This window comes from Ostrea edulis, chromosome 2, assembly GCF_947568905.1.
Source record: "Ostrea edulis chromosome 2, xbOstEdul1.1, whole genome shotgun sequence".
NCBI lineage: Eukaryota > Metazoa > Mollusca > Bivalvia > Ostreida > Ostreidae > Ostrea > Ostrea edulis.
Window position 1 is genome coordinate 3444917 of NC_079165.1, and position 72089 is coordinate 3517005.

The window sequence follows — 72089 nt, forward strand, 5'->3', positions numbered from 1 at the left end:
GCCTACCAATAATTTAACCGACCAATTAAAAGCGCCCTCATGAAATCACTCGGGGACTTTTCTATGAACTATTTCGAGCACGTCTTATACCTGCCAATAGATTTCGTTCACACATTTTGTAAATTAAGAGTAATAGATTGAATTTTTACTCCCGAATCCCGTCAAAATCTGAAGCTAATACATCATATATTTTCTCAATAAACATAATGTGCTGGATCTCATTTGTAAAATACGTCATCTTTACCAAGTATTAAACAAAAAATACCAATTTGAATTATACAACAAACAACATCTGGATATTTTGTTTCTGTTCTTGCACCTTACCTTGCTGTTCCCAGAAACAATGATACACTGATTTTGACTCTCATAACAACACCAATGTGGATGACATCAAAGCATGGATTCAAGATGAGGACATTTTTGTTGTGAAAAGAGGATTTCTAGAAACTCTTCCGCGTCTATAAGACATGGGATTTCAAGCAGAAATGTCGAATATCATGTCAAAAGGCCAAAAGCAATTATCCGCGAAAGATGAAAATATAAGCTGATTAGTTACCAAAAATAAGCTTAACTTAACTATTTGAAATTAAGAAAGCCCCCCCCCTTTTTATTTCTTTCTCTCCCTTCTCTTTATAACGAACGGTGATCAATCTTATAATTCCTATAAGGAATACCAAAATGAAGAGTTGGGCAAATAGGGACCCCTGGACACACCAGAGGTGGAATCAGGTGTCTAGGAGGAGTGAACATCCCCTGTTCACCGGTCACACTCACTGTGAGCCCTATATCTTGATCAGGTAAACGGAGTAATCCGTAGTCAAAACCAGTGTGCCAAGAACGGCCTAACAATCGGTATGAAACACGTCAGACAGCATTTGACCTAATGATAGATTATAAGAACGAGACTTGAAACCCCTTCACCATCAACATGTTTGTCAGTAGCCTGTCTCGATTTAAAAACTGATCATACGCAGAACAAACTATTGCGTATCGAATCAGTTGAGAGATATAAACACCATATGCAGGTTATAATGGAATACTGTTACATAGATATGCATGGGAAGTTGACGATGGAGAAACTGAAATCAACCCGTTTGTCATAAAGTTGATCATGAATTGTTACTTGCCATTAATTTCCATTTTCAATGGGGAAAAAATGTTTCAACACGACGACAAATTGTTTCATCACAACGACAAATTGTTTCATCGGTACTAAGACAAATTTTCAACATGATGACATACCGTTTCAAAACTACGACATATTGTGACGAAGCGTACAAAGTCAGTAATGAAAAAAACCCCAAAAAACCTGTGTATATGCGCAGGCTTCGTTTGAAAACAATTATTCATTATATACTGGCACGAAATTTCACGAAAATATAAAATGAATGGTTATTTCACTGATACAAAAGCCCGGTGGGCTCATTTTGAGGGGAAAAAAATAAGTTGAAGAGTTAAAATATGTACATTTGTACCTATATATTTGGGGTGTTCAGATTGGGAATTTTTCTACTGTTGCCCACTACCTGAAAAAAATCCGAGTAAGTTAGAATCCGTTCCATGAAAATATTTTCTATAAACATGGGGTAATTTAGCTGTGATCAATTGACCAGTAATCCGAGAATCATTCCCATGTTAACTACAAATGTACATGTAGTTATCATAATGATAAAGAAAAATTACATCAATTAACGGAAACTCAAACTATTTTTGTTGAATTCAAGAAAATCTAGCGTCACCTATGCGTTTGTTTGGGAGGAAGAACATTTTCTGTAACCATTAATTTCGACGACTGATCGTTTTACATGATATCATTGCAAAACGATCGTCTGTAAGGCAGACAAACTTACTGACTTGAGTTTTTGTTTAGTAAAAGGTCCTTCATCGTTTCCATAGATAAGTTGTCTAGTAACTTAGCTCATTATAACGAGATAACTAAATCGTTATAACTAGATACTAATATATTAACTCCTTATAATGAGATGACTATATATAACGAGATGACTTAATCGTTATAACGAGACATCAGTAAATTAACTCGTTACATAACGAGATAATTATGTATATTAACGAGATGATTAAATTGTTATAACGAGACGTCAGTAAATTAACTCGTTATATAACGAGATGACTATATATATAACGAGATGACTAAATTGTTATAACGAGATTCTAGTGAATTAGTTCGTTATATACTGTAGAATCATTAAAATTCGTGGGGGCCAATTTTCGTGGATTGCTGAATTTTTACAGGTTCATTGGGACGTAATTTCGTAGATTTATATATTTGTAAGAAAGATAACTCTGGAATGTTTGCTTTGTCTTTATTCGTTGAGGATGTAAATTCGTGGGTGAGGGGTACCCACGAATTCCACGAAAATTGAACCACCACGAATTATAATGATTTCACAGTAACGAGATAATTATTTATTATACCTCAGTATGAGAATTCTATGCAACGCGTAATCTGATTGGTCTAGACAGTCACGTGCCAGGGATGACAAAACTCTCAAACGAATCGGAACCCCTCGCCCTTTACGTACAAATGTAGGAACGGAGGAAAGGGCGAGGTGTTCCTATTGCCTCTCAAACATCACATCTCCCCATCATATTTACCTCTTGGATAACCTCGTTCATTTCCCATATATTTTACGGCAAGGGTCCGAGTCATTGTACTTTCATAGTTCATAAGGCACAAAATATGCGGGTGTCTGATACACAGTTAAATCGCCTGGTTTTGGTTGATACAAAAACAAGCAAATAAATCAGCACTCAAGGGGAATGGAACTACAAAAAACTGGTTATTATATCACTGTATTTCGTTGTCTGTACCTTATACCGTAATACGTTAACGGCGCAGTGTTACCGTAAGGGCGATCTCAGCTACATTCAATGTATAGATGAGCGGACTCCAATTTCAAATACGCATTTGTGGTCTTGCTTTGTTTCGGTATAATAAACAATTTATTGCATGAATGTTCGAGAGATATGAAGATTTATTCACCCAAGAAAAATCATATTCCTCATGGGCGTTGCCCTCGGGAAATATGATTTTTCTTGAGTGAATAAATCTTCATATCTCCCTCATGATCACTATCATGCAATGAATGTATGATACATAACGAGATGACTAAATTGTTATAACGAGATACCAGTGAAATAATTTGCTCGTTATATAACGAGATGATTAGGGCCTATATACATAACGAGATGACTAAATTGTTATAACGAGATACCAATAAATTAGCTCGTTATATAACGAGACGATTATATATATAACGAGATGACTAAATCGTTATAACGAGATACTAAATTGTTTATATGGGAGACTAGCAAGTTGTTACGAGATACTAAATTGTTTATATTGGAGACTAACTCGTTATAACGAAATACTAAATTGTTTATATGGGAGACTAGCTCGTTATAACGAGATACTAAATTGTTTATATAGGAGACTAGCAAGTTGTTACGAGATACTAAATTGTTTATATTGGAGACTAACTCGTTATAACGAAATACTAAATTGTTTATTTAGGAGACTAGCTCGTTATAACGAGATACTAAATTGTTTATATGAGAGACTATCAAGTTATTACGAGATGAATGGCTATACGACACACTTACTTGTTAATTAGAACGAGATAAAAATTTGTTATAAGAAGAAAATGAACTTAAAAGTTATAATATATATATATATATGTATATGATTTATTTCCAAATTAGGGCCCTCTCGGGCATACAGCATACATGATTGTTAACATTTCAATGTGAAATGTTTATTTTTAAAAATGATTATAAAAAGAAAAGAACAAAACAAGAGCAAAATATGCACTATCAGTACATGTATGAGCAATGTTCATATCAATCTGATTAAAACCAGATCCTGAGATCCGCCCACAATCGCTACACTAGTGTAGCGATCTAAGTGAGCGGATCTCAGGATCTGGTTTTAATCAGATTGTGTTCATATATGAGACATTTTGAACATGATAATACTTATTTGTATTACATGTAAGTACCACCGTGTATCCTAATGCAAAACAGTCAGAAATACACACAGAAAAAATAAAATAAAAAATATATACATGTACACAACAACACTACATGTAATAATAGTAAAGGTAGTATAAGTACATATGATTAACTCCACTGTAATGCAAAAGATACCACGGGACGGTGCATTGGTACTAGATCAACATGTCATGTTTATAATGAGTGCATATGTGCAATATGGTTTCATATGGTTCATACATGTATAATATACAGCAATACTAGTAGTATGAGCTTAGACAATGTACATAACATGAGACTAGTAGTATGAGCTTATACAATGTACATAACATGAGACTAGTAGTATGAGCTTAGACAATGTACATAACATGAGACTAGTAGTATGAGCTTAGACAATGTACATAACATGAGACATTACTTGATGTAATATATGCAAGTACCATCGTGTATCCTAATGCAAAACAGTCAGAAATGCACACAGGAAGAAAATAATAACAATATATGCAATGACACATAATAATAGTAAAAGACACGTAGTACAAGTACATATGATTGACTGTATACATAACGAGTTAATTTTTTGGGAGTACTTTCTCAAAATTTTGCACTCTGATGTGTAGCTGAGTTTTACTTGCAAGTTATTTAAGAGATTTAAAGTAGGTCAATGAACCTAACATTTACAGCGCAAAATAATCTATTTTTATAAACGGTGTTTTCCATCACTTGAGGTCGGGGAAATTCAATAGGGGGAATTCCAACGTATGTTGTGAACTTTACAAAGATGACCTGCTTACCTTCCTAAGGACAGCACATACTGAATCAGGTATTGTTATGGTTTCAGGATTCTCTTGACAAAGGCTCCCTTTTTACATTGTAATCATATGAAGTGTTTGCTGGCTTAATGCACGTGTTGACTGATTTTCAGGCTGACCCGATTACATTATTTACACTTCAGAAACATGGCGGATGAAAACCCACAATTGCAGTCTATTTTGGTCTTTCTCGTGGTAAGAACTAGCAATAAAATTATATAGTATTTGATTTATATTAGTTACAACGGTCGAATGCTTTATTCTATTCAGATCAAGCTTGGTTGTAAAAAAAAACAAAAAAAACCAACCTCTACAACTCGGGTATATATGAATGGGGCACCACATCTACATGTACAATGGTTATTGCCCAAAAGTAAACATAATAATATAGTTTATTCACCAATCAAGGGCCCTCGGGGGGCATGTACATGTTAACAGGCAATTAATTATAACAATGAAAATAAATAACAATCATTTAGAAGTACTACCGGTAATACTGACAGAGTTCACACTTCTGCACTGCACATATCTATATAATTATATATGAAATACTGATCACAGACAAGATTTAAATTAACAACATGATAAATAAAATAACCCAACTGCCTCACATAACAGTTTCTGGGATAGCAGATAATGATAGTGTCGTGTGAATACTTATATAAAAGAGAATAATAGCATTACATGGGGAGAAAGAAAAAAACAAACAAACAAACAACAAACCCACAATATGTTGACCTGATTACAGGGAGCACCAAGGGACAGTGCCTGTTAATAGTCTGGTAATAAATTTATTGTACCAGACCGTTGGTCTTGTACTCCCAGTAACCAAGACAGCTTACTATTGTAAAGTAAAGGAAATGTGAGAATGCAAAGACATGTATTTGCAGTATCACATTACACTGTTCAAAATCATCTTACTGAATACAGCATGCTAGTATATTACATATTTACACGCAGGATCCAGTTGTTCTGAATGTTTTATGTCTAAAGTAGGAAGGTTAGAATACTTATATAAAAGAGAATAGCGTTATATGAGAGAATAAAAACACGATATGTTGACCTGACTACAGGGAGTACCAAGGGACAGTGCCTGTTAACAATCTGGTAGTAAATTGTTGTACCAGACTGTTGGTCTTGTACTCCCAGTAGCCAAGACAGCCTACAGGTGTAAAATATGAAGAGAGAAAATGTGCATAATGCAATGAAATGTAACATTTGTAGTATTATATCCCACTGTTTAAAATCATCTTACTAATTTGGATGAGGATATTTTCATCTTCATTGGTCATTAGCCATATAAGCTTTTGATCACTGTCCATCACTGCAATAGCAATGGTGATAATAATGATACATGTAGTAATAAAATTAATTCATAGTACATGTATAACAATATTGTATACATCTTTGTGACTGCGAATGGCAAATTACAGTTCTTATTTATAACAGATTAAAATGTATTCTCTCTCTCTCTCTCTCTCTCTCTCTGATAAACACAAGTTTATGATAATTTAGCAATAGTAGTTTTTGACAGCATTTTAATTTTTATATAATGTTAAGACAATTAAAGATGAAGACAATTTCAGAGTTATCATTAAGCAATATTTGAAGTGTCACTACTTTCAGCACATTGTCTCTTATTTCAGTATATGCAGCACATTGTAACTAATTCTACAGGCAGTACACAATATATCGTTTGGATCTTGGAATGTTTGAATATCTTCTTTTTTCTATAACAAGCTCATGAGAGCTAATTCTGATTTTACAAGCCATTGATCTATCAAATCTATTTGTTAATTTATCAAAATAGTCGTTTATTCATGATATGTAATTTGCTCAGAAAGGTTAAAAACAATGAATGATTTCATCTTCACTAACAAAAAGTTTTCGGACCCCTCCCCCCTTTTTTAACGAAACCTCTTTGCTAGCGTGTGATTTTGGTTCATCTGAAAGTTGTCTGTTATCTGTCGTCTATAAACTAATTAAATTTGTTTTTTGTTTTGTTTTTGTTTTTTGTTTTTTTTTTACATGTTTGTATTTCTTCTCAGGAACCACAGGACCAAATTCAACCACACGTATCACAAAGATTCTTTGGGTAAAGGGAATTCATGTTTGTTCGAAGGGTCATGTCCTTTTCCTAGGGGATATAATCGAGAGAGATAGAAATGAAAATATAGTGCTATGTTTAAAAACTCTTTCTCAAGAATAAAAGAACCAGAAAAAGTTGACATTTTTGTGAAATAATAAAGAAGAAGTTATCTTTTTTATACCACGGGGACAGAACAACGGGGCTACAATAAGGGTTCAAAGTTGTACACAGGAATATTTCAGAAAATCTACTAAAATCACAAGGATAAGAAGTGTCAAATCCTTTTGTGAGCATTTTCGTGTGATGTACATTTACATTTGTTCACCTCGTAACTCCAGGGGGTAAGATGTGACCAAAAGAGAGCACAGAGTGTTAATTCGATAGTTGTAAGTCAGCATCCTCATGTATTGTAGGGTCGCGATTGTTTATATGTTAATCTTTGAGGTCAGATTGAGGTCACAGAAGGGATTTAAGGTGTCACATAATATGTATTGTAACGTGTAATTAAGATTATTTAAGGAATTTAGTTATTAAGATGATTACAGACATTTTCTTATTGACTCTGCCTGAGTTATAATAATGCCATCGCGAAATTCCCTGGTATAGGGTTCATGTGAAGGCGAAGGTGTAAGGCGACTCATCTCACAGTAAAGATTTCCAGCTATCCTTCTGTGTTCAGTAAACCAGAAGGGATAAAAGAATTAAATAGGTTACATGAGGAAGAAGTGTTGGTTTTAGCTGACAAAGCTTGTAACAACATTGTCTTTGTTTGTAAGGCTCATTATTATAACTGTATTTCAAACGAACTTGGCATTAATTCCACTTTTGGTAATCGTACTTATACTCCAACTGCCTTTTCAAAAGATAGAATTCTTCAAAACCATACTTCAGTTTTAGACACATTTAATAACCCAGTCAATGGGTCGGATGAATATCAGTTACCGTACCTATACAGGATTTCTAAACTTCATAAAAACCCTTTTAAAGAAAGATACATTGCTGGGTCCAGTAAATGTTCTACCAAGCCCCTATCTTTGCTCCTTACAAAAATGTTAACAGCTGTGAAGGAGAAACTTCAAACGTACTGTGCCACTACATATGCCAGAAGTTGACAATGTGTAAATCAAATGTGGATTCTCAAAAATTCTAAAGAACTTTTAGTTTTAAATAGCAAAACTTTTCTCAAATCAACAACATCAGAACGTATGACTTTTCTACACTTTACACTTCTTCAACAAAACAACAAATATGTATATCTAGTGATCAGTCATCCAAAAAAACTTTGTTAAACACTACTCTGATTCCACCCACAATTACTCTAACATTGAAATAAAAATATGCTGGAGTTTGTCATTGGCAATATCTTCGTAGTCTTTGGTGATCAGGTCTTACAACAGTCTCTTGAAATGCCCATGGGCACGAATTGTGCTCCTGGGGTTTGCTGACATGTTTCTATATTCTTATTCAAAAACTTCTACGTGAGAAGAAAAAATATTTTGTTGTGGCCTTCAATGCAACATTTTGATATATTGACGACGTTTTATCTATTAACAATTATAATATTCATTCATATGTTGATTCGATATACCCTTGTGAACTCGAAATAAAAGACACCACAGAGTCGTCCACTTCTCCTTCATACTTGGATAGTTCATTGAAAATATATATTAACGGCAAACTAACAACTCAACTTTATGACAACGGGATGATTTCAGTTTCTCCATCGTCAACTTCCCATATTTATGTAGCAATGGTATTCAATTATCACCTGCATATGGTGTTTATATCTCTCAACTGATTCGATATGCAAGAGCTTGTTCTGCGTATGATCAGTCATTATAGCGACCATAGAATTTGCGAAATGCTGACTTTAAACGAGACTGTTGAAACACAACTTAATTGTTTGTCAGTAGCATGCCTCAATTTAATTCTTATTATACATAGAACAAGCTCCTGCGTATCGAATCAATAATAAATTGCACAATAATGAATGTATTCATATGAAGAAAATGTCTTCACCGTTTCGGTATTATTAGCCAATTACCGAAGTCCGATCATTACCACATTTGTAAGTTCTGTATTATATGAAATTCTCAAGGCAAACTTCAATTTTCATGCTTTTTGCTTTTCTTCTTTTTGGTAATAGACAGACTTGGTCAATCAGAAATAGATTTTAGGTCACCTGAGTAAATTTTCATATGTACGAGCACATGTATGTTGTGCGTTAACAATGGTTAAATGTGTGAACAATAGAAATTTTTAACTACTTGATAACTACCATTCCAATTCTTTTCAAATTTGATATGAAGCATATTTTGGACAAGAGAAATATAAATTATAAATTTCAGGACTTCTGCATCCCTACAGTCTTAGGGGTGGGCAAAAACTGCCCAAAATTGACCAATTTTCAAAAAACCCTTCAAAAATAAAAAATCAACTGTACATGTCTATGAAGAACCAAATGCACAATAGTGATGTAGAACAGGAAGACGTCTACTAAATTTGTAAATTTCATGATCCCCGGGGAAGAGGTTCTGACCCCAGGGCGGGGCCAAACTCAGTATATAGTATTTATGTGTAAAACATTTTTAAAAAATCTTTTTAGTGTCATTGATACTAACATGAAATTAATGATATTTAGAAAGAACATGTAGACCTTTACCAGAATTTTGAATTTGATGATCCCAGGGGAAGGGTTTTTCTATTAGGGTAGGGCCAAAATGGTCATTTATTCAATGTGTGAACAATAGAACATTTTTAACTTATCCTTGGTAAGTACTATTCCAATTTCTATAAAATTTTGGTATGCAACATCTTTGGGACCCCGGGGTGCAGGAGTAGTGAAATTTACAATTTATGTCCCCTTGTTCCAGAGATGCTTCATACCAAATTTGAAAAGAATTGGAAGGTAGTTATCAAGAAAAAGTTAAAAATTCCTATTGTTCACACATTTAATAACTTACCATTTTGGCCCCACCATGATACCAAAATCCCTACCCCTGGGATCATCGAATTTACAATTTTGGTAGAGGTCTTCCTGCTCTACATCACTATGCATTTAGTGTTTCTTAAACATGTGCGGTTCTAGAGAAGATGTTTGAAAATTGGTTAATTTTGGGCAGTTTTGCTTCGCCCCTAAGGCCCCGGGGGTACAGGGATCCTGAAATTTACAATTTATGTCCCCTTGTTCCAAAGATGCTTTATACCAAATTTGAAAAGAATTGGAAGGTAGTTATCAAGAAGAAGTTAAAAAATTCTATTGTTAGCACATTCAATAACTGACCATTTCGGCCCCGCCCTGATAACAAAACCCCTACCCCTGAGATCATAAAATTTACAATTTTTGTAAAGGACTATCTGCTCTTTCGAAATATCCATTTAGTTTCAATATAGTATCATTAGCACTAAATAAGATGTTATTTTAAGTGTTTTACACATAAACACTATATCCTAAGTTTGGCCCCGCCCTGGGGTCAAATGCCCTACCCCGGGATCATGAAATTTACAATTTTGGTAGAGGCCTTTCTGCTCCACATTACCATGCATTTAGGTTTTTTCACATGTGTGGTTCTAGAGAAGAAGCCTTTTGAAAATTGATTAATTTTGGGTAGTTTTTGCCACGCCCCTAAGACCCCATGTGTGCAGGAGTCTTGAAATTCACAATTTACTTCCCCCCTGTCCCAAGGATGCTTCATACCAAATTTGAAAATAAATTGGACTGCTAGTAATTAAGAAAAAAATTTAAAAAATCAATTGTTAACGCACGACGGACGATGGATTGATTGATTGATGTTTTCCGCCACACTCAACAATTTTTCAGTTATATGGTGGCGCCCAGTTTTTTATTGGTGGAAGAGAGAACCCAGATACAATGTACCTGGGAAGAGACCACCGACCTTCCGAAAGTAAACTGAGAAACTTTCTCACTTACCGGCGCGAGCGGGATTCAAACCCGCGCCGACAGAGGTGAGAGGCCGTGTGATTTTGAGCGCGATGCTCTATAACCACTCGGCCACGGAGGCCGGACGACGACGGACGACAACCAATTGCAAGAGTTTACTCGGGTGACCTAAAAAACTAAATGCACAGTGATGTAGAGTAAGAAGGCCTCTACAAAAATTGTAAATTTTATGGTCCCAGGGTAGAGGTTCTGAACCCAAGATGGGACCAAATCTTAGTATTATATAGCATATATTGGTCCTAAGTACCCCTTGGTTGTAAGAGTCGACTAAATGGGGCGGTCATTCGGATGAGACAGCAAAAACCGAGGCATCGCGTCACAGCAGGTGTGGCACAAAAAAGATCCCTCCCTGCTTAAAGACCGTAAGCCCTTTACCGGCAATGATAACGTCTCCATATGAGTGAAACATTTTCCAGCGGGACGTTTAACAATATAAAATTAATCAATCTTTAATACTATTGAAACTAAATAGATATTTATGAGTACATCGACCTTTACCAACTTTTTAAAAACAAATTTCATGATCCTAAGGGGTAACGGTTTTGGTTCCAGGGTGGGGCCAAATTATTATAGTAATTATTGTCTTTTTCATTTGATAGACTTCTTTATGTTTGCTGTTACGGTATAAAAACTATCTGAATACTAGTATTTAGGAAAAGTAGGAAAGGATGTACCAAAATTATGATTCTTGTAACCTTAGGCTTTTGACTCTAGGACAGGTCCAAATTAGTCATATCGTGTTAATGTTACATATATTATTCAAAGCCCTTCATTAGTATAGACACTTTCGCGGACATTTGTGTTTTATACTGTTGCTAAATATTATGCACAACAGGATTTCAAAGGCCTTGGGACTCGTGATTCTTCTAACAAATATTCAGGTAACTGATAAGGCCTATGGATCTTTTTTGGGGGAGGGGGTGGCAAACTTCTATATATATATCATTCAAATATGTCATTTGCAAAATGAATCGAATAAGCATGGTTCGGCATTTGTACTCAATACTATACAACAATTCGTCTTCCATACCGCCAATACAATCATATTTCAGAAACGAGAGTTCAATGTTTCGATGTCTGATTTTTGTAGAATATATCCAGTAAGATCGATAAAATAGAACGTGATATATGCGCATTAAGAGGAGAGAGAACGCAGAATGACCCACGATTACAGCAAGGTCAGGAAGAATCTACAGAACAGCCAAACCCGGACGAGAAGACGGAAGACGGAAACAAAGTCGACATCAAGGGAAGAAACAGCGCATCGGGTAGAACAGGTTAACGATGTACACTATACTCTGTCGTATGAGTACTGCATGCACACGGGGTGAACATATAAAATAATATTGTACAATACTGGGATCAGTGTTATAGGTATTATATGATACTGGGATCAGTGTTACAGGTATTGTACAATACTGGGATCAGTGTTACAGGTATTGTACAATACTGGGATCAGTGTTATAGGTATTGTACGATACTGGGATCAGTGTTACAGGTACATGTATTGTACAATACTGGGATCAGTGTTACAGGTAATGTACAATACTTGGATCAGTGTTACAGGTATTGTACAATACTGGGATCAGTGTTATAGGTATTATATGATACTGGGATCAGTGTTATAGGTATTGTACGATACTGGGATCAGTGTTACAGGTATTGTACAATACTGGGATCAGTGTTATATGTATTATATGATACTGGAATCAGTGTTACAGGTACATGTATTGTACAATACTGGGATCAGTGTTATATGTATTATATGATACTGGGATCAGTGTTACAGGTATTGTACAATACTGGGATCAGTGTTACAGGTATTGTATGATATTGGGATCAGTGTTACAGGTATTGTAGAATACTGGGATCAGTGTTACAGGTATTGTATGATACTGGGATCAGTGTTACAGGTAATGTACAATACTGGGATCAGTGTTACAGGTATTGTACAATACTGGGATCAGTGTTACAGGTATTGTATGATACTGGGATCAGTGTTACAGGTATTGTACGATACTGGGATCAGTGTTATAGGTATTATATGATACTGGGATCAGTGTTACAGGTATTGTACGATACAGGGATCAGTGTTACAGGTATTGTACAATACTGGGATCAGTGTTATAGGTATTGTACGATACTGGGATCAGTGTTATAGGTATTATATGATACTGGGATCAGTGTTACAGGTATTGTACGATACTGGGATCAGTGTTACAGGTATTGTACAATACTGGGATCAGTGTTATAGGTATTGTACGATACTGGGATCAGTGTTACAGGTACATGTATTGTACAATACTGGGATCAGTTTTACAAGTATTGTACGATACTGGGATCAGTGTTACAGGTATTGTACAATACTGGGATCAGTGTTACAGGTATTGTATGATACTGGGATCAGTGTTACAGGTATTGTATGATACTGGGATCAGTGTTTCAGGTATTGTACAATACTGAGATCAGTGTTACAGGTATTATATGATACTGGGATCAGTGTTACAGGTAATGTACAATACTGGGATCAGTGTTACAGGTATTGTATGATACTGAGATCAGTGTTACAGGTATTGTATGATACAGGGATCAGTGTTACAGGTATTGTATGATACTGGGATCAGTGTTACAGGTACATGTATTGTACAATACTGGGATCAGTGTTACAGGTATTGTATGATACTGAGATCAGTGTTACAGGTATTGTACAATACTGGGATCAGTGTTACAGGTAATGTACAATACTGGGATCAGTGTTACATGTATTGTATGATACTGGGATCAGTGTTACAGGTATTGTATGATACTGAGATAAGTGTTACAGGTATTGTACAATACTGGGATCAGTGTTACATGTATTGTATGATACTGGGATCAATGTTACAGGTATTGTACAATACTGGGATCAGTGTTACATGTATTGTATGATACTGGGATCAGTGGTACAGGTATTGTATGATATTAAGATCAGTGTTACAGGTAATGTACAATACTGGGATCAGTGTTACAGGTATTGTACAATACTGGGATCAGTGTTACAGGTATTGTACGATACTGGGATCAGTGTTACAGGTATTGTACGATACAGGGATCAGTGTTACAGGTATTGTACAATACTGGGATCAGTGTTATAGGTATTGTACGATACTGGGATCAGTGTTATAGGTATTGTATGATACTGGGATCAGTGTTACAGGTATTGTACGATACTGGGATCAGTGTTACAGGTATTGTACAATACTGGGATCAGTGTTATAGGTATTGTACGATACTGGGATCAGTGTTACAGGTACATGTATTGTACAATACTGGGATCAGTTTTACAGGTATTGTACGATACTGGGATCAGTGTTACAGGTATTGTACAATACTGGGATCAGTGTTACAGGTATTGTATGATACTGGGATCAGTGTTACAGGTAATGTACAATACCTGTAAAACTGATACCAGAATCATATTATACCTGTAACACTGATCCCAGTATTGTACAATAGCAATAAACAATATGTTATCAATAATCTACTTCTGAAGATTAAAAAAATCATTGACTGTCTAACGTCGTATTTTATTGACCAACACTAAAATATCAATTATGAGTCAAATAAACAAATTGTTTTTAAAAAGTATGATATTAGCGTATCAAATCCTAAATGTAAAGCCGAGCGACCACAATCAAGTGGAATAGTGATGATTTGATAGATAAACATATAAATACCATCTATAAGGTTTCCCTCTGTAATGAACAGCAATTTGAATTTTTGAATTCGTGATGTTTTATTCAGTATTTTGGATGTTGTCGATTTCACTTGGCTTTGTATATTTCAGTTATGTTCGGATCACGTGGATCTGAAGACGGTATAAGCGGAAGTGAAGATATTCATCGGGAATGTCTTCAGGAAAACCTCCAACTTATGTCGGACAACATGGTGTTAAAACGCGTCGTGTTATTAGACGAACTGGTGGAAAATGGCTGTCTAACCGAAAACGAGACTGCTGACATTCTTGAATTCGAGAAGAGAAAGGACCAAACTAGAAAACTTGCGGTAACCATCAGCAAACGAAGCCGAGAAAAGTTTAGCTTGTTTTTGGAGGTATTGAAAAGATCAGAAAATTACCCGTACATTGCAGACCAGATGGAGGAATCTTACAATATCAAAGTGGAGGAAAGCAGAAGAAAACGGGAATGCATTCAATGCTACATGGTCCGCAACGTTGACTTGCGAGACATCTTAGATTTATTATGTTCCCAATTTGTTGTTGATCTCGAGTTTGTCAACGATGTGATATCATGTGAAAACAGAAATACTGCAAGAATGGAGAGCCTTTGGAAGCATTTATTTGACATACTAAATACCTCTGCAGATGCAGGCAGATATAGAAAAGTATTCAAGGAATCCCTCGGAAGGAAATACGATCACATCGCTGTCAAATTGTCGGCGAAGAATAAGATAAGATGTAGGTGTAAAGCTACTGAAGCAAAGAAAATTGTACGAATTGAAAATATGTCTTGGCCGAGTGGTAGTGTTACAACGGACGAGAGAAGCACCACTTCGACAGCTATCAGACAAAAGCTTCATCCGGGTACCCTATCTGCGTTTAGTGCCATTTCTGAAAGCGTCTCAGATGTTAGCAACGACGGTTTGTCATGCAATATACCACGCACTATCGAGTGGCTGGAGAGCGTACAAACGGAACAGGAAGAGTTTCCTATATGTGAATGCAAATCCGATATTAGCAATTCCATGGACCATGACCATTCGGACATACCTTTGATTGCCCTTCCAAAAGAAAGGAGCCGTTCACTTGCGGCGATTGGTGACGGCCTTCTCATGGAAGCAGGGATAGAGGCAAGCATAGAAGAACAACACAAGAGAAGCCTGTATGTCGATAGTGGTAACGCTTTAGATACCACAGCTCAGGTGCATATGGAAACTGTACAAACAGGAGCAAGTAAGAAAGAAAGAAAATCAGCAAAGAAGAAAAAGAAAAAACGGAAGAGAACCCAATCTGAACCGGTCGCAAAATTACAGGAAGAGGAAAACGAAGTCGACTCAAAGATGATGTCTAGGTCATTGTCTCAGGGTTCTGTGCAAACTAAACGCACGATTGGGGATCGTCTTTTCATCAACATTCCAACCATTGACAATACGGAGGACTGTGCTATAAAGCCTTGTTGTGAAACCTCTACAGAGAACAGGTCTCAAATGGACCCCAAAGTATTAACACCACCACGACAAGTATCTTCTTTAACGAAGGTCGGATGCTGCAATAAACGTGGAAATAACAAAAAGAAGAAAATGAAACATAGTTGACAATTTAGCTGATTGATTGATTTTATATTGCTTAACGTCCCTCTCGATAATACAATTTAGCTGAAGACAAAACTAATTGATCATGAAACTAGGAGAGACCCAGTTGACAACAAAAATAACGGATTCGGAACATCCGTTGCAATATAAAGTTCCGTTACATACGTCTTTTTTTAGGTGACCTGTTGCAATTGTCTGCGTCCGTCGTCGTGCGTAACTTTCTTTTTGATAACTATCATTCAAATTCTTTTCAAATTTGATATGAAGCATCTTTGGGACAAGGAGGCATCAATTGTAAATACCAGGACGCCTGCACCCCTGGGGCCTTAAAGGGGCATGGACCCGATTTGAGCTGAACATTTTCAAATTATATTTTTCCATTTTTAATGTTTAGAATATTTAACTAAATTATTTATAATGGTCAGCAAAAATTTGAATGTCAGTTGTCAAGGTACATGGGAGATGCAGAGCTCACAAATCTTTGTTATGTAAACAAGGATCGTGCCATGCCTTTGATTAAATAGGGTAAATATACTCGTAAAAGTTCGTTTAAAACAGATTTTGTCAATTTACAAGTTAATTCTGAGCACAATTAAATATTTTCTAGTGTTTGGCACATCTCATTTTGTTTAAAACATGCTGTTTTCTATTAAGTAATCTATATGTAAACAAAACATGGCACGAGCCTTGTTTACATGACAAAGAATTGTGAGTGTTGTATCTCACATGTAACTGAACAACTGATATTCAAATTTTGGTTGACCATTCGAAATACTTTAGCTAAGCATAGTAAACAATAAAGATGGAAAAATAAAATTTTGAAAATTAGAGTTAAAATCGTGTCTATGCCCCTTTGAGGGCAAGGAAAAACTGCCAAAAATTAAACATTTTTTCAAATATCTTCTCTACAACCACACGTGTAAGAAAAGCTAAAAGCATAGTGATGTAGATCACAAAAGCCTATACCGAAATTGTAAACTTCATGATCCCAGGAATATAGTTTCTGACTCCAGGACGAGGCCAAACTAAGTGTGTGGTGTTTATGTGTAAAATATTTTTAAAAAATCTTTAATGTTATTGATATTAGATTGAAACTAAATGGGTATTTAGAATGAGCAGGTAGCTCTTTACCAAAATTGCAAATTTCATGATCCTAAGGGGAAAGGGTTTCTGTCGGTTCCAGGGTGGAGGCAAAATTATTAGAGTGATTATTGCCTTTGCCATTGGTAAGACATCTTTTAAATTTGCTGATACAGTATAAAAACTAAATGTATGTTTAGGAAAAGCACAAAAGGATGTACCCAAATTGTAAATTTCGCATCCCTTGGACGGGTCCAAATTAGTCATATTGTGTTAATGTTGCATGTATTGTATCACGTAAGGCCTTTCATCAGTATAGGCACTTTCGAGGGCATTTAAGACCAAATTTTGTTTTATACTGCTGCTGAATATTAAAATTTAGCTTAGCTATTCAGAACAGGATTTTTTTTTCTTCTAGCGCTTGGGACCAGTAATACTTTTAACTAATACCCAGATGATCTATAAGGCCCGTGGGTCTATTGTTAAAGTAGAATCATATTCCTTGCAACTTCGTTATAGGAGGATCCGGTGAATAGTTTCGATTTTGTGTTAACTTTTGACGATTCTTCGACGAGTACACATTCTGCGCAGTGATGTTTGTACCGCAGTCTTGTGTATCTGTGTTATTTTTATCCCAATCTGATTAAAATAAGATCTTTGATCCGCTCCGTTATTGTTATACATGTATCGTGTAGCGACATAACAATAACGGAGCGGATCAAAGATCTTATTTTAATCAGATTGATTTTCATCCATACTGTGTATTTTTTATGTGCTGTGTAGTAGATGTAAAGGAAAGTCAAACGAAACCTTAGATAATCTAAGACTTTTTAGTAGTAAGATCACAATGACAGATCTCAGATGAACTTATTAAAGCACTCCATAGACAAAATCAAAACGATTATTGGGAAATTTTTAATAAGAAAGAAATAAGAATAAGAAAGTGTTGATATCAAAATGAAAAAGATATTGATAAAGATGATGAAATGGATTTCAAAGTTATGACGTCTGTATGCTAATGATGAAAGGTGAAGATAACGAACAGTGATCACTCTCATAACTCCTATAAAGGTGAAGATAACGAACAGTGATCAATCTCATAACTCCTATAAAGGTGAAGATAACGAACAGTGATCACTCTCATAACTCCTATAAAGGTGAGGATAACGAACAGTGATCAATCTCATCACTCCTATAAAGCTGAAGATAACAGTGATCAATCTCATAACTCTTATAAAGGTGAAGATAACCAACAGTGATCAATCTCATAACTCCTATAAAGGTGAAGATAACGAACAGTGATCAATCTCATAACTCCTATAAAGGTGAAGATAACGAACATTGATCAATCTCACAACTCCTATAAAGGTGAATATAACGAACAGTGATCAATCTCATAACTCCTATAAAGGTGAATATAACGAACAGTGATCAATCTCACAACTCCTATAAAGGTGAATATAACGAACAGTGATCAATCTCATAACTCCTATAAAGGTGAAGATAACGAACAGTGATCAATCTCATAACTCCTATAAAGGTGAAGATAACGAACAGTGATCAATATCATAACTCCTATAAAGGTGAAGATAACGAACAGTGATCAATCTCACAACTCCTATAAAGGTGAAGATAACGAACAGTGATCAATCTCATAACTCCTATAAAGGTGAAGATAACGAACAGTGATCAATCTCATAACTCCTATAAAGGTGAAGATAACGAACAGTGATCAATCTCATAACTCCTATAAAGGTGAAGATAACGAACAGTGATCAATCTCACAACTCCTATAAAGGTGAAGATAACGAACAGTGATCAATCTCATAACTCCTATAAAGGTGAAGATAACGAACAGTGATCAATCTCACAACTCCTATAAAGGTGAATATAACGAACAGTGATCAATCTCACAACTCCTATAAAGGTGAAGATAACGAACAGTGATCAATCTCATAACTCCTATAAAGGTGAAGATAACGAACAGTGATCAATCTCATAACTCCTATAAAGGTGAAGATAACGAACAGTGATCAATCTCACAACTCCTATAAAGGTGAAGATAACGAACAGTGATCAATCTCATAACTCCTATAAAGGTGAAGATAACGAACAGTGATCAATCTCATAACTCCTATAAAGGTGAAGATAACAAACAGTGATTAATCTCATAACTCCTATAAAGGTGAAGATAACGAACAGTGATCAATCTCATAACTCCTATAAAGGTGAAGATAACAAACAGTGATCAATCTCATAACTCCTATAAGGAATACAAAAAAGATAGTTGGGCAAACACGGACCCCTGGATAAACCAGAGGTGGGATCAGTTGTCTAGGAGTAAGCATCCCCTGTCAACCGGTCACACTCGCCGTGAGCCCTATATATGGATCAGGTAAATGGAGTTATCCGTACTCAAAATCAGAACGGCCTAACAATCGGTATGAAACACGCCAGACAGCATTTGACCCAATGTAAGGTTGTAGTGGCAAACTAGATCATTATAACGACCATAGAATTTGCGAAATAATGACTTTAAACGAGACTGTTCACGATGGAGAAGCTGAAATCGTCGCGATTATCATAAAGTTGAGTTGATATTTTACCATTTATATCTATTTTCAATAAGATATCTAAATGTGAAGCAGACGTGGACGAATCTGTGGTGTCTTCTTTTGTTTCGAGTTCACGGGGACAAATCGAATCGACATACGAATGAAAATTCTGCTATCATGGATAAATAATGCTCATTTTAAGAACTGTATTTTAAACTACTTATACTGCAAGTTCCCTTTCAAAAGATAAAAATCTTCCAAATCACACTTCATTTTTAAACGCATCAAATATTCCAGTCAATGGGACGAATGAATATGAGTTACCGTACCTATACTGAATTCCTAAACTTTACAAGAACCCTTAAAACAGAAACACATAGGTGGATCCGGTAAATGTTCTACCTGGTCCCTAAATTTATACCTCACAAAAATATGAACTCCTGTGAAAGAGAAAATCCAAACGTATTGCACCACAACATATGCCAGAAGTGCTGTAAATTAAAATTTCCAAAGAACTTACTAATCAACATCACAACGTACGACTTTTGAATTTTACACGACCTTTTCGCTGGATAAATTAAAGACTAGACTTTTTGACATCATAGACAGCTGCTTCTTCAATAAAAATGGAGTGTTGAAATATTCATGAAAAGGTGAAGATAACGAACAATGATCAATCTCATAACTCCTAACGAGGAGCACAAAATTAAGAGTTGGACAAACACGGACCCCTGGATATACCAGAGGTGGGATCAAGTGCCTAGGAGGAGTAAGCATAGTGTGAGAACCCCGTAAGTTTAAATAACTTGTGTTCAAACCATTTGTATAACATGCACTTCATATTTCATATCTAATAAATGGATGGTGGAATATTTGTAATCATGGTATCATTTTTAAGGGTTCACCAAATGAAAATAATCCACCATAGGAATTTTCAAAATTTTGTTTACTGCTTGATTTATTTCACCTAGAATTTAACATTGAAGTATATGGGAAAAACATGTTTTATTACAATATTTTAAAAACAAATTCTATTTTCATAATTATCTCTTGGTAGAAAGTTACAACTTTCTTTTTATGAAAATATGAAATAAAATTAATCATTGACTGCACAGTTTTAGAAAATGAGATTTTTCTTATTTTTACAAAGGGCAGACAACTTTTCCAAAAAGTCTTAAGTGCAAAAAGGTCAGCTTCCACAAAAAGGTCAGCTTCTAATCATTTACCAGTCATGTGAATTTCATCTGCTTCACTTTCATCATTATTTAACAATAAACTTTTATGTTGATCTAAATCCTTCAAAATTGTTCATTATCCTTTCATTATACATGGAATACCTTAAATACAACAATATATGTTCAAGTCAACCAAGCATCCCCTGTCGACCGGTTACACCTACTGTGAACCCTATATCTTGATCAGGTAAACGGAGTAATGTGCAGTCAAAACCATTGTGTAAAGAACGACCTGCCGATTAAAACTGGAATGATATTGTGATCAGTCATCCAAAAATCACTTTGCTAGACACCACTCTGATTCTATGCACAAGTATTCCGAAGTCGACATTAAAAAGATGCTAGACTTCCTCATTGACAATATCTTCGTAGTCTTTGGTGATCAGGTTTTCTAACTGTGGGCACGAATAGTGCTCTCTTATTTACTAGCCTGTTTTTATATTCTTACGAGGCATATTGTTGTGAAGAAGAGTTTATTCAAAAGCTGCTACATGAAAGGGGAAAAAAACCTTGCTGTGGCCTTAAATTCGACATTTAGAATTAACGACGTTTTATCTAATTATTTTCCAATACTCATTTCGATATATCCTAGTGAACTCACACATGCTCAATCTTTTTGAATATTTTTATTGAACATAACAGCAAGCTAACAACTCCACTTTATAACAAACAGTTCTGCATTGTCAACTACTCATATTCATGTAGCGATACTTCATCATCACCTGCGTAAGGTGTTTATTTCTCTCACCTGATTCAATAGCAAGAGCTTGTTCTGCATATGATCAGTTTTTAAATCGAGCTAGGCTACCGACAAATAAGTTGATGTTACAGGGGTTTTGCCTTCATTAAATCCAGCAATTGACGCAAATTTTACACCTGTTTATACCAATACAACCTGTCACTGGGCCTTTCTGACATGTTGAATATCAATTGAAGCTGCTCTTTGCACACTGATTTTGACTATGGATCACCTCCATTTACCCGATTGAGATATAGGGCTAAAGGTGGGTGTGACCGGTCAACAGGGGATACTTAACTCATCTTAGGCACCTGATCCCATCTCTGGTATGTTTGCCATTTACAAGATATATAAGTATGAAGCAGATGTGGATCAAAGACTCTGTGGTGTCTTTTATTTCAAGTCGATCAGGACACATCAAATCGACACATGAACAAGAAGGATTATTGTTAATAGATGAAACGTCGCAGACACATCCAAATGTAGAGTAGAAGGGCACAGAAAGAGATCCCTTCCTCCCGTGCAGAAGACCCTGAACAAACTCTGCTTAGTAAGAATATAAAAAACAATGTGAACAATGCACACAATAATCTTGATAAATATTGTGCACCTATTTTAATCACTGGGAATTTTAACGGAAATAAAAGTAGAATGTAAACATAAAAATTAAATTTCAGTTTTGTAAATACACGAGGACATGAACTGCAATGCTTCACACCAGCATACTTTTCATCAAGAGCTAATGCATTTCATTTCTTATTTAACTTTTCAAGTTGTCCACCAATGCTCAAACAGGTACACTGGAGTAATTTATATTATTAGTCTGTACTCACATACCATGAAGAACGACATGGTAACACCACTTTGAAGTTAATTTTCCAAGTGGAAAACAGGAATAGTTGCAGATGTTTGAATTCAGAAAAATATAGTATGTCTCTTTTAATGGCTGGGAATTTAGACAGAAATGAAAGTAAATATAAACAAGATGTACTGTGAGCAATGCTCACTAAGAATACCCCCCGCTTACCCCAATCTCCCAAAGGGTGTTGTTAATAGGTATAAATTACCTCTTTCCAGAGTGTAAAAATATGGTATGCCTTTGTAGAAGAAAATGGAAGATATAGTCCGATCACAAATCCATGGCATAAACCTATAATTTTGACCTAGAGATCAAAGGTCAAGGTCATAAAGGGGTCATGAACGTACATGACACATAGTCTCATGGTGATACACCCATGTCTTATGGTATGACTATGTCAAAACCCTATAATCAATTTTGACCTTGAGGTCAAAGTTCAAGGTCATATAGAGGTCATGAAGGTACTCGACACATCGTCTCATGGTGATACACTCATGTGTCAAATATGATATGCCTATGGCAAGGAACAAAGAAGTCATGGCCCTGACACGAATCCATTGTAAAAACCTTTAATTTTGACCTTGAGGTCAAGGTCATATGGAGGTCATGAAGGTACATGACACATCATCTCATGGTATGCCTATGTCAAAGAACAAAGAAGTTATGTCCCGGACACGAATCCATTGTAAAAAAACCTTTAATTTTGACCTTGAGATCAAGGTCATATAGAGGTCATGAAGGAACTCGACACATCGTCTCATGGTGATCCACCTGTGTGCCAAATATGGTATGCCTAAGTCAAAGAACAAAGAAGTTATGGCCCGGACACGAATCTGCACAGACAGACAGACAGAGTGATTTCTATATACCCCCCAGAACTTTGTTCGGGGGGTATAAAAATAAATTTAATTTTTGGAAATGCACTAATGTGCTTCATGAAGTATGCCAACGTGAAGCGTCAAAGTTCATACCTCATGGATACCTTACCTTGGAGCAGTGTACAAGTTTTCAAAACCAACCAGTTTGTAACAATAAACGTGTAAAATGATTTTTAAATTCCAGCCCTTTTCCCAATTTCACATCATCTTTACATTTTCTATAATCAGGATTTTTTCTCCATTTTATGTAGATTGTAGACTTTCATTACACATTGTGTTTCTTGATGTTGCTGAGATGGTCATTGGTAATATCAATGTTGTTACTAGACAACATACTCTGTGTTAATTAAGGCAACATTAGATTGCATTATTTTCCTCCAGGAATAATGAGAAAACGGCATTTATGCATTAATATGTACTATCTTCGGTACAAAATTTAATATATTTCATTTAAACAAACAATTCAGTATAAGACAGCAACATAACTGTATTTACAGAATTCAGAAAATGCAAATGGACAAAATCCAACATGTACATATAAATAATAATAAATATGAAATTAATAGATTGTCCTTTGTTCTACAAAGAGAGAAGATTGTAGGGTCTCCTTTTTCCCACATGAAGATCACAAATTAACCTGGAGTGGAATGTACATTAGATTAATATAAGACAAAATCACAGACTGTAGAAAATTATGAAATATAATAAAAATCAATAAATATAGGGAAAATTAATTTGAACTGTAAGCAGGTGTTCATCTATTGTTCATACACCCCAACTAATGCCAACACACCACACATCATTTTTTTTAAATAACAGAATTTAGCCACTACAGACTTGCAGGGTTTTTTTTTTGTGTGTGTTCATATACTGTGATAAAAGCAATCTGTTGTGAAACATGTGATGAATTCCGTGTTATTTTCACTTTTAAATATATGCATACATATTTATTCATAAATGTTTATAATGAATTTATTTAGAATAAACAGCTAAAGAAAAAAAAGTGGATTATTCCCTAAAAGGCGGTTAATTGAATAATTGATATTTTACTTAAATTGCCTGACAACATTTTGTTCATGAATATTTAACTACAAGTAAATACGAAGCTCAAAGCTGGGTGTTAATGCAGCAAAGTCTAAATTTGTCCACCACACACAGGTGAAAGAAAAACTTGCATTGTGTGTGCATCATCAGTCCTTCACCTTGGTCTGTATATCAGACATTTCAGTCTGCAAAACAGAAATAAAGCATTCAGAAAATAGCTCAAGGAATTTACAATACATCAATTCAAAAATGTGTCATTAAAAATCATCAAAAGATGAGCAAAAAACTGCATGTAAATTAAATGCACAAACAATCTATAAAACAACTTGATGGAGAAAAGCCTAGGGAGAGAGTGTGAAAAATCAAGCTGCACTATATATGGAATTGTTCATTGGAATTAGAATTGGTTCCTATCGTAAATAATAAAAAAAAAATTATTCTTTTTTGTCCTTCATGTCTTTCCGTGTTTTATATCCCTTGAATCCAGCCTGGATTTTGGTAGCTGCCTTTTCCACTTCAGGATCATTTAAATCAATGTCCACTTCCTCTTCCTTCCTTCCTTCCTCTTTAGTGTCCTTGGCCATTTTATCCTTCATTTCCTTCCTGGTCTGGTATCCTTTGAAGCCAGCCTGTATTTTCGTTGCGGCTTTTTCCACTTCAGGATCATTTAAATCAATGTCTGCTTCCTCACCTTTAACTTCCTCCTTGGCCATTTGTCCCTTTACTTCCTGCCTGGTTTTGTAGCCTCGGAATCCAGCCTGGATTTTTAGAGCAGCTTCCTCTGTTTCTTTGCTAGTAAGGTCCGGATCTTGACTAGGGGCTTCCTCCGCAGGTTTGGATTCTGTTCCCTTGTCATCCTGGAACATTTAGACAGACTTTAATAAGAAATTCCACTTAAAGAAATAACATTATTGCAATTTCTGAACTTGTCTTTCAAAATATTTCAGATCAGTTTCAATTTTTTAAAATTTAAATTAAATTTTTTACACACTATACCCAGTTTTAAACATATATGTTTACATATGATTATTTCACTGCAAGTGCTTTTTCAATATCTACTCTTCAATATATTCTATAAAATTCTTCAATTAACCATATATAATCTACTGGAAGAAAAATGCTGAGTATAGACAACAGAATGCAATGCTAAATGTTCATGAGACCAATTTGAAAACTCTGCACAATTATAGCTGGTTCACTCGTTGACATAGCCAGCGTTTGTGCTTCTACTGTATAAAGTAAAGGATGACTAAGGAATTAGTGCTCTTGCTTCAGCAACAAAGGTGCTACACTATCAAACCCGCTAAAATAAGTACAAAGTATTTGAATTGCATGCAGAGATTTTTGATTTTTGATAAAATATTGAAAACAGAACTTTGAGAAACTAACAGGAAGAAAAGTAACCATGCATACAAAATAAGACTTCTATTCCGCACCTGAAAATCGAAATTCTGATATTAACTAAAAATATATACAAATTCAGTGTATACAGTGGGGATTTGGGAAAACACTCTTTGTTATTTCTAAAGGGTTTCATGCAGTTGTTAAAATGGAATTCTGAAATACAACACAGAGAACACCCAGTGGCAAACAACCATCTAAACGGGCTCAAACCTGATGGGCATCTTTCCTAGCTCTAAAGCCTTTAAATCCAGCCTGGATTTTAAGGGCAGCTTTCTCAACTTCAGGGTCCGTGAGATCAATATCGATCTCTTCTTCTTCAGGCTCAGGTTGGGACACAGGTACTGGGCTGCTGGTTTTCGTGACCTTGCTCTGTGCAGGGCATTGGAGGTAAAATGGGTATAGAATTAAGTACGTTGGAATATTTTTCATTTTTAACAAACACACGGAAAAAAAATTTTGGAATTTCTTTTTCCAGACATCAAAATCAGAATGGGCATGCATAGATTGCTAAAGGGAAGAACCTTTTGTTGATCAGATTTTCGAGCCTTTTTCCTAAATCCTGCCTGAATCTTAGCTGCAGCACTTGCTACTTCTGGGTCATTAAGATCTATATCAATGACTTCGTCCTGCCCTTGTTTGCCAGTAGGGGTGACTTCTGAATTCTCTACCTGTACAGGGGTCAAGGGTCACATAAATTAGTAAGCAAGCTTGATTAGTATATTATATATTGTGCTATAGATTGCTTTAAAGGTATGGTATACGGATTCTTTGATATAGGTAAAGTTCAACCTGAACCTATAACTGGTTGCTGGTTAGTACAGGACAGTTTGTTTATCATGATCAAAGTCTTATTTTTAAAAAAAAAATGTTTTAAAGAATGCAGCGCTGATCTAAATTTATCTCAAAGTAAGGAGATTTACACAATTTTTTATTGTATATATAATCATGCCAATATTGCTGTTCTTGAAGGAATACTATATCTGGTGCCTTACCATATGTATATTATCAGAAATGACAAGACCTTAATATTACATGACACCTGTTAATGTGTTAATAAGAGTCCCTGTCATATATGCAACCTGCATTCATTTAAACAAAGTCAAGGACAAATAGCAGCCATGACAGACTTGTATCAAAGGACATGAACTAGTATATGATCAGGAAACTCCTACTGGACATGCATTTGCAGTGTTACAGTAAATTCTTATAAAATATATTCTTCATTCATTATCATAAATTCATACTCATTTACAATTGTAGTTTTATGTGCACTAGTAGAGGAATTAATTAACAAAGAATTTCATCTTTCAATTCATAAGTTTGAAACAATATTTTCATTCCAATTTTTTAGCCTTTGATGTCTCTACAATTTTTTTTTAGCTTTTATATCTCTATAAATTCATTGTATTATTGATAGCCATTTCCTCATTAATGTGTTGCAGTTGTAAACAATGTGCGTATGAATCTTGATAAATATAGAATGTTTATTTAACAACTGGTAATTCCAACAGAAATGAAAGTAGAATAAAATTAAAAACAAGAAATGAACTTCATTGAACTGAATGCTTCACACCAGCACATTTTTCACGAAGCACTAACATGCACTTCATTTATTATTTTCAGAAATGATATTTGTTTCTTAAATGTACAAAATTTTCGGGTTACATTACAGTAATGAATGAAGCACCATATGTGTACTTGAGTATCAGGATTGGAGCTGATGCAGTGTTTGACATAAACATGAATTAGCTTGAGTATCACGATTGGAGCTGATGCAGTGTTTGACATAAACATGAATTAGCTAGAGTATCACGATTGGAGCTGATGCAGTGTTTGACATAAACATGAATAACTTTTCTATTTTGTTTGCTAATGAATTAAATTCTCATCTTTAAACACAGACATCAATTAATGATTCAACACCAAATGTCCTGAAATAACAGTATGCAAACACTTGTATATTTGTACCAGGTAATAAAGTGATGTATATTGATGTTTTTATGATTTAATAATTGTGGACTGGTACAGGTACATGTTAGTAACTATAATGTATATTTGTACCGGGTAATAAAGTGATGTATATTGATCTTTTTATGATTAATTGTGGACTGGTACAGGTACATGTTAGTAACTAGGGGTTAGTTCTGGTGCCAACCTTCTTGTTCACAAATTCTTTGCGAGTCTTGTAACCTTTGAACCCTGCTTGAATTTTAAGAGCAGCTTGTTCTACATCCGGGTCATCGAGGTCAATATCTACTTCCTCTTCCTGTTGAGATGGTTCCTATATGGTTATCGCCCAATAAAACAAAAGTTAGCTGAACAAGAGCAAGTAAAGCAAGAAAACACTAGACATCAGTATTGTCTCCCACCACAAAATTACAAAGCGCATCAAAATTTAAAAGCTATAATAAACTCATACACATGAAAATTAATCAGCCATTGCATCTATTTTTACTCTCAACTAGAGTTTAAGTGAAATCCATGAGCTCTCAGCATAATCATTTCATTTGTGAATTTAACAGAGACATTAAAAGACTAATGAATAAAAGCAAAAAAGAAAGTATGATTACAGCAGTAATGAAAATGAAAGAAGCTTAAGAAAAGTACAGATTATTTTGGCACCCTGTAAATGCTATGACTGATTGATTAATTGCGTTATATATGGTCAGTGAAATATCACTGGTAATTATGTTGGGGATATTGAAGTGTTTGTTCATGGGCTCAATATATGATGGACTGCAAGCGTGACTGATATTTCCATGTAAGCTGATTCCTCAGGTGAACAACAGTCACTAAAAGCTTCACTCTATAACACATCAACTGCTGATATAGGCATGAAAAGTTCAGCTTGAAACGGATAGATAGAATAAATGAATGATAATTCAGAACTATAGGAATACAAATATCAAACAGAGATGATAAAGCTGCTCTAACAATAAAGAGGACTGTGATTCTAAATGCCACAGAACACACACAAGCAATGAATGCTATAGGCTATACTAAGAGAACCAACCAACCAACCATCAGAGGTTTCATCTCTTTTCGTGCCTGGTAACCACGGAAACCAGCCTGGATCAAAACGACAGCATTTTCTACATCGGATTTGTTTAAATCACTTAAACCCTGATCCTCCTTAACCTGTTAATTGTCAAGCAGTTACAAAGCTTGCTGTTAGTTTAGTCACTTTGGTTACAGTTGTACAATTTGCTCATATTTACAAGCTGTCAGAATTGCTTTTAATATTGAAATGGAATTGTTAAGAATACGTTCATGCCAAGCCGTTTACAGTAAAATAATTTGAATGACCATTATTTCACAGCTGTATGAAAATTTACTATTCAAATGTATTGCTAATTAATAAGGTTACTTCATGACTACATTTTGCATTTTTAGATGAACACAGTTATCAACTAAGACTACATTTGTATTTTTAGAACAACACAGTTATCAACTAAGACTACATTTGTATTTTTAGAACAACACAGTTATCAACTAAGACTACATTTGTATTTTTAGAACAACACAGATACCAACTAACAGTACTGATCAGACTAAATTTTTACGTCTAAGCAAATAGTTCACAAGCCTGCCCCTTATGCATTCCAAATATGCACATTTATTTCTTAGTAAAATTTTGACTGCAATTCATGATAAACATTTCAAATGGAATAAGAAACAAAAATCATAACAATTTCTTCACATATTTGGCAACAATTTTCATTGTCGATAATCAAATTAATATAGTGAATCAACATATTGAACTTATCAAAAACATACAATTTTGATTTGACAAATTTCACACTCGCTTTCCGAGTTCCTCTAGGTGAGCATTGCATAAATTCTTGGTTAGCTCTTAAAAGATCTGATGGGTACTGTATGCTGTTCAGAAATATTGCTTAAAGAGAGAACAATAGGTATGAATTTCTCAACAGATTGAGAGATGATGCAACTTATCAATCTATTTATATATAGTAGTGGACAATAATGGTTATGTATCCCTTACAATGACGATATTGATGCCTAAAAGAAGTCAGAGTGAGTGTTGATTTCTGCCCCTAATATCAACATTTTGAAATAACAATCTAATTAAATTATTGAGATCTTTTCCAATTGCTCCGATATTCTATGCTAGAAAAATTAGGAAAAGAGCTGATTTTAATTAGATTGCATTTAATTATGAAGAGAAGTATGTAGCTACAAAGTAAATCTTAGAAATAAACCATACATCAAATATCAATTTTCATTGTGATGTAACTGACAGAGAACAGGCATACCTCAACACTATTAACTTGACTATGTATAAAATGATTACAATACTGAGATCTGTGAATGTGGTGATGGAGTATACCTTAACTGTTGGATTGTCTGTTATTTAAAAAAATAAATTAAAAATAGATAGTAGACAATGTGATTAAAGCTTACATACAGAAATTGGCTAGCAGCCAATATAACTGATGCTTACATACAGAAATTGGCTAGCATCCCATATAGCTGATGCTTACCTCTAGGAACTGGCTAGCAGCCCATGTAATTGATGCTAACATACAGAAATTGGCTAGCAGCCAATGTAATTGATGCTTACATCTATAGGAATTGGCTAGCAGCTAATGTAACCAATGCTTACATACATTCAAGAGACATTGATTATTTTTTTACCACCTAGTTAATTAGATGCCTGATTAACTTTAAATTTCTACTGTTTTACATAAGAGATGCTAGTCCTTTGAAATTGAGATAAAAGTGATCAATACCATTCATGATTTGTTTCCAGTAAGCCATTACATTATCAATTTGCACGAACTCACTTTAATTACAAGCAAACATTTCTCTTCTCGAAATATGAATTTCAAAATATTGATGAAGTATTCATCTATTGCCTATCTCTTCTTATGACCTTATTTGCAATAGAATACATTTATTGCTTTTCTGGGGGAAATTATTTTTACTCTGAATTCTATTTTGTTTTGGTTTTTTTAAAAACTCACTATTGTAACATTCATTTTATTCAAGCACCAAAAATTAACTGAGTTTGACCAATCTTAATTTCATTGAAAAAAAAAGGTAATGATTCCTCATGACAACCAGATCATAATTGAATTATTTAACCACAGCAGTTAAGGTTACTCGATCCTCATGTGATGTCATAGGTTTTTGCAAAAATCTTAATAAATTAAACTTTGTGCATGATAGAAATATATCTTTCTGAGGAATATTATTCACTGGATATAATAAAAAATCTGGTTGACTATTAATACTGAAAAAGTTTATATTTTCCATAGATAATCAATTATTTATGATTTTAAAAATGTTGTCAAGGGCAATAACTCCTGTGCTGGAATTTCCTCAACTGGATGTCTATTATATATTGGTTTCCCTAATATCCATGATTAATCTATACATATTTATGAATTAGTAGGTTTTTTTTAAAACTGTTGATATTTAAATTTTGTCATTTCAACAAGTTTTTATCTATTTTTATTATTCTGTTTAACGAAAATGAAAATGATTTTCTGATGTTGATATATACTTCTGTTTTTGTATGTCTGACATCTTTAAAAAGGTGGCAACATATACATTTTCTTTGGTTATTAATTGAATTAAACTATATTGAGTGGAAATTTATAAAGTTTTTCCACTTTTAACCATTAATATTGATTAGTCACATGAGGATGGAGCTACCTTAAAACATACAGTAAATGTCTTAAATAACAAAAAATAATGAGAATGAAAGGCACATAGGAGACCATTTTTAGAAAAATCAAATTAGATGCATTCCTAGTAGTTTCTGACACTCTGTATTTCCTAAATACTGACAAAGATGTTGTACATATTTCTACAATAACAAGCCTTAGGTGACAATCTCACTCATGAAGATGTTGAATGATATATGAAATGCTAATGTGATGCTAATTAAAGTATATGAATATATGACTGAATAATTTTGAGCTTTATGATTAGCTGAGTTCCAACAAATTAGATAAGATAGAATATAATATTCCCTTTCATGTGCCTTCAAGTGAATGTAACATTTGTTTTTTTTTCCAACATTGGACCAAAAACAAATTGGGAATTCCCAAATTTATATGAATGGATATTATTTTCTGATCACTTTTGACTAGGTCTTGCACTGTAGCTGTAAACATAAATGAATGACAAGGTATCATTTGGTTAAAGTTCTGATAGCCAATTTTGATGTTTTAAATCATTAATAATATCACATGTTAAACAAATCTTCACATCTCTAACCACTTTTGACTAGGTCTTGCACTATAGCTGTAAACAAAGATGGCCAACCAAGTATCATATTGTAGGCTCTATTAGAAAGTTTTGAATTATTCAATCATATAAAGAAACAATTATTGACATTTTCCTTGTGAATATGATGCTTTAGCTACCCCCGAAGTACAAAATTCCCCTTGCCCTCCTGGTACACTGAAAATTGTACTTTAATAGGTCACTAAACCATCACATTGACCTAAAAATGTCAAATATTTTATAGTGTTGTTATATTCTTATGCTATGCTACTGGTGCTATTGATATTAGATGCAATATTTTGGTGCTACCTGTTACAGTCTGTGCAATTGTTAATATATGTTACATTGATTCTGGTGCTAAGCTGATAAGATTTTAACTGGTGCATGTGCTATAGCATCTTCGCTACCCAAGGGTTTACGATCCACTCCGCTCGAAGTGGAGTGGATCGTAAACCCTTGGCTAGCAAACATGGTGCTATAGTGTTTTCCTATAAATACATCGGTACATGTACTAGTAGGTGTTTTGCATCAGAAGCAGAGACACTTGAAGTAGAAGTATTGATATCTGAGGTGAATATTGCCAACATTTATTGAATCCTCACACCACTATGCTTAACGCATGTAGTTTACCATTAAGGGTATACCATTTCATTTTTTTTTTACCCTAGACCTCTGAAATAGAACCAGAAATGATCAGTGATCAATAAATTTCATGATCCTGTTTCCAGTATACTATTGAAATGTGCATTATATTACAAGGAAATTCCTCACCTAAGTAAGCAAACATTTTTTTGTTTTTCAAAAAATGAGTATCAAAATTTTGATAAACAACACTGTTTTTCAGTCATTTGAGAATGACAATGCAAACATGTCACATATAGTAACAGATATCTAATTCTTATTGGCAATATCCACCACACTTTTGAATCCACTTCATTCTTTTTCACTACTTCTGTATACTCTAATCTACACTACAGAGGCCGATAGAACCATACTATTATGTGTGCTCTATATCCAATATCTAGTGCTCTAACATGAAACCCCTCCACCTACAGTGTCATGCTAAGACACAAACCTCTGCTTTCTTCTTGCTCATCTCTTGTCGAGTTTTATGACCTCTGAACCCTGCCTGAATTTTAGTGGCAGCTTCTGCCATTTCTTTCTCACTGGGTAACGGGGAACCTGATTTACTTCCTGTGCTGGTCTTTTCCTAGAAAGTTAGTAACACATCAAACTGTTAACCTGCACATGTTTTTGGTAGATTCTCTAAAAGAGTGTGTGAGACAATTAGGGTCATATGCAAATTAGTATAAAATCCTCTATGTCTTAAATCAGTTAAATACATTAAACTTTGCTCAAATGTGCATATAAGCATTGAACACTAATTTTTCAGTTTTTATGATACAAATTTATATTTCCTAAAAATTACATAATTTTTTAAATTTTAATATAAATGCTCTTGTATATGATGAATATATCAATGAAACTTACAACTGTCTTTAAATCAATTATGAACAATTTTGAAAAAAATTCAACAAAACTTAACAGAACAAATATGTCCAAATTAGAAACAAACAAAAAAGTGAACCTGAACAAAATTATCAACAGTTTCTAAACAACGAAAAAACAAATGCAGTTGAATTCTACCTGTACAACTCCGAGTTATAAGAATCTGCAAACTTCAACTCTAATGGAAATGAATTTGGCCGAAAATGAATATAATAATCCAATGTCCAATAAAACAGATGACAACTGATGATATTCAGATTCACAAGGATCTCATAAGAAAAATTTGGAATGCTCCAAACCTTGATACACATCCAACATGGGAATGCATGATTTCCAAGCTGGCAAAATTATTGATTCCCAACTGACAAGAAGAGTCTGTTTATTACTCTTTGTGGAAATGTTTTGTTTTTTGACTTGTGTATGAAACTTTACCAATTCATATTGATGTGATAATACTGAGCAATTATAGAATGCATCCTGCCACTTTTTCTTATTTGTGCGTTGTTTCTTATTGATTTCACATTAGAGTGCGATTAGAGCATAGAAGACTATTGCACATTACAAGAACCGGCAAAGTTTTCTTTTAACTTTAATTTGAAAACAAAACTACCTCTTGATTAAATTAGCTCACTGCACCAAGACTTGTACTTTTTACGACACTATGTCACAAGATGGGAATTCAAATGTTTTGTAAAATTACTTGTATCGATTGATTTGTTTGTCTATCATCTTAGCTCAGTGCATAACGTATCAGTTTACTGACCCACAAATCCTGAGTTCAAATCTGCCGGAGTCTTTTGTTCAAATTTATTGAAATAAATGTTTGAAAATCATGTTTTTTAACGATTTAAATTGCATATATTTTTTTCCTTTTTAACATATGTACTTCTTACATATCATAATATTTTTCATAATTTCAAAATCATTTCATGCTGATTTGAGAAGCTCTGTCAAGGTGTAGCTAATCACCTTAGATTTATCTCGACTTAATGTTCATTTTTGTACAGTCAGACAAAGTGCACAACAAATAAACACAATGCAATCTATCTTGAACACTTTGATACCAACAAAGAAGTGAGTCTGAATCCTTCTGTAATTCATTATACTGACATAACAGTGAGATCGTGATACTGATTGTGCTAACGCCTACTGCGACACGGGACCTCCATTTTTAAGGTCATATCTGAAAGACCCATGACTCTCACTTCTAAAGATGGGTGCTTGACAAAGGACCAGTCACTAAACCTACGGCTCAAGTTTGCTGTGGTGCTGGGATAAAGAATCTGAATTTCGGATCTCACAGTTGCCAAGTGAGCACCCTAACCACTGATATGACAGGTCACTCTAGCTACAATTATGAAGCCCTCTCCGATCCCCCCCCCCCAAAAAAAAAGTCTGAGAGGGCTACATTATTGCAGCTAGCTAAGGTCTCTCTAATGATTGGTTTTAGCAAAAATACTCCTATCATGTCTTTCTAAATTAATAACCACTTATGGGCATAATCATTCCTTGTTCTTTGACATGACATATTTCAAGATGAAAAAATACCAATGGGGGTTAGATATGTTGGGAAGTATATTGTGTGAAAGAAGCATTACCAGAGCAGAGCCAGCATTTAATGGCTGAATGCTTTTACAGCGCCTCTGTTTCATGTATTGAATTTCTTAATATCTTTATAATGTCTTGTGCCCATAATAACATCGCACGCTTCATAAGTAACATATACCGTAAATTAGGAAAATGTTGCAAGACTTAATTTCTGAAAGTTTCCCTTGTAAGAATTTTCAGTGAGACATGATTTTTGTGAATGTCCAATTTGTTTAATGCTGTTTCTTTATGTAAAAAATATTCATGAGAATCTTATTTTCACGACCTGTGTAGCTAATTTGTGCGGATACAATCTCTCAAATGAGGTGATTTACAATGTATTGATAAAATGAGAATTGACAGGAAAAAACACAACTCCAACAGAAATTGAAACAAAGCATAAAAAAGAATGAACCTGGTTGTCAATATTGTGTGCTTGCTAGTGCACTAAGTAATGACTAAGATAATCCATATCACCATTCTACATCCCCCCCCCCCCCCAATTAATCAAAACTGTTCATTTTTGGATTGAATTAATTAGGATAAGACATTAGAACTGGGATAAAACAAGTAATTTTCATCTCCTCTGTCATGTACATTTTCCCCTAGATTTGTTAACCGACAGAGTTTCATTTCACTGGGTTCCACTTTCTGTTCATTTCACTGGGTTCCACTTTCTGTTCCACTGACATATGCCTTTTCCATCAATTTTGGAGACTATTTTTTTAATGATCAGATTTGGCATGACTATATATATATTTCTCTGATGAATTACAATTGTAAACAGACAGGTACGGGAATTAATGAAGGTCCTTATAACAATAATGTGTGAATCCATCCTCACTGTCATTGTGAAGTCCTCTATATGGTGGCCTGTGTAGAGAGAGGATTAAAACAGGTGTCTCAATAAGTACATGCATCTCAAACCCTGACATTAAAATGAAGGAATCACTAAAATAAGCAGCACTAACAACCAAATATAAATTCTATTCATTTGTCTGAGCGGAAGGATGACCTTCATTTTCAGCAACTGGGCTGAGCCACAAAAACCAGAAATTAAGGTGCATCCAGTTCTTCTTCTGATGATCTTATAATTTAATGCTGTGTAAGGAATCTTTTTTTTTTTTTGGGGCTGCATTTCAAAGGTTTTTTTTCCCCCTTCAAATTATACATAGATCTGTTTTTCTAGATTAAATTTTCAATATCATCAAAACTTGGGGGAAAAAACATCAAAAACACTGCCCCCCCCCCCCACTCCTTTTTTGAAAGATGTCTGAAGCTTGCGTCAAAATGAAAAGATGGGAGTGATATTTTCTTTTTAATTCAATACTTTCTGACATTCACAACAAATTAGTTTGCAGGGGAAAAAATCTGATTTCTTAAGCACACCAAAAATCTCTCGAAAGGCGATCCATTAACAAAGCAATGTACAACCGCCTTATAAATCTCTCCTGTATTGAGGCTGAAGCAAATCAGATTTGACTGCCACTAATTCATAAGTCTGTTGCAGATTACTGACAGCAACATATCTGACAAAATAATTGATCTGTACAAATACAGACCTCAGTATAGAGAAGTAATTTAGAGCCTCAAACTCTTCATAACATATATTGGTTGGCTGTAGTGACTCTTCTGGTCTGGATCAATTCACCCCAATATTTGGCTGATGAAGACTCATGGGTGAGAGAGTCCATTATAGTGTGTGTAGACTTCCATTATAGTGACAAGTATCAAGGAATCCCAGGAGATGAGGGATTCATCACAAAGTCTTCTACTCATAATAGAATCAATTTGCCAGGAACATAAATTTTAGAGTTTTTATGAAGCTTCCATAACATATTCTCTGATGGAGCAACTATATTTTTTAATTTCCATTCATGGCTGCTCAAATAATCCAGGTAGACCATCAGTTACTTGCAATGCATTAACAAATGTTACGGAATACGATATGTTCCAAGCAACAAATGACAAAAAGACACAAGTCCCAGATGACCTGTTGTGTTTAGACAACACTGTAAGCAAGAAGCCACACTGTAAGCTCAATTCTCACACACACAACACACATCTTTTAACATCAAGCCTCATTACTTTCACAATATATAAAGCACCTCCATACTAAACATCCAATTATGTCTGTTATTCCTTGACTACTTTGACTTACCATAAAAACCTGAACAGGTAATAAAAATGGTTTTGAAATGAATTTAAAAAATTTCTAATATAATACATAATCAATAGTTCTTTCATTTATGAATGTAAATTCAAGTGCACGAGTAGAGAATTTGTTGAAATTATTATCACGTCAGTATAACAAACGATCACACTCTCTAATTAGCAACATTTTCTGTGCTACACAGTGCATGCTTTCAATTCAACATTGACCATAACCTACCTTCTTGTCCTTGACCTCTTTGCGAGCTTTGTAACCTTTGAACCCTGCCTGGATTTTGATAGCTGCCTCTGCCACTTCTGGATCATCGAGATCAATATCCACGCTTTCGTCTTTACTGCTTCCTCCCTTCGACAGCCTCTCATCAGCCTCCTTCTGCTGTTTGGCATAAGCCTCGGGATCTCTGAAACAATAAATACATTGCAGATATATTCACATGTCACATGTTCACTTTCCAGCATTAAAAATGTGTGTTAATTGTTTAACCCATAATACTGTACCTATAGGACACAGGTAATCCTCCAAGGAAATCTTACTCTATCAAAAACAATTCAAATGCATAATAGTACCTCCTAAGAAATCTTACTCTATCAAAAACAATTCAAATGCATAATAGTACCTCCTAGGAAATCTTACTCTATCAAAAACAATTCAAATGCATACTAGTACCTCCTAAGAAATCTTACTCTATCAAAAACAATTCAAATACAAAATAGTACCTCCTAAGAAATCTTACTCTATCAAAAACAATTCAAATGCATGATAGTACCTTCTAAGAAATCTTACTCTATCAAAAACAATTCAAATGCAAAATAGTATAGACAGGACTAGCTAAAATTTAACATTCAGAGGATCCATTCAGGGTGACAAAAGAAAAGACCTATGAGGAGAACAGTTTTCTGGAAAAAGTCACATTGTTATATCAGGTTTCTTTAAGTTATTTTCTGGTGTATATGTATATGAATTTTTCATATTTTCATTTCAAACTTATAATTCATTATCTACAATGTTGAAATTAACCTTCAAATTTGGCCTGAAATTCACCTTTTAAGCACCAATTTTGACATGAATTTTGGCTTTGAAGTCCTTCAAGACAGACCTGTCCCTAAGATTTTTTTATATAATTCAAATACATGCATCATGCACCAGTGACATGTTTTATTGTTGCCAAAAACAAATGTCTTGTAAAATGAAAGTATATCAAGTAAGGAGTGAGCCTGAATGTAATTAAGACTGGATATGCACCATTACAAAATATTAAATATCCTATAAAGCTCAAAATATGTGAACAATACTTGCACCAAGCTAGCACATCATTGTAATAGGTCTGTTAAAAGTTTATGTCTATGTCCACATACTAAAGGTATTCAAAAACAATTAAAATACATTTACTCAGCCATATGTGACAAACAAGAATGATATGGGCGAGATTGCTGCAAAGACTAAAAAAAGATCTGGAATAATAGGTTTTTTCTTTTGTTACACTGAAATGATCCTTTATAAACTGAAAAAAAGTTATTTTCTGTATAATCAAGGGACATAACTCAGGGAAAACACAAGTGAGAACCTTCAAATCTGGAGATCTCTGTGTTTTGTTGTCCTAAACAACATTTTAAAATTTCGCACGATTTGGAAGACACTCAAATAATCCCCTCTTTAAACTAACAAGTCTCCCAAACTTCATTTGAAAGAAATGGGAGATCTGAAAGTGCATATCACTGAAAAGAGGTGTTTTAAGCTCTCCTTAATGCATTGAATTCCATTATCAATTTTGGCCGGAAGGGCTTAGATCCCAAGAACATGCAGCAGGCTACTTGCCCTTGGGTATCTTAACTCCCACCCAAATTCCTAATCATTTAAGAAAGGGCAATTTCCTCATAACAAATAGATTAACCCATGGGGGTGTATTTAGAGTTGAAAATTTACTAACTGTAGAAAAAGATTCATTTCTAATCACCTAGCTGAGTAGCTCAGTAGGTTAGCACATTGATTGCTGAACCGTTGATCAGAGGTTCAAGTCCAGCAAGGTTTTAAAATTTTTTTTCCAGATTGCCATCTACTAAAACTGCACTTTTTGACTAAATAAAGTATATTTGGAAGTTTTCAATTTCAAAATATTGTTGCATATATCCTCCACTTTTCATCCATTATCAAATTTCTCTGGCGTAGCATACATCCTTAACATTTGGTCTCCTAACCCAACAGTCATTATCACCAGAAGACTACCAGCAGGTAATAAAGCCAGCAGACATTATTATCAGAAAACTACTAGCAGGTAATAACAGTCCATTTCTATATGAATGTGACAATTCATCAATTATGCCTGATTTATAGGGTTTTTTTGGTATGAATTTATCTCGTATGCTGAAATATATTCTTTGTGGTCTAAATTATTCATGAACACAGTGAAATGAATTCTCATCCTTTTCATTCTATTGAGTTTATCAAAGTGAAGCTGTGCACACAGAGAGGTTCCCCTTCTCTCATTATTCATGTCTACCCAGTGCCATACAAACACTAATCAATATAATTAAAGAATCAGATGGCATAAACAATGTATACAAGCTTTACCAATTTATGTACCAAGTAGAACTGGGGTTGGGTTTTTTATGAGCCAATATTAAAATTGAAGCCTGCAAACACGCATGCAGTTTCTTTTATCTTAAAGAACCCTGCTGCGTTATTTGTACGACTGTATCTTGTTCTGCTCACTTCATCTGTAGAACTTTCTGTCTGTCTTGGTATCCACGGAAGCCAGACTGTATTTTAACGGCAGCGTCCTCTTCCTTCAATGTGTCAACTTCCTGTTCTGCATGGTGCCGGCGGTACTCTGTCTGAATCTTCAGGGCAGCCTCTTGCTGCTGCGGGTCACCGGGGTCAGTGGAGGGGCTCTGGAAGGAGTCATTGTTGTAGAAGCGGTCCTCTAACCTTGAACCATGAACAGCTGGGTCGTGTCCAGTCTCTAAATTCATCAAAACATTCAAAATTATCCTCAGGATGAGCAAATAAACTACAAGTTATATATCAAATAATTTCTTTCCTCTAACCATATCATCTTTTTTTTTTTAAAAATTAAAGCATTGTTCAGTTTCCTAAATTAAAGCATATCATAGAATAAAGTCAAGAAAACTGAATATTCGACACAAAGTCCAATAAAACTCATAAAAATCAGTCCACTCTAATGAAACTTTAACTTGGTTTGTGAACACATGATTAGTAAATCACATACCAAATTTCAGCTTCCTAAATCAATGCATCATTTAAAAAAGTCCAGAAAACAAACATTCAAGAAGTTCATTCAACCATTCTTACAATCTTTGTTAAAACAAGTCATTCGTCACAAAAGTGAAACCTGATCTGTCTCTACTCATTAGGTAACCACATATCAAGTTTCAGATTCCTAACCCAAGTTACACATCAGAAGTGGAAAACTGTCTGGACATAATTAAAGTCCCATAAATCTTGTAAAATTAAATCAACTCTAACAAAACTTAAATTAGCAAACTCACGTACAAAATTCAAGCTTTCTAAATCAAAGCATGATGAAAAATAAAAGTCTGGAAAACTAGGTTGTGAGAGACGGACAGAAGGGCGGGCAGAGTGCAAACTAGCAGCCCCCCCCCCCCCCCGTAAGGACTCATGATTGAAACAAAGGTAAATTATCAGAAAGTGACTCTACAATGTAAATCAAACCCTTCTGACTAGTCCACCGCATGACCATCATTACTCCCACATAATTTCCCACACTCATTGCACTTGTCATTTAATCTATACACATAACTACATGTATATTTATGTAGTGTACTGGTAATCAATATCACTGAGTAGAATTTCCTACACTTCAATCCTATCACCCCGAACACGTAAAAGGATCAATGTTCAGTTTTTATATTACCCTGTGCATCAATAGGACCGGAGCTAGCACAGGAGGCTATGCTATGAAAAGATGACCTCTTCTTGCCAACAAATTCCCGAATCCTGGAGAATTTAGTACCCATTACTCAGATCTTCTCTAGTAACACACAATGCTGCGTAACTTTGGTTTAGTTCAACAAAACCTCATTGATGATGGCACATTGTCAATCAGTTTCCTTGTCAATAATGGCTTAGTTGTGTCTCTTTTTTTTTCTTTTTTTTCTTACACAATTACACAACTCCTTTGCTGAATTACAATATCCTCTTATTAAATAAAACCGTTCTATCCATATCAGTGTGAGTGGGCATGTAAGTCTCAGTGAATTTCACTCACATTCCCCCGATGGACCTTTTGCTGTTCTATCTGTCGACTCATCAATGATGCATGGGTACCCTTTTACTTATAACCCATGCAGTGATCAATATGTTATCAGCACCTCTGCAGGATCTGACAACTATACAGAACATTTACAGTTTTCAAACAGTTTTTAGTTCAATAAACTAACACAAAAGAATCACAAAAGCAAAATCAATAGTGATAATAGAGCCATTTCAATTAATTTCCTCCCATTACTAAACCTCCCAATTGGCAATATTGTATCAGATTGAGACTAATGCAATATCAAAACAGTTTGTTTTTTCTTTGTCTAAATATTTAGTAAATTGAGAAATTAATTCATGTCAAAAGAGTTTGTCACAGAATTTACAAATTTGGTAGAGGTCTCGCTACTCTACATGACTTGCGATTATCTGTAAAATATTGTAATGCACTTAGTTTTTACAGATATGCAATTGTTGAGATTTTAATTTAAAAATTGGTCAATTTTTGGACAGTTTCTGCCCCATCCCAAAGGCCCCAGGGGTAAAGGAGTCTTAAACATGTTGAAATTAAAAATTTATGTCCTCCTTGTCTCAAAGTTGCTTCTTACCAAATTTGAAGAGAATTGGAAGGGTAATTATCAAGAAGACATTAAAAATATTCAAATGTTAACACATAACAAACGATCAATGCATAATAAACATCTTCTTCATGTTATTGATATATGCACCCAGGGGTGCATGAGCCGAGTTGCATGGGATACATTGTAAAGTCAGGAATGATGTGACATAGTTATAATTGTGAATATTCGGATTTAAACTTTTAGAGTTATCATGCAGATCCAGATATTTCCAAAATTTTCAATCTTTTTTCAGGACTGTGACCTTGACCTTTTTTGTCCAAAATCAATAGGGGGTCTTTCTAACCTGATATCCAACAATATAACCAAGTTTCATTTGATTCAGTTTTAAACTTTTCGAGTTACTGTCCAGAAACCATATTTGTCTGAAGTTTTCAATCTATTTTCGGTCACTGTGACCTTAACCTTTTTTCTCCAAAATCAATAGGGGCCTTGCTTTGCTGGTATCCAACAATATATATCCAAGTTTCATTTGATTCAAATTAAAAATTTTCGAGCTATCCTCCTGAAACCAATTTTTTTTGGAAATTTACATCTATTTTCAGTCACTGTGACCTTGACCTTTGACCTATTTTCTCCAAAATCAATAGGGGTCTTCCTTACCTGGTACATAACAATATCTTCAAGTATCATTTGATTCTGATTTAAACTTTCTGAGTTATCATCCGGAAACCAAATTTTTCTGAAATTTTCATTCTATTTTCGGTCACTGTGACCTTGACCTTTGACCATTTTGGAGGAAAATGAATAGAGGTCTTCCTTACCTGATACCCAACAATATATCAAAGTTTCATTTGATTAAATTGTAAACTTTTCGAGTTATCATCCGGAAACTAATTGTTGACGCCCACCCGCCCGCATCACCAAACAATAGCCGAGTTCAACTTTGTTGCAACTCGGCTGAAAATTGAAACTAAATGGAAGCGTTAAATCTAAAGCCGCACCATGCCTTTTTTAATTGCACCATGCCCTTTTTTCTCTATAATTTTAAAAAAAATATTTGTTAACATAATCAATTGTTCTTTATTTCACAAGGTTGATTTGAAAAGTTTAAAATCAAGGCAGCAGGTATTAACTTTCAAAGAGGTTAAATGATTATTCTATTACTATCATAGTATGATACAATGAAAGTGCCCCGTAATTGTCTTGCCACAACAAAAAGTGCCCTTTTGAACATATGATATGTGTGCCCTCTCTAGATCCTAGATTTAACACTATAAATGGAGCAGGTATAAGGTAGTTATTTATCAAAATTGTGAATTTGATGACCCTAGGGATAGGGGTTTTGGTACTAGGGTGGGGCAAAATGGTCATATTGATTAAATCAAATGTATCTTTCTTACAGATGTGAAGTAGAGAAGATTTCTGAAATTTGACAGTGTTTGCCCTACCCCTAAGACCCCAGGCATCCAGCAGTCCTGAAATTTACAAGTTATGTCCCTTTTATCCCAATGATGCGTCATACCAATTTTTAAAAGAATTGAAATGGTAGTTATCAAGAAGTTTCAAATGTTCAATTGTTAACGGACGACGACAGACACAGACCAATAGCAATAGTCACCTGAGTGAATTAAGTGACCTTAAAAAGTTCAATGCTTAGGTAGTAGATAAATAATTATCATATCTGATAGGCTACTCTTAGAATATTTTTTTTAAAAAGCCTATCACATAATACAAGGACAGAAGAGCATAACTACTCTAAGTTTCCCTTGTAAAAAAATAGGAGTATGGCCAAAATCAGTTAACACTAAGACACTTGAATGCAAAATAATAAAACCATTTAACATTGTTTAATGAATATTTATGTTACATGATACCCTCAAGCACAGAGTAAAAGTGAGAAGATCTGCAAAAAAATTTCAAGAGAAACTCTGCCTACTCAACTTGATTTAAAATTGCAGGAATTTGAGTAATCTTTGATTTGAAAGAAAAATAAACAAGAGGCCCATAGGCCTAACAGTCACTTGAGTATTAGTTAAAAGTATTACTAGTCCCAAGGGCTATGGAATCTAGAAAAAAATATCCTGTTCTGAATGTTCAGTAACAGTATAAAACAAGATTTGTTCTTAAAACTTAAAAGTCCCCGAAAGTGCATATACTGATGAAAGATTTTACCAGGGATCAACAGTTGTCCGATTGCTCCAGGCAAGTGAAAGTATAGCTGCAATAATGTAGCCCTCTCTGACTTTTTTTTGGCGGGGGGGAGGGAGGGGGGAGAGAAAATGAAAACGTCAGAATAAAAAAAAATCGGATAGGGCTACATTATTGTAGCCAGTGAAAATCCAGTTCGGACAAATAGGTTTTCAAGAAATCAAAGCCTGTATAATTGTTATGAAAATTACTGAAATGATTTTTACAGATGATGATTTGCCAGACTGAGAGTGTTCATGTTGAAGAAGATAATGTAATTTAGGTATGTCCTCATCCTAATTAAGCTCATGGTTATCAGAAGTCAAATGTAAAACAAAGCTAGCTGTCAATCAGGCTAATTTTTATCTAATAATTGTGACACCGAAATTCACAGACAGCACATGGACAAGGTTGACAAAGAGACGAATGGCAGCTAGTAGACTATGTACAGGTAGGTAACTGACATGTTCCTCTATGGTATGCACATTGTCTTGGCTGTCAAAAATTTTGCAGGGAATATTACTAAAGGGAGGGGTGAACTGGTAAAAACTGTAAAAAATCATAAATTATGGTGGGAGTTATAGATTTTTTGAAACTGATGTGGGCAGTGCAGTGTGTTTACATACATATTTTTCTATCATGAATTTCTTTAAAAATTCCATTGACAGTCTCTGAGGAGTAATTTGAAGGAACCATCACTGAACAGCAAGAGAAGAAATTCGGTACATCTAATTTTTAAATTAACACATGTATTTCTTCGGCACAATATGTTACTATGTGAAATTTGGAAAAAATTTCCCTTCCCTTCTGAGATGGAGCTTTCGAAAATGTGGAGACATAAGACATGAATCATGCGCTGAAAAAGACAGGGTTTTAATTCTGTTTAGTTTTCTGGTCTCTTCCATTTCCGTCCAGAGCCACAGTTCTACAACTATGTTAATTAAAACCCCATTCTTACCCTAATTCTAACAGCAGTGTGTGAAATTAATGGTGGACCGATAGACAATGTCTATGGAAAATCCTGTCGGTCTATATCAATCAGAATGTTGATAAGCCAACTTGTCTATAGGAAATCTGATCAAGTCATATAAAGTCTATGTTACATTGATTTGTTTCTGCCCACCCCTTTTTATGATAAATTGTTCTACATTCTAATAATGAATCAATGGAATCAGAGTATTCCATTTTTAAAAAATGGGGGAATGGAACAGAATCACCTCAGTATGTACTTTCGCTTTCATCTTCATGTGCCCTTCAGGCCTTGGTCAATTTTGCTGAAATGATAATAAATGCAAGTTTCGCTACCAGTAGCGATCTTCTCTAATTGCCACTAATCCCAATCTTCATAATTGCTAAGGAACTGGGTGGTCATTTCTATATGGACACATATTTGCTCTCTGTAAGGCCAATTAAAATTAATTGATAGATTATCATCCCCGCCTGCCCCTCAAAAAATGGCCCCACCCCAATTTTTGTTTTATTTTCACAAAAGTTAAGATTTTAAACAAACTTGTGTCCCAGTGACTGGAGTGAATGAATCAAGTCACAGAATGTTGGTTTTATATCTTCTACCAAGGATTCTTTGAATGTTAACTTGATTAACACTTTGTGTGAGGCCTTATGTCATTAATTTTTCCCCCCTGGGAAATGAAAATGAAAAAATAAAATCCTCCCATATTTTTTTGTGACCCCGGATGATTATCTACTAATTAAGTTGAATTGGCCTAAGGTTGGTTGTATATTGTTTAACGTCCAGCTTGAGAATCTCTCACTCATATATGGAGATGTCACCATTGCTGGTGAAGGGGTGCAAAATTAAGGACTAGGTTAGCATTGGTGTTTATGGCCTTTGAGCAGGGAGTGATCTTTATCATGCCACACCTGCTGTGACACAGAGCCTCGATTTCTGCGGTCTCATCCAAAGGACCATTCCATTTAGTCACCTCTTACGACAAACAAGGGGTACTGAGGACCTCTTTTTAACCCAACATCACCATAGGACCTCTTCTGTAAGGAGGTGAGGGGAACCCACCAAGCACAAACTTTCCGAAGCTTTAACTGTTGAAAAAAGCTGAAGAATCAATGTTCGTAATATTTGCAAGGTTTTCCACCGTATATCTTTCATCTTCAGTGATTGGTTTTCATGTGCAAATTTTAGTGTTTTTATTTCGGCAATTAATTGGTGTGGTCTATAGACAATTAAAATGATTGTGGACAGAATGTTTACAGGATTGAAAAGTTAGTTTCACACACTGTAACAGGTTCCAGCCCTAATTTGTGTTTCATCAAAAATATTTCACAGATTATATGATTATCATTTTGAAAGTAAAAAAAAAAAAAGGAAAGATATTACCTGAGGAATTTCGAACTAACATATACAATTTATTTACATGAAATAACACAAATATAATTATATCAGTATAACATTACCCAAAAAGTGAACTGATTGTATTTTATCAGAATACAAAACATGTGTACAAAAGCTTGAAATTCATTGATACTTACGTTCTCGAACTTGCAAGAGTTGTTGAAAATATTTGGCACCAAATTCGTATATGTTTTCGGGCTGGCTTCTCAAACATTCTCTCGCTAAACCTTCTAAAATATTTTGAAAGCCCTTTGGCACTCTGAGTTTTGTGTTTGAAAATGGGACTGCCATGATTCAACTATGACTTTCGCAGATAGTTTGGCTTGACAACAACACGAGTTTATCCCCTTCTATCGTAAATATGGCTGCCGATTGTAAACGTCACTGGTAGCAACGAGTTCAAAGGTCAATCTTATATATGGCGGGAAAATTTTAAATAGTTGATACTTGTAAACACAAAATAGTTTACAACATACTCAAATATACATATGTGTTATTTCTATTGTAACTTGATCCCAAGAGTTGGTTCATGTCGAGTTGACAGGCGCGGATCATGAGATCAAACGAGACGCTTCAGCGAGTTTGATCTGATGATCCGCACCGATCAACGGACGTGATCCAACTCAGATCAAGTTACTGTAGTAATGATAAATTTATTATATACCCTATTATTAATTTTTAAATCCAAATTATCAAAAACATAGACATACATTTGTATGCAGTTTTGATGGTGACGCGGTCTTTATTTTCCACAAAGTTGCATTGTGACGTCATCGGTTTATCGGGGAAAATCGGATCACACTCTGTTCAAAATCACATGTACTTGTACACATGTATATGAAGGAGAGTGCATGGCAATATAGTTTGGGCAGTGATGGAGAGAGGAACGAAGCGTAATCAACCGTGGGTTTCCGATGATGCTATTCAGATGGCAAACTACGTACTTAAATGTGAAAATTAAAAATCATTATGGTTTCGAAAAACAACATGAAATCAAGTTTTAAAAGGAGATTTCCGAGTATTATTTTACGCCATTTACAAATTGAAGTTTGAAGGTATCAGGGTATCCCAGCACATATATACGATTAAACTGCTAAAATCAAAGATGAACGAGGAAATATCTAATGTAGGCCTATCTCCAAATTTTGCAATAACTTCTCTATCAAGATATAATGAGATGCTTATATGGCTTTCACAAATTCTGAAAATGAATCAACTTTGAAAATGCTATGTAAATTCATACCCAAAGTGAAACCACAGAGGCTAAGCCCGTTTTGGACCCGAACTCTGTGATACCATAAATATAGAAAGGGGTCTAACTCTGACCAAGATAAAAAAAACAACTACCCACTCGCTTCAAATGCCTAAAAAATCTTAAACTAGGTGCGGTATGCGTAATTTGCCGGTCTCCTTTAATGTTTTAACTACGTACTCGCATGCCAAATTTCAAGCCAAATCTCAGCCGAGATTAGTTTCTCGCCTAGATCTATAACAGCAGCAAAATTCAGACTAGTGTGGAAGATTTCGAACCTGTCAATTAAAATTTCACATCAATTATAAATACGCTACTTGCTTCCTCACACTTTAATAATACATTTCTATATGTTCGCCGTATCTGGATCGCTTATTTTACAAAAACAAAAAAAACAAAAAAACCTCCTGACTCTAACTGCCATTTTGAGAAACGCACTAATGACCCGAAATATATAAACTTTAAAGAAGGGGAAAATTGGTAAAAATAATCTGAATGAAAAAAAAATTAAACAAAAACAAAATATTAAGAAAACCAAAATATAACGTTCAATTTCGTTATCTAGGTGCAATATCACAAGAATAATGTTTTGATCAATTTTAAGGTATTTGAGATTTTAAGTATATCGGGTATTTAGTGATTTCATGAAAATAGCAGATCTTGTCAAAAGTTGATGCTGCTGAGGAAAAATAAGTCGTAGTAACGTCTACATTTATGATACCACAGACTTTGGGCCCAAAACGGGCTTAGCCTCTATGATCCAAACACTGACATTGATTAGCTTAGATTAACTACGCATTGTGCTTAAAAGACACCCGATCATGGTTGAGCTGAAAAAAATACTTTTCCATTTTTATTGTTTACAGTCCTTAACGAACGTATAGAATTTCTAATGGTCAACCAAAATTTGAATATAAGTTTTTGAGTAACAAGTGAGATACAACACTCACAATCCATAGTTATGTAAACAAGGCCCGTGCCATGTTTTTGTTTACATATAGATTGCTTGATAGAAAATAGCATGTTTCATTCAAAATGAGATGTGCTAAACACTAGAAACTATTAAATTATGTTCAAAATTAACTTGTACATTGAAAAATCTGCTTTGAACGAACTTTTACTGGTATATCTAGTTTATATGTAAACAAAAACAGGACACGAGCCTTGTTTACATGACAAAGAATTGTGATCTCTGTATCTCCCATATACTTCAACAACTGACATTCAAATTTTTGCTGACCATTAGAAATACCCTAGTTCAGCATTTTAAACATTTAAAATGGAAAAATGAAATTCTGAAATTTTCAGCTCAAATCGTGTCCATGCCGCTTTAAGTGTTACATGAAAGGTGAAGATAACGAACAGCGATCAATCTCATAACTCCTATAAGGAATACAAAATAGATAGTTGGGCAAACACAAACCCCTGGACACACCAGAGGTGGAATCAGGTGTCTAGGAGGAGTAAGCATCCCCTGTCGACCGGTCAAACCTGCCGTGAGCCCTATATCTTGATCAGGTAAACGAAGTTATCCGTAGTCAAAATCAGTGTGCCAAGAACGGTCGAACAATCGGTATGAAACACGTTAGACAGCTAGCATTTGACCCAATGAAGCGTTTTATTGGCAAACTAGATCGTTATAATGACCATAGCATTTGCAAATTGCTGACTTTAAACGAGACTGTTGAAACCCCTGCACCATCAACTTGTTTTTCAGTAGCCTGTCTTGATTTAAAAACTGACCATACGCAGAACAAGCTCTTGCGTATCTAATCAGTTGAGAGATATAAGCATCATATGCAGGTGATAATGGAATATTGCTACATAAATATGGGAAGTTGACGATGGAGAAGCTGAAATCATCCCGTTTGTCATAAAGTTGAGTTGTTAGTTTGTCTTTAATATATACTTTCTATAAAAATAACTAAGTATGAATGTGCTCTTCTGGATCCACCGTGACCAAACGTCATTTGGCCACTGTGGATCCATGCACTCTCCCTAACTTACAAAGTATAAACCATCATGGTTTATGAAAATATTGAGTAATAAAAACGGAACCAAATCACAAAATTACTGTGAAATAAATATACTCTCCTCTCCCCATTTAGGGCTTGCGATGATGACTAGAAGAATATGTGTTTGATTTCCTTCATTCAATCACAATTTACATTATTACCGGTCACTTAATCTGTAAAAGGTAGTAGAAATGTCAGTTTGAACTGACGAATTAAATCATATTAGGTAGTCACATTGATTACAGTGTAGCGGTGAGGTAGATCGCGTTTAAAAAGCTCGTACCTATAAATCATTCTCTCTAAGGAAAATAGATAATTAAGGCATCACAGAAGAGCTTTCTAGTATAAGTAATGGAGTAAATTATTCTATTTCTGAAGAGCTTCATGATTCAATATGTGCTTATTATATCCATTATACGTACATAAAATGTAAATATGATTTGAAAAGACCCCGAGGTAGACTAGTGCCTTCAATTATTCATGCACTGAAGCACACACGCGCGCGCGCGCGCACGCCCACCCATCCACCCACCCATGCACCTTCCAGTCCCACGATTTTGGATTTTGAGTTTAATTAAACCTTTTACTTGACTAGAGATTCAGGAGGCTCGGGTTTGAATCCCATTCTGGTCCGTTGCTAGTCCGAAATATCTGACGTTTTCCTGGCTTTTTTGTGATTTTGATATATACCGTGCCAGGAAAACGTCAGAACCGGCGCCATTACGTAAACTGGAAATTCGCCGCCTCCAACTGGAGGCGGCATTCTCGGGCCGATTTTAAATACTTTGGAGTCGAATTCTATGTTAAACTCATAATTTATTAATAAAACGATGCTTCTTGTACTTACTAATATCGGTTTTATGGGTTCTTTCAACGCAAAAAAGTCTTTTGAAACATTTTAACAAACTGTCAAGCTTTGTTTTGAGTTGCGTAACTCGTTCGCTCAAATGACAGGGCAAATTCGGTTTACTACAATTGTGTGCTTCTGCTATCGAATTTTGGAGTGATATTTTCTTTTTAATCGATATTATTAAGTACAATAAGTATCGTTTTATTAATTAATTATGAGTTTAACATCGAATTCGACTCCAAAGTATTTAAAATCGGCCCGAGAATACCGACTCCAGTTGGAAGCGGCGAATTTCCAGTTTACGTAATGGCGCCAGTTCTGACGTTTTCCTGGCACGGTAAATATCAAAATCATAAAAAAGCCAGGAAATCGTCAGATATTTCGGACTTGTCCGTTACATGTTCAGGACTTCTTGTTATGTACGATCTACTCCGAGAAAGGGAGATAATTCAAATTATTCATCAGTACAATTTCTGTGTATCATATAGATTACGAAATATTTTTGATGATTCTTTTTCAGATCTTATGTACTCAATCTCAAAATGTTTTCTAATAATAGTAAAATTGTAAAACTTGTAATATATTGATCAGTAAAAATTCATTTCCTAGTAATTTTACCGGACGCAGTTTCTGTACCAAACCTTTTGAGATTTTCTAACGTTGTCTACGCTATTGAGTGTAACCTCTGCGGCTTAATTTATGTCGGGGGAACTAAGGGTTCACTTGATAAAAGAATATCGGGACACAGATTTCAAATAAATGATTGTGGTATCCAACTTCTCAATAAACATTTTAATTCCCCTGATCACTCCATCTTGTCCATGAGGGTCAGGGTTCTAGAAAAGAAAATTACCATCATACAAACAGTCCAACTTTAAGTACCTCTTTGGACCAAGACTCTGGGTACTGCATTTCCATATAGATGCAATGATAATACGCAGCTGAACAGCTAGCTGATCGTGCACGGACACCTTTTATGCAACTAAACATTCCTTACCCTTCTATGATAAATTATCTGTAAAAACTCATTTAAAACTTTATTCTGCTTCTATTGAACCTATCATTTTATATGGTTCTGAAATTCGGAATTCAGACTTTAATACTCACATTACCAATTAAAGAAGATATTTAAATGACCCCACCCTATTTTTGCATTTTTGTGATCATCTCTCCTTTGAAAGCGACATGGCCCTTCATTTGAACAAACTGAAAAGCCCTTCACCCAAGGATGCTTTTGGCCAAGTTTGGTTGAAATTGATCCAGTGGTTCTGGAGGAGAAGTCGAAAATGTAAAAAGTTTACAGACGACGGACAACAGGCGATCAGAAAAGTTTCCTTGTTGCTAGCAACGATTTAGCTGGTGGAAAAGTTGTACCAGATCCTATGGTTTGTCATCCTCACAAGTCAAGGTTTTGTGATTACGAACCTACGTGGAGTGTACATAATTACAAAACCTTGACTTGTGAGGATGATGGTTTGTGAGAAAATCACTTCTGATGATGACGACGATGACTTATATCCAGCCTGTGCTGTTAACAGAACAATGATTAGAGGAAAAGAAATCGAGTCTGACCATGTACAACCCCATGACTCGGCTAGTTTATTTCATGAAATTGATCTCAGTGACACTTTCCTATTTATCACAAGATAAATATGTTCGCCTTAAGCTAGGTCAGGGAACCAGTATATATTTACTTTCTATTATGCATATGTCCACTCGGTTCACTGAAGCTATATCTCTTAGGAATATTAACACAAAGACCATAGTCAAGGCCCTTACTAAGTTTTTCAATTTTGTAGGAGTCTCTAAGGCTAGTTGGTCAGATCAAGGTTCAAATTTTATGTCAAGGTTGTTTCAACAGGTCATGCATGAGTTAGATGTTAGACAGTATAAATCTACTGCTTATCATCCCGAGTCTCAGGGGGCACTTGAACACTTTCATCTATGATGAAGACACATTGTTATCAGTATACAAACTGGGTGAAGGGTTTCACCTTGTTTTATTTGCTGCACGAGAAGCAGTTCAAGAGTCTCTTGGATTCAGTCCCTTTGAATTAGTGTTTGACCACACAGTTAAAGGTCCTTTGGAATTGCTGACGAACACTGGCTGACTTAAACTAATGCTCATAACCTTTTAGACTATGTATCAAATTTCAAAGAGAGACTTTATAATGCTTGTAAATTGGCACAAGAAAATCTCAATAGTTCACTAGCCGAAAATGAAAGTTTGGTATGACAAAGATGTTAAAAACAAAATTTTCAAATCAGGTGATAAGGTTCTTGTATTTAGTCTGTTGTTGGTCATCCTTTACATACCTGATATATCGTGGTCGTTATGAAATTGAAAGCAAGCTTAGTGATGTGAACTACACGTTATTGTAAGTAGTTCCTAGGACACTTGGTCGGCGTAAAGAAAAACGAGTTCGTCACATCAACATGTTGAAAGAGTATTTTGAAAGATGTGACCGAAATTATGTAAAGTCAGTTTCCATTTTGGCCAATTTTAAGACATTTCAAGATTGTACTGAAAATGACGTCAATGTAGAAACTAGTGAAAAAGACTTTAATCAGTGTCTGTTTAGAGAACTCCAAAATTCCTGCCAGTATTGGTGCCAAACTTCGACGTTTGAATATTCTCCAGAAAGGGCAAGTTCAACGTCTCTTGGCTAATTATCCTTCAATCTATCTAGATGCTCCACAAAAGACCAATGCTGCCTGTCATGATGTTATAGTTGGTGACGCTTTGCTCATCATGCAGCATCCTTATCGTTTGAATTCATTAAAAGCACAGTACTTAAGAACAGAAATGCAGTACATGCTGGACAGTGACATTATCAAACCAAGTAAAAGTGACTGTCTCCAGAGCTCACTTTGTATTCTAGTACCGAAACCTGATGGTACCTACCAATTGTGTACTGACTTCAGAAAAGTGAATTCTGTCACGAGAACAGACTCGTATCCGATTCCCAGAATTGATGCCTGTATTGACAAAATCGGAATTGCAAAACTTTGTCAGAAAGGTTACTGGCAAATACCATTAACTGAAAGAGCTAAAGAAGTTTCTGCATTTGTGACTCCCGATGGCTTCTTTCAATACAAAATGATGCCTTTATGCATGAAAAATGCTCCAGCGACCTTTCAGAGGATGATTCACTTCTTTCCTCATGATCCTCAAGGATAAGCAAACCTTTAACAGTGAACCCTGCGAGCGGTGACTTTTACCATTCTACTAGAAAAGCTGAAGCTAAAACAAAGTTCTCAGTTCCTATTAAAAATAAAAGTTAATGAGATTTTTGGGCCAGAGGTTTTGACTGGATTTTACAGAAAATGTCAAATTTTTTCATTAATAGTTGGTCCACTTACTGCAAAAGAGAGTTAAGCTTGAATTAACAAGAAACCGTGACGAATCATTAAGAAGAATGTTAACTTATATTTATCTTTATGAGTAGTCCACTTCTTTCTTCTCCAGATTTTTCTACACAATTTAAGCTTACTGTTGATGCTAGTGATGGTGGAGTCAGTACTGCTTTTTATTCAAGAATATGGTAATAATGCAGATAGAGTTGTTTCTTATTTTTCAAAGAAACTTAGAAATTATCTATAAAATTATTCAACCATTGAAAAAGAGTGCCTTGCTTCGTTGTTAACTGACGTCTCCATTTGAGTGAAATATTCTCGAGAGGGACGTTAAATAATAATCATAAATCAATCGTACAACATTTGATGTTTATTTGAATGTTACTGTACATCCAATTCTTGTTTTTACAGATCACAACCCACTCACATTTTGTTGTTGTTGAATCAAATATGAAACAAGAATCAAAGACTCACACAATGGAGTTTATTGTTACACGAGTATGATATTGCATATCAAACATGTCAACGGCAAAACCAATGCCTTCGTCAAGAGTACAATAAGTATACTCTGTTTTTGTTTTGTTTTAGTGTTTTTATTTGATGCACATATATATGTGTGTGTGTGTATCCAGGTTTTGAATTACAAAGAATCAAATTTTCATTGTCATTCAAACTTGTTAAGGAAAAGGGGGGGGGGGGGGTGATGTGTAATACATTTGTACTTGAATGACAAGATTCTAGATTTTCTAGTTATAAAGATGACGTAATCCTACGAAAGCCGATTAGTATCATATAAAAAAATTAATTCACCTTCCGCTATCTCGTAATTACAAGATAGTGGAATTTGAATTATTTTTTTTTTTACATGATACTAATAGGCTTTGGTATAATCCTATTTATTCAAGTCGTAATAAAGAAAGCTCTGGAAACCTCGTTTTAGTATAAATATACTGTAATTTTTGTGGTATAAAGCACTCTTTGATCCCTTTGCGGTATCTGTTTAACTTACCATACCCCTGGTGTATTGTTTATCCTTTAATTAAAATCATCAGAATTTATCTTGATTGTTGCAATTCATAATGGCTGGTTTTCATAATTTGTACCCCAAGGGAAGTTTACCTGTACTCAGAAGCCAGGTTATGATCTGTGTGAGTAGTTTTCAAGCATAATTATGTGGGTTTTTATCTTCACTTTCAAAATATCTTCGTTCACGTTTTCAAGACCACATGTCATAACTGGATTTAAATTTAAATTTCCTAGCTAATAGTAACCTTTTGGACGTTAGCGAGGATTTGTTTCCGGGCATGATCGAAAAACGTGTTTTCTAGATATCATTTCGAATGTGGTCTGTTTAAGTGCTCTGAGCGAACAACAGAAATATGCTGAAAGAGCGATTTAAAACTGTCCCTGTCTCCTTTTTATTTTATTTCAAATGACGAGTTAGATTTCTGGGTATGTCGTATTATTAACGAAAACAAGATGGTGAGTACTCATTTATGCTAATCTCGGCTGAGATTCGGCTCGGCTGAATATTTGGACTGACGCCTTCATCGAATCTCGGAGCAGTCCTTCATAATTCATGTCTGGAAATTTACTTTTAGCTTCAGTCGGTTCTAGCAATTAATGTGCAGTTAAGCAACACTGCTGTATTTTAGTAAAGGAAAGTAAATATTATCTAATTTCGGTATTATATACATTCCACAAGTCAACACAAGCTCTGTAGAGCTTTTAAACCGACTACCATGCATTCTCTCATCAGAGGGCGCGATACGCAAGCTTCACATACACGGATCGCACGGAACTCTGGGTAGAGAATGACTATCATGTACATATATCAAAGACAAAGACACATAACGTGCATGTACATATACACACAGACATATCACATGTTAACAAACCTGGACACATAGCATGCATGTACATATACACAGACCATATCACAGATCAACAAAAGAATACCAAAAAATAATAATAAAACATTTCATGCAAGAATATACAGATACGAAGGCATAAGATTTAGAGGAAGAAATAAAATACTTTAAAATATATGATAAAATAAGAAGCAACATACAATGCTACGTACACTGGACCTAAGATCATGAAGAAACAGAGGGCTGGATTTGTTTACAATTTTACAAGTTTCTATAGCCGGTGTCCGCATACGCCTTACTTTTAAGGTTGGAAGAAAGATATTTTTGAAGCAATTCATCATATGTAGATACACAATCATTATGTATGAAACGAAGGGCCCTTTTCTGTAGTTTTTCCATTTTTATGGTATTCTTTTCAGAGCAAAAGTAGCAGGTAAGGGGGTGGTAACTAAAATTTGATAAAATATAGGAATGGTAAATGGTGGGTTTACTTAAACGTCTAAGAGTGTGTCTTATTCTTCTCAAAACATTTAATTGCTTATAGCTGCCTTTCAACAGATGTCAGCAATGTGGGAGTTGACGTTTACTTGAAAATCTATGGTCACCCCTAATTGGAATAGTTTCTCAAATCAGTACGAATTGATGAGTTTAATCAGAAAAGATATGATGATATATGATATGTATATTTGCCAAAAGGCAGAAAATATGCAAATTTGAATAAAAAATTTATTTTCAAAAAAAATGTTTTTTTAAACACATATGAACAAAAGACTGTCGGATTTGAACTCGAGATCTGCGGTTCACTACCCCAATGCTTTAACTACTGAGCCACGATGATAGAGAAACGAATCGATTGATACAAATAATTTCACAAAACATTTAAATCGCCATTTTGTGGCTAGTGTCATAAAGAGTTATTATAAGCTTTAGTGTAGTGAGCTACCTTAATTAAAGTAATATATAAAAAAAAAAATGCTTCCATCAAAACAGAGCAAGCTCGGTCCTAAATATTCCTTTCTTCCTTATCTCGAGAGACTCGCTCATGTAACTTTACATATTAAATTATGATTGATGAAATAGTGATTTATGCAAAAAGAAATAAAATTTACATACGATTTTCTGTTGGTCATGTTGTTTGACTAACCGGTTTGGTCATATGGTCAAATCTCCAATATATAATTTATCTATATGTGTCGACCAGTGTCAGTGTATATTTTATGATCCTTAGCTCAAAAGCACTAGTCAATTTAAGTGGACCACACTCGTTTTTTGCTCAAAGCAGGCAAATCAGAACAAGTTTCAGAATAGAAAATGTCATTTATTTAGTAAATGACGAAAAGTATATACAGTACAGGGGGTCATTAAAACCAAGTAAAAATTAAGATCATATGCTGCAAATGACTAGATGACCCCCTGTTACATACATCTATAAAATTAACATTGAGAAAGAGAACATATATACACAAAATAAAAATATCCGATAGGGGGTCTAACAAGATGACCCCCTATTGCATACACACATGTAAAAAGATAATTTGTTGATGAGTTGTCTGTCGGTCACTTGTCTTTCTTTGAGTTGTCGTGTCGGCGAGTTTTACGGTGTCGGTGAAAAAGTGTCGGCGAGTTGTCATTCGGTGAGTTGTCTTTCGGTGACCTGTCAAAGACCCGACGGAAAGCAATGCAAAATTGATAGTGATATAGAGCTTAAGAGTTAAATCACTTATGTAACAGGAGAAAGAAGTGAAAGCATCCAAGTCCTGCTTCTCGAGTCCGAGTCTTGTATCAATGACAGTCAATGGTGTAAAATATACAATATACACACATTGAAACAAATATCACTGATGTAAGAGTTATCTTTCCTACATGAATTATTTGATATCGTATTGAATTTACTGTATAGTATATAATACAAATGCAATAAGTAACAGTATGATAAACATACTTTATAACACACAACACAATCTACCTGATTATGGAGCAGGTTCAGTCTGACCAAAATGGTCGGTGTTATGCTCGTACAAATGTACCGGGGTAGTAGTGGTAAATGCAGTAGTATGTCGCGCAGTCTCAAGTCTTTGAATATCAAGAAAATACCAAATGTCTATAGCAAAAACACATTTATGTGAACAAGCATAAAAAGCGATGTACGGTGTTCTGAATAAGATAAGACAATTCAATTTACCTATAGAATCTCAGTTTGATCTTTTTGATAGAATCGTTTTTCCAGTTTTGACATATGGATGTGAAATTTGGTGTTATGAAAATCTTGATATTATTGAACGTATACATTTAAAATGTTTGAAACATTTTTCATTTAAAGAGTAGTACACCCTCCTATATGATGTATGGCGAAACTGGGCGTTTTCCATTATATATAAATGTTTTTACGAGAATGATTTCTTTTTGGACTAATCTACTGACTTGTACAGAAAATAAAATTGTCTGTGTATTGTATAAATATTTACGTCTGCAACATTCCAAAACAGGTATTAGCAATTCCTGGATAAATTGTATTCACAAAATCCTGTCTTCATGTGGTGTCCCAAATATATGGGATGGGCAAGATTCTTTAGACAAATATATGGTCCTTGCTATTGTTAAACAACGTTTAAGTGATCAATTCATTCAAAAATGGGAAAGTGATATTAATAATTCATTAAAAGGCCAAATTTACAGAATTTTTAAGTCCCACTTTGGTCGTGAAAAATACCTTGAAAATTTACCTATTAAACTTAGAAAAATATTTATCAAATTCAGAACCTCGAATCATCGGCTCCCAGTAGAGACAGTCAGGTAGGCAAATATTCCTTTGAATCAAAGATTTTGTACACTTTGTAATTCAGGTCAAATTGCAGCGCGTTTCATTTTATCTTAGAATGCAAATCAATGTGTACCATAAGAAAACAATTTTTACATACAAGGTATTGTACAAATCCAAATGTGGTTAAATTTTCTGACATAATGTCAACTACAAGTGTTAAAAAATTGAGAAACCTATGTTTGTTTATAATAAAAATATACGATTTAGTCTGTCCTCCATAACTTATACATGTAATCTATTTTGTTTGGGGTTTTTTCTCTCTCGCTTCCTTCTTTTCATTCCTTATGTGAACATGCTTATGTTTGTTTATTTGAAAATTATTATCTCCTGCAAAAGCAACCTTGCACCAATAATTGAGGATCCTTGACTGAACATCAACATAAAGTGGATACACTCCCAATTCATCATATATCATATAACATTTTAAATTCAATAATAATTTGCAAAACTTTAAATGAACCCTTTCTAAACATTCATAATTACCAGTACCCCAAACTTCACACCCATACAATAAAATCGGCTTTACAATGCTACAATAAAGACCGTACTGACAGCTTACCGATAGTTTATGTAATCTTCCCTTCTTTAAAATCTCGTAAACAGCCTTTAATCCTTTCTGTGCATTTCTCTTAATAGTGCTTACAAAACCGCCGTTTCTATTAAAAATTACACCTAGATACAGAAATTCATCCTCTACATCATGGGAATCATATCTGAAATTATAATTTGGTAGCCTTCCTTTTGAAAATACAACTACGTTTGTCTTTCCAGCATTTACCTTTAGTTTCCATATGTTACAATACTCACTAAAAATATTTAGAACTGTTTGTAATCCATCATGGGTCTCCGAAATCAACACTGTATTATCCGCGTATAACAGAATAAAAGGTTTGAAATAAATGCCCAGTGTATCCCTAACATCATTACTTAAGTTTTCTTACGCTGCAGAAGTTGATTTAATAAATGAAAATCAAGCTGGTTTTAGGAAAGATGATTCAACATTAGACCATGTTCTATCATTACAATTTTTGTCACAAATTTTCATGAACAGAAAGAAGAAACCATTCTGTGCATTTGTAGATTTTAAACAGGCCTTTGACACTGTGGAGAAACGGTCTTTGGAACAAGTTAATTGTGAATGGTATTAAAGGGAAATGTTTTACTTATATAAGAAACATGTACATGATAAAATCAATAATTAAGATGAATGACATGATTAGTGATGTTTTCACATACAATGTTGGAGTTAGACAAGAGGAGAATTTATCTCCTTTTTGTTTTCATTATGCATGTACATTAATGATCTTGATATATTTTTACAAGAGAAAGGAATAGTTGGCCTTCAAAGTATTTCTGAATCAATTGAAGAGGAATAAATGATATATCTAAACTTTTGATTTTATTATATGCTGATGACACATTTATTTTGGCTGAATCTGCTGAAGATTTACAGCACGCGTTGAATAAATTTTTGTGTGTACTGTACGCAGTGGAAATTGATTGTTGATGTGAAAAAAAACCCCACTAAAATTTTGATTTTCTCAAAGGGTCCTATGTTGAAGAAATGTTTTTATTATAATGGAAGTATTATTGAGAATGTGAGAGAATTCAAATATCTAGGCATTGTATTTTTCAGGTCATGTTCTTTTTGCAAAGCTAAAAAACATCAATGCGAACAAGCCCTATGTATGGAGTTTTAAGAAAAATCAGACAATTTAATTTACCAGTTAAGTGCCAACTTGACCTGCTTGACAAAGTCATTTTACCTGTTTTGATTCACGGGTGTGAGATTTGGGGATATGAAAACTTGCAAATTAAAGTTTTCCATCTAAAATTTTTGAAACACGTTTTTCGTTTTAAAAAGCTCCACTCCGTCATTTATGGTATATGGCGAGACGGGACGTTTCCCTGTTTATATTAATGTGTATACTAGAATGATTCTTATTGGGTCAAATTAACATTTAGTCATTAAAACAAGATAGTAAATATCCTTTACAAATATTCATATACACAGTACTATAATGGCACATTTAAAAATCCATGGTTTGAATGTATTCATAGAATTTAGAACTCTCTAATATATGGTATGAACAAGGTACTGTGGATGAAAAACGGATAACAAACGCTGAAAAACAAAGTCTTATGGATCAATTTGTCCAGACTTGGTCAAGAGATGTGTTTAGCTCTTCCAAGGGTACATTGTACAGAAGTTTTAAAAGAAGTTTAGATCTGGAAACTTATCTTGAAAATCTACCGAAGAAACTCAGTAGCATCTTTTTGAAATTTCGTACCATGAACCACGCCTCCCAGTAGAGACTGGCCGATGGTTTAGTATACCATATAACGAAAGATTATGTGTTTTATGTAATGAAACAAAAATTGCACATGAATATCATTTTGTATTAGAGTGCAGTGCTTTATCCGGTATAAAAAAGAATATCTACACAGAAAATATTTTACGAGACCAAATGAAAAATGAAATTTTATGAAATCATGTCAACGAAGAATGTTTGAAAACCTGTGCATGTTTATTTTAGAGATAAACGAATTAGTCTGACGTTACTTGTATTGATACATGAAATTTCTGTAATTGTACCTCAGGTACCATTTCCATTGTGGTTTGAGTGAATAGAATGAATGAATGAATGAATGTTGAGTTAATGTTGTTCTTACAAGGTAATTATATCTCCAAGCGTTAGTCGCTGTACACCTTGTTTTTCGCACCTTTGAGTAAAATTCCCGTCGGACTTAAGACTTAAGGAGGTGTGGTTTGGCATTAAGGAGGTGTAGTTTGGCATTGAGACGATAATGATGAGTTACAGGTATAGACTTATCCTATATATATGAAATTCGTCAACATTCAACAATTCATATCTATCAAGAATACGAAGATACCTGGTAAGTTTTCATTAACTAAGAATTTCTTAATCTTCATCTTTTTTTTGTAATTGTTCAGGTATTTTTTTTTATTCTTCAGATTTTTTTTCTTCATCATTTTATTTTTATTTAATGCTGTTGTGTTCTTTCTAATTTGCCCTAGAAACACGATTAAGAGTTTAATTTTCCTGAACGTTTATAAACTATGAATAAGTAAGCGTAATTTATTGTTACAATAAATCGGTGATAAGTATTATGGCGTGTAAAACTTTGCAATGTTACAGTAACCTTGATTTATATGTGCGTAAGTTTTGATAATCATGATATTTATACGCAAAATTTATATATATATATATATATATATTCGAAAATCTTGAAGTTAATATGCGAACATTTTGATGTATGTTCGATAATCTTGATATTTAACTGCGAATTGTTTTTATTGATATGCAATGAATCTTGATTTAAATATGTATTAAGCGGTACCTAGAATTACCGAAATACCCGGGATTTACCCAAATCTCCTCAGAAAACACCGAAATACCACCTAACCTACAAAATTACCCACTTTTTTTTCATTTTATATTATTGTGATTTAAATATTTGTGCAAGAAGTTTTTTTGGTTTTTTTTATATAAAACCAAGCATTTAATAATTTATGGAATTTTTCTTGTATATTTCACACCGGAAACGGCTTTAGGATTTTTATGACATTCATCTCTGTCTGTTATATTACAAATGCTGTTTTCATTTCTGTTATTTGTTTTAGGGTTTAAAGCCGAGCTGTATTTCGACTATTCGATTATTCCTAATCAGCTGACAAAAGTACGGGAAAATTCCGCACGCAATTTTATTGGCTATTTCGTAGACAAAATATTTTGACTGAAAGCGAGGCCGTGACTCAACTTGACGACACGATTGAACAAGATCAAAAAACAAGGGCAATTTCAGTAGAAATTTGCCCATGAATTCAGTGAAAGTGGACCACTTAAAAGACAGTAAATATGAGGGAAGAAATTGGTGCAGCAGTTTTGTTTATTACTCGATTGATACGCCTAAACGGTAGCGTATCGAGTGAGAAGGTCAGCAAATTTTCCGATTCTTTGTCCGCCATTTTGAACGAAAAATTTAAGAATCACTGGTATCAAGATCACCCAGCTAAAGGACAAGGATACAGATGCATTAGAATAAATTCAGCAGAACCAATAGACCCTGTTCTAGAAAGAGCAGCCAAAAACTCAGGATTACATTACCATGACCTTAGACTGCCATTCGAATTGACTCTGTGGGTTGACCCGAAAGATGTGTGCTGCAGGTAGGTCTAGATTTCTTGTTAAACTCAATATTTTAAGTTTGAGATGGTCTTGTTAATATATCTAAGGTTTCAATGAAGAATATAATTATAAGTTTGTTTTGATTACAATGGATTTCAATTTTTTATATAAATACTGTATACCATTTTACATAATGAGAACTGAAAGTTTAGAACAAAGGGACTGCTAATGGTGGTTATGTAGTATACTTGAAGTGGGATTGAGAGAATTTATGATTATAACAATTTAAAAGAGGGTTTTATATAATACATCATTATGATAAGCTGCAAAACTAGGTCTCTGTAGGACCTATACACCCTACCATAGAGCTTTGATTTACAACACACTTTTTCTGTGCAGAGGATTTATATCACTGTATTCTTTTGTAAAACTTTTATTATGATATTACCTAACATATTTTCCTACTATGTTAAGGTGACTTTGAGATGGCTCACACTGCAATCTCTAGAAAATTTTAAAGGGACTGATTCACGATTTCCCCCAAAATTTTCTTTTTCACTTTTAATAATCAAAATCTACTGTCTAATGTGTTTAAAAGAGTGCACATAAAAATTAAGGTTATACATTATCACAGAAGCTCATTTTAGAGAGTATTATTTGTTTTGTAAACAAAGATTGCGGTATGTTATTGTTTATGAAATTTTCAAAAGAAATGGATATCAATATAAGTTTATTATATCTTTCACATTTCAAGCATTTTTGGGGTAAATGTGTAATCTAAAAGTTTGTGACTATGCAAAATTAAGATGCTTTATATTACCAAATCAACATTTCACTTGTTTGTTTGTATACATAAAAAGACTGAAAAGTTTGTATTTATTTCACAATGAAACATTTTGAGAAAATAATTAAGTGACATGCAAGTGAATTAAAAAAAAACAAACAAGGGAAAGCATGTCAAAATAACCCCAGGTTGTTACATTTCCGGTTATTCCAAAATCTGAACTATAAAAGCCAGGCATTCAATAACTGAATTTAATTCAATAATCTCTAATGAGAACTCTTTGAAGTTTTATCAAGGTCCCTTGAACTTCAATTTATCAAGGGTCACCTGTACCTTCAAAAATTCATTAAAGTCTCATGCAAATTTTAAATAATATGGTTTGTTAACAAACTTCGTTGATTAAAGTTTGAATTTTATTTGATTAACAAAAAAAGTTCTACATCTTGTATTGACGCTTCTCGTTGGATCTGATAGTTAAGGAAAAGTGTCATTGATATGAGAGGAAACCCGAGTACCCGGAGGAAACCCGCACAGTGGGAAACCACATTACACTCTCACATGTTTACAACCACTGCCGATGTATTGGATTGTCAAGCTTAAATCGTATCAGTGAGAGAGCATAACCACAATGCAGTCTACACTATATGGATATTTTGATAGAAAGTGTTTCATATTAAGCCTATTTTCAAGATGCAACTTTTTGTCATTAAGCATGCTTAGAATGTAAATTTATACCAAAAGCTCATTCAAGATTTTTAAATAGCTCAAGATAAAAAATATGATCTTCTAGATTTTAATAGATATTAAATTAGATAAAAGTCACATACCATGTGCAAACTCTGGCCTTGTAATTCTCCATGTTAAATATCTGTTTTGGAAGAGTTTGTAAACCAGATAGTTTCTAAAACTCGTACACCTAACTGTAGAGCTCACATGTGATGTCGATTTTTAAGATTACTATCCGAAATGCAGCTTTATTTTGTATTCACATATATTAAATGTACTTTGTAGTACACAATGCTTTTCTCAACACTTCTGAATGTTTCATTCATGAAAAAGTTAATGAAGTTTAGGAAAATATTCATAACAAACAATATTTAAATAAACTCCTAGCAACATCAGTGTTTATTTTGTCCTTTAAGCTAGTGTAAGGTTATTCATGGATCACACTGATCTTGTAAATCTTGTACTGATTTAACTTTGAAGTTGTGGCTTCCCTCTTGCCTATTTTTCATGCCATGTCAGTCAATTTAGGCTTTTAAAAGAATGTTATCATTCTTTCGTAGATTTAAGCTTGATTAAGATTGCTCATCATTGAGTGTATACAGATTTAAGCAGGATTATGATTGTGCATCATTTAGTGTTTATTAATTGTGTTTATACAGATTTGGAGAAAGTAGGGGCTCTTTTTGTACATTGGCAACTACCAAAGATGGCAACTTGGAAAATATGGCACAGTCCATAAATATTGAGGAACTATTACAACAGGAGACAGAGAGGCATAATCTACAGGTAAAGAATCAACTTTTAGTCAATTCCCAAGAGCAAGTAGTATCATCCCAATATTTAAGTGTGATTTACTACACTAAAGATCTATAATGTAATACGTGTGGATATTTGCTGCACCAGTCTCAGATTTGAATCAAGAGATTTTTTAGAATCCTGTACATGGGATGTAATGAGTTTTAGAAGGCTGTAGTGTGCATATTATAATCTGTCATTTTAGTTGAACATCATGACCAAGCGAAGGCTGCAGTGTGCATATTGTAATTTTTCATTTCAGGTGAACATTGTGACGACGCGAAGCAACATCAATGGGTCGCAAATGAAGTTTTCCAAGAGTGTTCACAACTCTAACTACTATTCCAAGTTTCAGAACAACTTCTATAACAACCAGCAATTCCAGAACACGCATAACCGATTCCGTCCCCAGAATAAGAACAACAACAGAAGACCTTCACAGGTAAAGGGGATATAGTTTCTTCAAACGTGTTGCCAGTATTTATTTGAAATCAGGATTTTATTGAGATATTGGCATTCAAAAAATTACTCCTATATTTGGTCTGAAGATTTAATGTACATGTGATTGATCAGAAACAACGCTATTGAGTTTTATGAATGCACTTGTGGATTCATTCCGACCCCTGAAACACACACACACCTTTTCATCAGAAAATTTTGCTAGAAAAAGATAAAAATAACACATTTTTAGGGTGGAACCCTCCCTTTGAAAACCAAAATTAATGGTAGATCCCCCCCCCCCCCTTTCAAAAATTCCTGGATCTGCTGTCCCTGCAATGGGAGTAATGATAGAGTGAAATACTTGGCTCAGATATTCAAGTACATTGACATATATTAAGTTATTTGAAAATTGTTAATAGATTTTAATTAAATTTAATTTTTGCAGCATGAAGAGCAGGTGAATGGAGTGAGAATATCGCCTGACCATGTGAATGAGGTTCGCCAACAGTTCATGGACCAGGTGAGCAGTGTTGTTAAAGAGGGAGAGAAAGTGTGTCTGCCCAAATCTTCAGACACTACCGCCTTACCCAAAGACACAAAGTCTGAAACATCTAGCAAGACCCCCACTGTCTCCAACACTTCAATGTCTGCCAATGTCTCCAAGCCCAGTAATGACAACTCCAAGCTCAACAAGGAAGCTGCCAAGGCCAACAACAATGGTGCTAAGTCCAGCGCCGACAGCTCCAGGTCAAGCTCCGATAAATCTAGCACGGACTCCACCAAATCTAGCAAACCATCTCAGGCCAAAGGCAAGTACCAGCCAGACCAGAATACCTCAGTCAAACCAGGGAGTTATAACGGTGGAAAAGGTACTCATTGGTTAAACCGCACACACTCAAAATTCACTTCTCAGAAGGTCTATTAGAGGTGGTGAATGTTTGGATGTGAATTGAGGAGTGGTGCAGGTGATAAGTACATTGTACCAGCAGATTAATATGTGTCATTTTATCATTGATTTGTAAACTGGCATAGAAATGGGATTTGCCATCATATTTAAGCAAGATGTATAACTTTTATTTTTAATTGAACAAGATATGTGATAGTATTCTAGTCTAGCGCTTCATTTTTAATCAACTGCTGGTAAAACATCTTTTGCTAATTTTAGTGCCAGTTTTGAATGGATTTTTTTTCTTGCCAAAGTCCATCAGGTCATGTAAATAGAATGTGGAGATCTCCAAATCTGCTCACACATTCAGTCAGCAATCATGGGTATTTTTCCAATTGATTTGTTAATTTTTCAGATGTTTATTGATATTTATCATTAACTTAAGGAGGACTTGCATTGTATACAGAGTTGTATTTTTGTGTAGAGTAGAGTGACTGATACACTGCCAATTAACTCAGCTGTTTAAAGGGCTGCCAACATTTTACAATTTGTTTTTACAAATTTATTTTGAACAGTTGCTCTGTATAATAATTTTTTACTTCATCTGAAATCGTTTGTCCTTCGAATCGCGATTCCATTCTCAATAGTTCAGCGTGGTATAGTCAGTATGCATAGGTTGTGTAGTCATAATACGTGTATACAAGATTCATTGAAAGAAATGGCAGCATATGTTCCATCTGACATATAATCAAAGAAATCTCAAATCCATGCAATGTACATGTAAATATTATAGTACTACAGGGTATGACTCTACAAGATGTTGGGAATGTGGTGTTAATCATTTATTTCAATACATTTATCCTCTCATCATTTATGGATTCTACAAGAAGTATTTGTTTGTAATTTTTTTCTTTATCGTATATTTTGATTATAGGCATGCTCTGTATCAAATGCAAATTGACTGTATCAATCGATTTTGAATTTATTGAGATGTTGTTAAGAGAAGTATATTGTACTAATATGCTCAGGATTAGGAGACGGATGAAGTTACTTTGTATTTAGATATGCATATCTCATTAGTGTGGATGATCAGGAAGGTTATTTATATTGGAAGTTGATTAGATTAATTTATTTCTTAAAGGGAATACATTTAACTCTGGACATTAAGAACAGCAATTTGAAGGGACCATCGCTATGCATTTATATGGTACATGTATTTTACTTAGCGTTCTTTATTTCCCCATACTATTTTAGATATGAATTTCGATGATCCAAAACTGTCCTGATTTTGTTTAATATTATATGTATTGTATGAACTTGTGTCACAAACTGAAAGGAAATGGGTGTTCTAGGTTTAAGAGAACATGGTTAATTTATCAAATTATAAAATCGTATTAGGTCAGTTTAGAAAAAAATTCTCATTATGATGGAAAAGGTGAAATTTACATGTACCAACAGCTTTTTTTTTTTTAATGTTAACTATGCATGAAACAACATGATGTTGAAACTTTCAAATTCAGCTGTTTTTGGTGAAATTTTCAAATTCAGCTATTTTTCATATTTATGTCCAATGATGTCAACCAGGAGCCCATTTCCTTATTTCAGTATTTGTATTGGATATATTTGTATAGTTGTTGAAGTGCCTTACAAGTGATTACTCTTGAAAGCATTACAACAGAGTTAAGGAAATTAATAGGTGTTAATGTAAACAAAAAGAATGCCAAGAGTTTTTAAGAAATATGCATCAAAATAATGAATTATCATTAATTGGATAGTGCATAATTAGAAGAATTGTACATTTATTTAAGAATCTGTGGTTTTAGATTTTGTCTGTTGTATTTCCTTTGGGTTTTTTATTCTATTTATTTAGTATATTATATTAGCGGTATATTTCTTTCAATGTGTCCCCCCCCCCCCCCCTTTAAACCCAAATGTTAATTGCTTTAAGGTTTTAAATTCATTTATTTTCTTTTGCGTTTTATTGAATGTTTTCAATTAACATTAAATTGATGCCCTGAAAGATGTTAATGTTGAAAAATCATGTTTCAATATGCTCCATTTAGTACTTTTTTATGAAATGCATGTTTTGTAATCGATCTCTTGATTTGCTAATCATGTGCAATATACATGACTAGGTCTTCTTACAAGCTGTGACTCATCATATGATGCAGGCAAAATATGCATTTCCTTGTACAAACCCCTTTTTATTCCATTAGATTGAATGTTTATGGAGAGAAATCCCACAACCTTTTTCAGTGGCATTACTTAGGGACTATGTAGATTTAACACTGTATTTGTCTTGTTTTTGCAGTAAATCTGCATAGTTCACAAACCAGTCTCTTTTTTAACCTTGCCTCAGGCAAAAAATCAAACTCATTTATGCATTCAGGATTATTTTATTTCTCATGACATTGTTTGATAGTCAGATCATGGTTTACATTTACAGCACTTGTGTGCACAGATGCAAACAGCAACAAAGCTTCATGTTGGAACATCTAAAATGTTATACTTTGTGCTACAATGATGTTACCGGTTACTTTAAAGAGATCTGGTTTAATAAATTTTTATTTAATGTACAAGCATTTTCTCGTTCTTCATTTGAAGTTCATGGTAACTTGGTATTAAAATAACTGGACACAAAGGCAAAAAAACAACAACAGAGCAGTATTGTCTATTTTCACAAAATGTGTGTTGGAAATTCTAAAGGATTTTGACCTGGATTCAGACCACTAGTGTGGTGACGATTCAAAAACTTGGATCAGACCGAAATTAACTTGCTGTGGAAGCAGAATTTATAACGAGGATTTAATTTTGGTATAATTATTTAGTGATGAAATTGCTAAATATCTTCCCTGGCATTATGAAGTCACAAAAATTAGCTCTCGCTAAACATATGTACCCAATTTTATGGGGAAATCGCTAATTTGTGCGTGTCTTGCTAAAAAAATTCCATTTATACGGTAATGGAAATAACACAAGTATACATATAAAGCACAACATTTGATAATTAATTGCTCTACAAACCTTGATGTTAACCTCAAAGTAATTAAACAATTCAATATTCTTGCGAATTCCCCAAAATTTTCCTTTAACAATTTTAAACATCCATCATCGTGCATTAATAATTGAACATTTTTAACTTCCTTTATAAAACTACCATTCCAATTTTTTCAAATATGGTATGAAGCATCTTTATGACAAGGGGGACCTAAATTGTAAATTTTAGGACTATTGCACACTTGGGGGCGGGGTAAAAAATGACCAATTTCAATAATCTCTACAACCGCACATTTAAGAAAAACTAAATGCATAGTGATTGTAGAGTAGGTAGGCCTCTACCAAAATTGTAAATTTCATGATCTCTTGGGAGGTTCTGACCCCAGGGCAGGGCCAAACTCTTTATATAATTATATTTATGTGTAAAACATTTAAAAATGTCTACATCTTTAATATTATATCCTTTGGGGATCCAGGTTAGAATAGGTCCTCGGTACCCCTTGCTTATCTTAAGAGGCAACTAAATGAGGCGGTCCTTCAGATAAGACCGTAAAAACCGAGGTCCCGTGTCATAGCCGGTGTGGCAAGATAAAAGATCCCTCCCTGCTCAAAAGCTGTAAGAGCTGAGCATTGGCCTAAATTTTGCAGCCCTTCACTGTTAATGTCCATGAGCGAAATATTCTTGAGAGGGCAGTTAAAACAATATACAATCAATCAATCTTTAATGCTATGAGACTAAATGGATATCTAGAATGAGTTGGTATCATTTTACCAAACTTGTAAATTTCATGATCCCAGGGATAGGGATTTTGGTATAAGGGTGGGGCAAAAATGGTCAGTGACTAAATGTGTACGATTGAACATTTTTAACTTCATGATAACTATTATTCCAATTCTTTTCAGATTTTATATGAATCATCTTTGAAACAAGTGACATAAATGGTAAATTTCACGACTCTTGCATCCCCGGGGCCTTAGGGGTGGGACAAAAACTACCAAATATAGACCTATTTTCAAAAATCTTCTCTACAACTGCATGTTCAAACAAGAGGCCCATGGGCCACATCGCTCACCTGAGTCACCTTGGTCCATATCAGAAGATTTTCCATATCTATTTGCATGTAAAACCGTAGTCCCTATTATGGCCCCAAACCTACCCCTGGAGGCCATGGTTTTTGCAAACTTGAATCTACACTATGTCAGAAAGCTTTCATGTAAATGTGAACTTCTTTGGCCCAATGGTTTGAGAAGAAGATTTTTTAAGATTTTCCCTATATATTTGTATGTAAAACTCTGATCCCCTATTGTGGCCCCATCCTACCCCAGGGGGGCATGATTTTAACAAACCTGAATCTGCACTATATCAGAAAGCTTTCATATAAATCTCAGCTTTTCTGGCTTAGTGGTTCTTGAGAAGAAGATTTTTAAAGATTTTTCCTATATATTTGTATGTAAAACTTTGATCCCCTATTGTGGCCCCATCCTACCACCGGGGGCCATGATTTGAACAAACTTGAATCTGCATTATGTCAGGAAGCTTTCATGTAAATCTCAGCTTTTCTGGCTCAGTGGTTCTTGAGAAGAAGATTTTTAAAGATTGTTCCTATATATTTGTAAGTAAAACTTTGACCCCCTATTGTGGCCCCATCCGACCCCCGGGGGCCATGATCTTAACAATTTATAATCTACACTATATCAGGAAGCTTTCATATAAACCTCAGCTTTTCTGGCTCAGTGGTTTTTGAGAAGAAGATTTTAAAAGATTTTTCCTATAAATTTGTATGTAAAACTTTGATGCCCCCCTTGAGGCCCCATCCAATCCCTGGGGGCCATGATTTTAACAATTTAGAATCTGCATTTTATAAGGAAGCTTTCATATAAATCTTAGCTTTTCTGGCTCAGTGGTTCTTGAGAAGAAGATTTTTAAAGATTTTCCCTATATATTTGTATGTAAAACTTTGATCCCCTATTGTGGCCCCATCCGACCCCCGGGGGCCAAGATTTTAACAATTTAGAATCTGCATTATATAAGGAAGCTTTCATATAAATCTCAGCTTTTCTGGCTCAGTGGTTCTTGAGAAGAAGATTTTCCCTATATATTTGTATGTAAAACTTTGACCCCCTATTGTGGCCCCATCCGACCCCCGGGGGCCAAGATTTTAACAATTTAAAATCTGCATTATATAAGGAAGCTTTCATATAAATCTCAGCTTTTCTGGCTCAGTGGTTCTTGAGAAGAAGAATTTTAAAGATTTTCCCTATATATTTGTATG

At 34.5% G+C, this 72089-nt stretch overlaps 3 protein-coding genes across 15 annotated transcripts; 2 read left to right on the plus strand and 1 right to left on the minus strand.

Moving 5' to 3' along the window:
- Window positions 1–3947: 3947 nt before the first annotated feature.
- Window positions 3948–18161, plus strand: LOC130046387 (uncharacterized). Of its 3 annotated transcripts, none has more exons than XM_056157321.1 (4): window positions 3948–4834; window positions 4967–5018; window positions 11964–12150; window positions 14700–18161. In XM_056157321.1, the coding sequence occupies exons 2-4, from the start codon at window positions 4971–4973 to the stop codon at window positions 16184–16186; spliced, it is 1722 nt and encodes a 573-aa protein (XP_056013296.1). In that variant the 5' UTR covers window positions 3948–4834; window positions 4967–4970; the 3' UTR covers window positions 16187–18161. The 3 variants fall into 3 exon arrangements, with proteins under 3 accessions (XP_056013296.1, XP_056013297.1, XP_056013298.1); XM_056157322.1 differs by having other exon boundaries at window positions 4585–4834; window positions 4937–5018; XM_056157323.1 differs by lacking the exons at window positions 3948–4834; window positions 4967–5018; window positions 11964–12150 and adding an exon at window positions 12911–13226 and having other exon boundaries at window positions 13543–18161.
- A 5768-nt stretch (window positions 18162–23929) lies between these two features.
- LOC125680627 (abnormal spindle-like microcephaly-associated protein homolog) lies at window positions 23930–48638 on the minus strand. 11 transcript variants are annotated; one of them, XM_056157329.1, is made up of 11 exons: window positions 47008–48638; window positions 40211–40460; window positions 37721–37901; window positions 33308–33442; window positions 28999–29115; window positions 28133–28258; window positions 26499–26645; window positions 26188–26346; window positions 25265–25430; window positions 24732–24758; window positions 23930–24166 (listed from the first exon to the last, which is right to left on the minus strand). In XM_056157329.1, exons 1-10 carry the CDS (start codon window positions 47159–47161, stop codon window positions 24754–24756), a joined length of 1440 nt encoding a protein of 479 aa, XP_056013304.1. In that variant the 5' UTR covers window positions 47162–48638; the 3' UTR covers window positions 23930–24166; window positions 24732–24753. The 11 variants fall into 11 exon arrangements, 10 of the variants coding, with proteins under 10 accessions (XP_056013304.1, XP_056013302.1, XP_056013303.1 ...); XM_056157327.1 differs by having other exon boundaries at window positions 24705–24758; window positions 47008–48636; XR_008800773.1 differs by having other exon boundaries at window positions 24732–25430.
- A 13088-nt stretch (window positions 48639–61726) lies between these two features.
- LOC125680631 (maternal B9.10 protein-like) lies at window positions 61727–69395 on the plus strand. Its single transcript, XM_048920330.2, has 4 exons — window positions 61727–63228; window positions 65357–65483; window positions 65755–65934; window positions 66379–69395. The coding sequence occupies exons 1-4, from the start codon at window positions 62918–62920 to the stop codon at window positions 66856–66858; spliced, it is 1098 nt and encodes a 365-aa protein (XP_048776287.1). The 5' UTR covers window positions 61727–62917; the 3' UTR covers window positions 66859–69395.
- The last annotated feature ends 2694 nt before the right edge of the window (window positions 69396–72089 follow it).

What these genes read in the sequence shown, in the direction of transcription:
- LOC130046387 (XM_056157321.1), top strand. Translation starts at nt 4,971, where the DNA reads ATGGCGGATGAAAACCCACAATTGCAGTCTATTTTGGTCTTTCTCGTG. An exon ending in CTATTTTGGTCTTTCTCGTG is followed by an intron (nt 5,019 to 11,963) that starts GTAAGAACTAGC and finishes TGATTTTTGTAG; the next exon opens with AATATATCCAGTAAGATCGA. An exon ending in CAGCGCATCGGGTAGAACAG is followed by an intron (nt 12,151 to 14,699) that starts GTTAACGATGTA and finishes TGTATATTTCAG; the next exon opens with TTATGTTCGGATCACGTGGA.
- LOC125680627 (XM_056157324.1), bottom strand. Translation starts at nt 47,161, where the DNA reads ATGGCAGTCCCATTTTCAAACACAAAACTCAGAGTGCCAAAGGGCTTT. An exon ending in ACTCTTGCAAGTTCGAGAAC is followed by an intron (nt 40,461 to 47,007) that starts GTAAGTATCAAT and finishes TGATGAATTTAG; the next exon opens with AGACTGGACACGACCCAGCT. An exon ending in AAGAGATGAAACCTCTGATG is followed by an intron (nt 28,259 to 28,998) that starts GTTGGTTGGTTG and finishes ATAACCATATAG; the next exon opens with GAACCATCTCAACAGGAAGA.
- LOC125680631 (XM_048920330.2), top strand. Translation starts at nt 62,918, where the DNA reads ATGAGGGAAGAAATTGGTGCAGCAGTTTTGTTTATTACTCGATTGATA. An exon ending in CAGAGAGGCATAATCTACAG is followed by an intron (nt 65,484 to 65,754) that starts GTAAAGAATCAA and finishes TTTTCATTTCAG; the next exon opens with GTGAACATTGTGACGACGCG. An exon ending in ACAACAGAAGACCTTCACAG is followed by an intron (nt 65,935 to 66,378) that starts GTAAAGGGGATA and finishes TAATTTTTGCAG; the next exon opens with CATGAAGAGCAGGTGAATGG.